The sequence below is a fragment of the Convolutriloba macropyga genome, chromosome 4, assembly GCF_964194025.1.
Source record: "Convolutriloba macropyga chromosome 4, txConMacr16.3, whole genome shotgun sequence".
Lineage (NCBI taxonomy): Eukaryota > Metazoa > Xenacoelomorpha > Acoela > Convolutidae > Convolutriloba > Convolutriloba macropyga.
In genome coordinates this window covers 21,294,171-21,366,259 of record NC_134471.1, presented here as the reverse complement: position 1 = coordinate 21,366,259, position 72,089 = coordinate 21,294,171, and the positions used below count along the sequence as shown (strand labels likewise).

Genomic DNA, 72,089 nt, shown 5'->3' with positions numbered 1-72,089 from the left:
TGGCCAAGTTAAAAATTGCTCATTTTAACGAATGCTTCTTCCTAGTGTGTCTGTGGTTGATTTAAAAATTTACACTAACAAAACAATGCGGGCAGAAACAAATAAAGCAAACAAATCGGTCCATTGAAGCCTCTGAATTCGTTTTACATAACGTTTATTAACACATGTAAAAACTATTGAAGTTGTGGTAAAAAATACGATACATTCTTCAGCATTCCGTTTCCATGAAGTATTCAGCAAAAAAAATTATGCAGTTTTTTTTGTTTTCAGCCAGCCATTTTGTGCAACACAGATGGTTGCCCTCGTGTGATGAATGTTGAGGATAAAAAGTATTAAATTTACAGGTACACGTGATTAAGAGGAGAAATTTCCTCTCGATATAGTGGTTTTTATGAAATCCAATTTACCAAAGTTTTGACAGATAGTCGACAAAAATTTAACACTTGAAGTTTTTTCTTGGTCATCTCGGCATTGGAGGCCACACTCAACTCGTTTTTTTGTTCAGTCAATTTTGGTCAATCGATATACTTATCTTGGATACTTGTGAGTGGTATCAATAGAAAGCTCATCCAGCGTAAAGTCTGAAAATGAAAAGTTTGCTCAAAGCTTTCGTTTTTTTCGACGAGTTCTGGGGGTGTAACTGTTTTACGAACATTTCACTTTTCACATTGAGTTTGTTCACATTTTGGTCTTTTTTAAATAATTTTTTATTAATATTTGACCCATTAAGTTTTATTTTCAGCATTTCGGGTCTTAAGTAATCCTGTAGCGATAGCAGGGAATAATTTTTGTCTCAACATGTCATTTAAGAATGCAAGAATTATTGATTTTGATATAATTTTATCGATTTCTAGAGCCACTTTTTCTGTTTTTTTTATTTTGCAGCCATTTGACCTCCGTTTTGTCTTAATGTCGTGACTTTCGGACAAAGTATACTAAATGACATATAATTTTTTTAGTGCTGAATAAACGTTGTTGTCTGAAGGCGTCCATGGGCAACAGATATGAAGTCATTTCGCTGACTTTGGCTTTCATTAGTTTTTCAGTGAATCACTTTTTTGGTTCTTGTGATGTTCTTTTATTGAGATCCAATACTGAAATATCCCACCGAAATTCTCAAAATATCTTGGTGAATGAAAACAATGTTCGCATCATACAACTCATGGCATTTATTACTATGATAATACTTGTTTTAATATAAAAACTAAGAGATTTCACAAAACTTTTAAGAATTTTGACAATTTTTCATTTTTTATCGTATTGCGACTGAGTCACAATAATGAAAAGTTTGCTGAGACTTTGCTGAGACTTTGAGGTGTTTTATTTCAATATAAAGAATTATCAGCGCTTTTATTTTATAGCATTGATTAGTATGAACAATTCATTTTAGTAAAACTTTTGTATTTTGTTCAACAATTTTTCAATCGTTTCTTTCTTCTAATCCACATTTTAAAAAATCTCAATTGTTAGAGGTCTCTTTGATGCTCTAATCAGTTTCAAAAAACCGTACAGAACAGCTATCTAATATTTTTTTTTGTACAGATTAATTTGAATCTAAATTTTTAGTAAAAAAAAATTTGTAAATTTTTCAATATTGACTTTCTATGTTCTTTTGTGTGGTTTTGTCAGTGTTTGGGTAATGATGATCTCAGTATTTTGATAATTGACAAATCCAAGCATCAGCTCAAGATCCAAATCAAAGGTTTCTGTGACTGCATCTAATTGTTTCCAAAAAAAAACAGTACTCTTGAGTTCTGACAGTTGTTTTTTTTATTGCGTTGCTATTCAATCTCAATTACTTAAATTGTCATCAGTCAACCGTGCGGCAATTAACATTCTATATTTTAAGTTCAATTTGGTTCATCATTATAAAAATGACTCAAAATTGACGGAAAATGGTAATTTCTTGAGAGTTCGGTGAGTTGTGTCTTCATTTGGTTTTCAATCGTTTATTTTTTTGGTTAATGCGCTTGTCTATATTTGGCCTATCAAATATTCTGATTACTTACAAGACCAATAGTCTGTCTAAAAGCTTCTAACTAAATCTTTTGAACATGTCCATCTGAAAGCAATTCTTTTATAATTTGTTCTAACAATGTTTACTTATAGTGAAAAAAACTTTCCCATCAACATTGTTTTGTTCTGACTGCCTCATACAGAAACGAGTGCTTGTTACCAAAAATTTTATATTTGGCATTTTTGTGAGGTCTCCCGTGGTCTACAAATTTGATATCCAGTTTTTAAGAAGATGGCGTTTAGGATTTTTCATTTTTTCTTTTTTTCGCATTTGTGGGTTTACATTATTTGGTAAATTTTCCATTAGAACCAGTGTTTGTCATCTTCTAAGAGCAACACTTACTCATAATTGTTTTTGCGTGTAATTTGTTGCTCTGATGAACTCTAATGGATTCCGCATTATCAAATTAGATTAATAGGTTCCCATCAACATTGTTTTGTTCTGACTGTCTCATACAGAAACGAGTGCTTGTTCCCAATAGTTTTAATTTTGGCATTTTGTGAGGTCTCCCGTGGTCTTCAAACTTGATATCCAGTTTTTAAGAAGATGGCGTTTAGGATTTTTCATTTTTCTTTTTTTTCGCATTTGTGGGTTTACATTATTTGGTAAATTTTCCGTTAGAACCAGTGTTTGTCATCTTCTAAGAGCAACACTTACTCACAATTATCTTTGCGTCTGATTTGTTGCTCTGATGAACTCTAATGGATTCCGCATTATAAAATTAGATTAATAGGTTAGAGCAGAGATCAATTTCTATTACTTCTGCAAACTTTTAAATCTAAATTGAGCATTGAAAATCCAACAGGCAAATTTTAGAGGCTAAGCAAGCTGACATTTAATGATATTATCACTTGAGAGATTTAACCGTTTGAACTTCAATTTGAAACCCCGATAGCTGTTGATCTCTGGATCTAAAAATTTGAAATTAAATTTTAAATTGATAAAAAAGACATTTTAAAGTTAATGGGAAAAGACAATGAAATTGAGTTTTTGTTGCTGATTTATCTATGTTCATATTCATGTAAGTGAAACACAGAAATTTGATTTCAATGGGTTTATCCTTCTTTGTAGACACTGTTGCCTGTTTTAGGATATCTTATATTTCAAAATCTGAACCACTTTGTCTAGCAATTGCAATGTTGTTGTCGCAATGACAGATTGTTGTTGTCTGAATTGGTCTCAAAAAGTAATTTTAATTGGTCAATTTTATCTGTTTTTGAATTGTTGTCCAGCCAAATGATCGTTTTGTTGACTTTGACACCACGCGTTTTCATTAGATATTGGGTAAGTTTTCAATGGATAAGGTTTTTTTTTTCATTTTAGTCCAGTTTTCTTTACTTTTGTTGCTTTTTTTAATAAGTCCTCATAATGATAGGTTTCGGTGATGTTTCCGAGACGTCAGATTTACCTGATTGATGTTTCATTTTCGGAGTTTGTGGTACTGAGTTTTTTCTGACATCACCTGTTTTTCTTTTTAATATTTTTTAAATTTTTGGTTATTGAGTTAATTTGTTTTTTCTCTAAGCTTGTTACAGTCAGATATGAAAGTGAAATATTTCATTGATACTGTTAGTGGCACAATAGACGCTGATAAATGATTGAAGTGAACATCTTTTATGAGATCTTTTCCGTATGCCCCCCCCCCCCCCAGCTTAGTGGGCGCTTGTTATTTGCACCCCCAGATGCACGTGCCATTTTTTTACATAATGATTTACCCAGCAATAGCACTTGCTCTGTAACCGAGAGGAGCATAACCTACTGGGAGCACAAGCGGAAAAAATCTCTTTTTTGAACGGACCATTGTTGTTTTGAAAATCTATAATTGATTTTTGAGTTCTGGTTAAATTTTTTTTACGACTTGACTATCAATCTCTTTTCGATAAAAGTTTCTCACGTCAATATTGATACATGCTTGAATCTAAAATTCCCGCTCAGTTAGCGCCCAATGCTAGGATAAAGAAATGGCGCTAATTCTTATTGTAAAAAAATAAGTTTTAAGTTTTGTCTAAATTTTGGTTCGATCAAAATTCTAAAAAAATTTTAACGATCAAAATTGTATTGTCAATTCGTAAATTGTATTGTCAATTTGTCAAATCAGCTCCTTAACAAGATAAGCTGTCGGATTCAAATTCAAACTTCTGCCCCTGGACTTAGGTTCTTTAGTGGGATTTAACGTTAGGATGTGTTGAATTAGCTTCAAATTTTTTCAAAGTAACTGTAGTTTTCTAATATTTTGTTTTTATTACCGCATATGTTTTTTAATTGATAACCAGTTCGCTAGAACAATCTTTTAGTATGGTACAGAAGCACTATATTAATCGTGACTCACCTTGGTAACTTTTGCGTGAATTTGATCTGATTTTGCATTCTCAATTAAGATTATAAAGCTAGTGCAGAGGGTTTTCTCAATTTTTTTTTCATAATTTCTGCGCTCACTTATAAGCCTAATTTGAGAACAATATAAAAACCAATTGAAATTGTGCAGAGCTAAATCTTTTAAGACAACTATTAGTCAGATTTAAACGGCATAGATGTTAATTTTTGTATCTCAATTTTGTTTTCTGGAAAAATTAGTTGTTCACGTGATAGTTTTTTCTAGTTGAGCAAATGTATTAGTGTCGTTTCCATTTCTGTCATTTCGTTTATTTGCGTTTTAATGGTGCTGAAATAAAAAATATTGATCTCACTGTTTGGGTTTCTTTTTATGTATATACGTCTGTCCCTTTTTGAGAATCTATCAAAATTTAATTTAAAATTGAACTGCTTTCTTAGAGGCCAATGATTAAACAACTGAGACAAGATTGTGGATTAGTGGGGTCGGAGCAATATTAGCAAATTAGCGCATAAGAGCACACTAGCTAGCCTACTTGTTTTGTCAAGAGATTTGGATGTTTGTAGATGCTGGGGACTTTTCTTGTTGCTTTTCATTTTGATAATTAACTGTAGATTATGCACTTAAAAAAAGCGTAACAAAATTTGTCTGATTTCTTTTTACTTTCTTATCGACTGTTTGTTTCGTCTTTTTATATTATAGATTTGAAAAAACTTCATATCAGGTAACTAATCGTTTCGGATGTTAGCTGCCGTTCTGATCAAGTTACAGCAACAATATAGAAGAGTCCTAAAACTTTTTATGTTATATGTTGTCACTTTTTGTCCATTGGTTTTTCATTGGCTGTCTCATATAATCACTACAGCTAGATATTAAAAAATTGAGTCAAAGAGATCTTCATCAAAAATCGTGAAACTTTTTTTAAAGTAGAAAAATGTAATTATTTCCTCAATTTTCGTTTATGATGCTCTTTTGCCCTTTTATGGTGACATTATGCAGCCTTTTTACGCTGGTTAACCTTTTCCAATAATTTCTAAACTTATATTTATTACCTAATGTGAACTATCAAAATTTACTTTAATAAGCACGGTCGCGACATGAGGAAAATAAAAGATTCAAGGAGCTTATACAAATATTCAAGAGCGATCCGGTCAAAATTTTCCAACATTTTCATTTTCTTGAATTCTAAACGAGCAACCTTACAAACCCGCTCCTCAGCTCAGATTAATATGAGCTCAAATTTGAATTTCGTAATGTTCACTCCAGAAGGGATGTGTGATTTTCAAAATTGATTTTGCTTCAAAAAGCAATTTAAAGTCATCGACGCCTTATGGTACGAAAGTTCTCATTAAAACTGTCCAGAGCACTCAATTACAATTAATATGTTCTGAGCACAATTGAAACCTGTTTTTTCTTCCAATTAGTAGAACGAATGAATTAATTATATAATCATTTCCATGTCCGGAGAAAAACAGCCCTGGACAAAACAGTCCCAAATTAAAAAATATTCCCCGACAAAATAGTCCCAGTCAAAATAGTCCCAAGAAAACAGAAAAAACAGTCCCAGATAAAAAAAGTTTCAAATAAAATATTGAAGCAATTATAAATATAATCTAGAAACAATTAATAAACAAAATCTATGAGTTAATCTTCTGAAGGCAATGTTTTTAATTGATACGAAATAGGACTAAACGCAAAAACTTGTTTCAAAATACATAATCTGGCTATAACTATGTTGTAATCATCTAAACATAAACAGACTAATTGAATTGAATTAAGTACACGAACCAAGTTTTCAAAAAAGACGATTCACTAAAAAAGTTTTTCTTTGAAAACTCTCTTTCAACGATATTTGAATATATAACAGTTTCAAAAAGCTAATAGCACGCAATCAGTCTTAACAGAGTTTTTGGGAAAGAAAATAACCTAAGGCAAAAAATAAAACATTTGAATTATCTTTTACGCATTTTCTGAGGAAATGACAATGAAGTAGAAGTTATGTGTTTTGTTTAACAGTCTTTCCATTAACGATTAAAAACTCTGGTATGATAACCCCTCATCTGTCCTGTCCAACTCTTGACCGCCCAGCTGCTTTTGTAACTTTAAAACTAATCAATAATTTACTTGCAGCCACATTATAGTTTATAGTATTGATTTCATATACAAAATCAAATGAATAAAAAAGCATGCTTCTCAACTATTTACAAAAATTATCTCTCTTTTTTGTGAAAAACTAGGCTGTTGTGATCCATCAGAGCCCTGAACCTGTTTTTATTTGTGGCATTCTACTTTGAAATATTACTACTCTGATTTGCTTTCTATCCTTCTGTTTGTCATAAAAAAGCGTGCAATCGACACCAGTTTTTGTTCTATCATTACGACGCAGAGGTATACCCCAAAATTTCCGCCTTAGTAAAAATGGCTTGAAAATTAGATACATACAATGAACGAAATTAGGAGACATCCTTTTTATCTTACTTTTCGCAAAAGGGTTCCGCCAATTTTGCGAAATAAAAGAACATTCGGTGCGAAAAGTAGGTAACAATACTTGTAGCACGTTTCCGCTCAATTTAGGTATCTATTATTCGCGCGCATTTTGAGCATGCAATAAGCACTTTAATAAAGATTTAATTGAAGCTTTCAAAGCTTTAAAGTGCTTTAAATACATGCAACCACAAAAGCTGATTTTTTTCCGAAAAATTCCTCGCACATCAAAGGCTTTGTATATCAATGTGGGACTGGTCGAATTTAATAAGAAGTAATAAATTGTACTAATAAGTACTAATAAGTAGTAATAATTAGTAAAAAAAAGTACAATAAGTAATAATATTGTAGTAATAAAGTACTACTAGTAGTAATTAGTTAGGCCTAATTAAAAAAGTAGTAATTAAGTTAGGCTTAATTGCAGATTATATGCGACATGGAGCTAAATTGCGTGCAAAAAAATCGGTACATAAATGGAGCGGATGCGTGACACAACTCGCGTGAAAAATAGGTTATTAAGTTTGTACGTGTATTTCGCGGCTAAAATTGGGACACTTTTGCGAACACGGGATACGATATTCCCTTCCATTTTGCCGGTTTCTGCTAAAGTAGCTATTTTCCGCAATATTGTTCCACTTTCAATGTATTAACATAGTAAAAACGAACACGAGATACACGCATCGGGCATATCTGCCCGTGACGATTTGGGTATACCTCAGCATCGTAATGATGAGACTTGAAAATGAAGATGACAGGCTACATACAAAATAAATGTGAAGAATTATTCTTTCTTCTAGAGAATGGCTAGTTTTTTACAATTGGAAACGATACAACTTAAAAATTTCTCTTCAAAGCTTTGGGTTGGTTCTCGGAGATTGACGCGATCAGACCAGCTAAAATCTTGAAACTAGGATTTATACTGAGTCTGAGTTTTTTCTCAAGGCTTGTACAAACGAGAAAATAACAGAGAAAAAATATGAGACAGAAGAATTCATCAAATATTTTAAAATTATTGTTTAAACTGAGAGTGTACTTATTATTTTGAATAAAAATGACATTTTTAAGGATATTTCAAAAAATAATTTCCAAAATTTTCAAGATTTTTCAATCACATTGGTTTACACCACTTGTGTTGAGCAAATTTCGACTAGAAAGCTTGGTCATGTGCGTTCGAATATAATGTTTGGATCACTTTCAACCACGTTTTTGACATAATTGTCCGCCAAATGAAGAAGAGAGAGAGAACAACTGTCAAAAAATCATTTATTGGTCAAAAACAATTAGTGTATCTAATTTGCGAGTTGTTTTGAGCTCTGACCGCTATACTGAAAAAACAATAAATCTGTAGATGGCCACCGATACCTGCCACTAAAAGAGTAGGACAGAAGACCAACAGCAAAATCAAATAAAAACAACGAGCATTACTTAAGAACAAACTCAGTGCCTATCTAGTAATTTAAACCTATCTTTTTAAAGAAAAAGTGATAATAGCATCAGATTAAAAGTAAACTAAAGCAAATGAATTGTATTTTACCAGAAATGATATGGGAAATGTCTTTTTTGAGAATGGTAAACAAGTAGAAGGAAAACAAAAAAGGGTAAAGTTAGAAAAAAAACGTTTACATTTTTTGGAAGAAAAAATAAATTAAAAAACATGAGCGCAATTAGATATTAACTGAAACAATTCAACGGCTTCCTTTCTATCTTCATGCAATACCATTAAGACCTGTCATTATTCTGAATGTCACAAGATTAAAAAAAGAACAAATACCAGCAAAAATCGAAAAACATTTTTATTTTGAGAGAAAAGGTGTCGAAGCTTATTTGATAGTCACTACAGGCATTGACAAAAATCAACGGCACCTTATTTCAACGCCAAAAATGTGATATACAACTTGTCATTGATCTGCCATCAATGTGATGATTGAACAAGACAGCAAAAAAGAAAATAAAAAATGGGAAAAGATCAAAACAATTGTTAAAACTCATAGTCTAAATGCCAAAAACCGTTATTTAAATATTGATCAGCAGAAAACACTACATAAACATTCATTTCCAAAATGTTGCGACCTATCTTATTGCTGAGACAACGCTAAAAGTTTGTAGAAAAAAAATTTATAGTGTTAAATGTCAAAAAAATATCATTTATTAAAAGCTATTTTTTTAAACCCCAAGACACAAAACCATAAGCTTACAACTAAAAAATGACATTTTCTTTAGTAGCTGCCTAGAAATAGACGTTCTTGTAATTAAACTCATTCATAAGACTAGAAGCCATAAGCTTTACCTATAAAACACAAAATGGTTTCAATGGACCTTATTGCAACATAAATGGATCATCTTCTAAATGAACCCTGTAAGGAAAAATTCTTTCTTGCAATTGGGATTTTGAAAAATCTAAAAAAACTCAATAAAGACCGACCACAAAAACAATCCCAATCTTGTTTGCTTACAAAAAACAACAATGAGAACGAAATTAGCATTGATATTCCTGCAAGCTGTTAAAAAAGCTATTGTTCCAAATTAATGCGTTACAGTCTTTTTGGCAAACTTTAGTCTTAAAATAACAAAAATAACCTTTGCATTTCTTCTAAATATTTTTTTTAATTACCGAAAGACCGTAAAACTGTTAATTCCGGAAAGCTTTTGAAGAACAGGAGGTAAATTTAGCACACATCTCTTTAAGGGAATATTGCATCAGCAGTTTTTATGTCTGAACCACTGGCAAATTGGACAAATAGATAAATTTGTCCGCAAAAAAGGGAAAATTCCTGAATCTTCAAAAATATCTTTAATTTTTCCAAAACAGTTGGTTCAAACAATTCACCAACTCTCTTTTATCTTTAACCGTAAAACCAGTGAGACTTTTGTTAACACTCGTATCATATGTCAACAAAATTGATTAAAAATTTTAGCAAAAATTTAGGAAAATTACGAAATCAACAAAAGAGTGGAAGTTATGCTAGCGTTCGCATATCTATAAACCTCCGTAACTCCACAGAAAAAGCCAAATTAATAAACTCTATTTAATTTGAATTTCTACGCTTTTCCAATGACAAGTTTTCTAACGATAGCACTCACAATCTTGCATAATTAATATATTTATTGGCGAAAATTGAATGAACAGAAAAAACAGTTGAGCATATAGTTCCACTCTAACTAAAGTGTGGGTCGGAACAAAAACCAAACTGGAGTAAACTTTTATTTAGATCTTTTGCAGCTTTCCAATTTCTACCAATATGTTCTCCTTCTATCTTAGTCGCTTATAAAATCAGTTTATAGCCTTGGTTAGAATTACTAAACGCTTTTATTTGGTATTGTATTTCAAGTGTCTAATTTAAATATCAGTGTAATTACTAGCGTATTAATATAGAAGTGAAATGTTGTTCGAAAACTTTTAACCTTAGTTTTTTTTGACGAGGATAAATAATAAAATGCCTTTTCAACAATCGATCTTGAAGGGTATTCAAATGATGTTACTTATTTATCTATATCTTCGCAAAAGACACCAATAGGCCGAAACTAGCTGCAAACAAAAAACAGTCGGGCTAGTCTAAATAAATTCATGGGTTTGATAACAATTAATGTCGCCTCTTTGCTACCATTGGGGATTTAGAAAATAACACGAATTGGTGAAAATAAGGTCACGTAAGTTTCAGTTTAAGTAGTTTATTTGATAGATGAAAATGGTAATATATGCAAAGTGTAATTGAAAACTTCATTACTTCGAACCAAGTTGATCACCTACTTTGAACTTTTGTGCTACTTTAATAATCCTCTCCTATCGGATATCTTTGTTATTCAATGGAAAATAGCTCAATCAACGGAACTAAAAATATCATCCTAGGTATGATTATCGTTTCATATTTCTTTCTTATTTTAAGCGGTGGTTCAAATTTGAAGTTCTGTATATCTGAGGTAAGAATTAGCTTTTTCTGCAACTAAATTTCTATTTCATTGATTTTGTTCTTTTTATATCGATATTTTGGTTCTCAGACAAAGTTTTGCTAATTTTAAAGTTAATGCGTAAACATTCTTTGGAAAGTTTTTTTCATAAATTTGAATAGAACTAGAAAGTATATGTATAATGATATCAAACTTTTATGATATCAAAATCTTATTAAAAAAATAATTTAAAAAAACATTTCAAAAACGAAAATTTAATTAAATTCTTTAATCTGCTATCGAACATACATCTGAAGTCGTTCGCTGCTATTCTCTAACTTTCGCTGAATTTCATCGCTTGGTTAGAAAAGAATCTAACTTCAATGTCTTTTAATGTGTCTGGTCTAGTGCCCGAATGTCTGTTGGCGAGTTTTTGTGTGACAAAAACAGTCATCATGCGTGATTACATTTACAATACCACAGTCAAATTAACCTTTTACGTTCATTCGCTATAACTACCTTGTTAGTTCAACTTTCAGATGTTGAATAACGTGTAAACAAATTGCCGCTGAGACACAATTTTTACGGCGCTTATTTTGTTAATATTTTGTGAACAAACTTCTGCAAGGTCATTGTAATATTATCACGCGTCAATTCGATCCATCATGTCTCGACTACATAATAGCATCAAAAATACAAATTGCCCGAAAAATTAGCAAAACAAAATTGGTAATCACTTGTTATAAGTTAGTTAGCTTAACTTTGTGACCTTCAACAAAAATAAAATCGCTCAGAGCCGTGAGTAGAACAAGTTCTTATCTAACTAGATTTGTAAACAATTTTCCTGAGGATATTAGGGCGCTATTGAATATTTTGGCTATTGAAATTGTTGATATGATTTTCTGAAGCTTATTAAAAATTAAATTGCTGCAAAAGCGTGTCAACATTTGTTAAAATCAGAACATCCCAGCTGCTCTTATAGAGCGTTTTCGATCTTCAAGGCATTACAATTCCCGGTTATAGCTGTTACGTAGCGTGCTCAAAAATATGTCTGTAACTGGTCACCTATCTTTTAGGAATCTTCAATTGAGTGCTAGATTTTTGTATCGAACAGATATCATTCAAGAGATTCTAAGTTTACCTCTAATTTCACTGACGATTATTGTTTGAACAATTTTTGTGTGTCATTCTTGCAGGTAATAAGTAATTCAAAATTTCATTTATTGATCTTAATCAAACATTTTTTATACCAAGAGGCATAACTCGTTGTGACACTGATTTCAGTGAGAGTTGTCAGAACGTACAAGCGTATTGTTCAGTCCAAATCCGTAATTTTTCCAAATAACCCTTCCGAATTTATTGGGATGTTTGAACTTTATGCGAGACCACATGCTCATTATTTCATCCAATTTTTGCCATTCGCTATTTGTAAAGACATAAGAATTTTATCATTAAAAAGCTCTTGAAATTGAGATGGTTGCCCGGGTCGAGAAAAAATCGGAAAAATATGTAAGATAAGCGGCGATGTAACGGATGCTCTCCTATCAAAGTCAAGGAAAACTTTACACCGCCCAGTTCGTTTCAGCGGTTTCAATTCTGTCCGGATATTGTGTTTTTGCAGTTAGCTGTTGTAAACTGTATTATCCGCTATACTGTAGAATACCGTTGCATTACTTGTTGCTCAATTACTCCTGATAACTAATTGCTCAGCTTTGCTGTATAACAAACTTGTTTCAAACAATCATATTTTGCTTGAGTTTTGGTTCATAACTCAAATTATAATTCGAAAATGCAAAACCCCTTATGTACAGCTCTAGGTAACTGTCCTAGCGACTGGTTAGGGTAAACAATTTCTATCTCGCAATGTCTTAATGTACTGGGCGACATTTTCCCGATAATCAAAGTTAACAAATGTAACCAAATTCGCACTTTGTGCTTTTCAGCGCACTCAATTGCTCAATAACGCAATTTGTGAACTATGCCAGGCTTCGTTAAAGCCAGTAAGAGCAACAGACTATGTGCTTTGCACAAAGTCTCTCTTACTTAGGAACTTCGTTCCTCAGAATGAAGGATTTGAGAACATCAAAGTTAATTCTCTTTTCAACAAGTCAAAGTAAAGTTAAAACTGTACAATCACTAATATGATCTACAGATACAAGACACGATAACAAGTAATTTACCGCTCAAAAAAGTGTGCTTCAATACGCACTTTATGTCAGTTAATGAGACAAAACTAACAAGTTTCAACTTATTTTTGGTAGTTTTTCCAGCTCCTTTTATGGTGCTAGTGACGTGGATTTTTATGTCAAATTCAACTGTTGATTGCTTGCAGATAATAATGTCGACAGAATGTGAACACTTTTCCATAACGTCACTTTTTCAGTGTAAATTTGATGTCATGGGAAATTTGTTAACCATGTAGAAGTTCTGTCGAATATTCTGTATCAATAACAGGTTGATTCGCAATCCAATCGCAAAGAATCTGATGCAAGACTGTTAAGTCGTAGTATTGTTTTGCTGGTTGTTGAGGTAGTTCGAGTTTGAGTTATAGTTTGACTTCATGAATGACGATTTTGTACCAATAATAGTTGCTAAATATAAATGTTGAAGAATTTGAACAAATCCGTATGACTTCAATAGAATGAAGCATTAAATTTCACTTGTCACGCTATTCTAGCTTTAAGGCTTGAAATTACCTTGAAGCGCTATTCAATTTGATTTCTGAGTTGTTAAGCTCAGCCGCAAAATCGCAGGCCCTGTTTTCCATCGCGAAAACATCTTTTCCAGGTAGTACTGGGGCGAGCTTCACTACTGGTCTCTTGTACACTCCGTCGTTCGTTCGAACTATAGCTGATTGAATCACACCGTCAGACCCATCGATGGTCTCCGCAACTCGACCTAGATTGTAATATCCACGCTTATCGCTGTCTTCGATCAACCAAACGAGATCGCCTTTTTTAAGGGTTTCGTTCGCCGTAGATCGCCATTTTTGCCGATTATTCAGAGTTGGCAGATATTCTTTACGAAATCTGTCCCATATGAGATTTGCATAGGCTTGAGTTTGTCGAAAGAGCTTTCGATGATCAACAAATACTTCCGCGCATTGTAGGTAGGGTAAGCAAACGTTCTTGTTGCCAAGCAAGAAGTGATTGGGGGTCAATGCTTCTAAGTCACTAGCATCTGATTTGACTGGAGTCAAAGGTCTTGCGTTTAAAGTCTGCTCAACAATACACATCGTTGTTGAAAGAACGTCCTCGGTGACTGTTCTGTTCCCCAATACTGCATGCACGGCTTTCTTACAATTTCTCACCAACCGCTCCCATTTTCCTCCAAAGTGAGGTGCTGCGGGTGGGTTGAACTTCCATCTGATTCCTCGTTGAATTAGATGTTCTTCGATCCCTTCTTTGTTCCATGCCGCAACGTACTCTGCAAACTCTCTTTCAGCTCCAACAAAATTTGTCCCGTTGTCGCTGATGATCGTATTCGGTTTGCCTCTTCGAGCAATAAATCTCATTATTGCATTGAGACAACTATCAGTGTCCAACTTAGGTACCACTTCTATATGCAGCGCTCTCATAGTTAGACAAGTAAAGAGACAACACCATCGCTTTTCATTTCTTCGCCCAATCTTCACAATGAAAGGGCCAAAGTAGTCAATTCCAATATTTGTAAAGGCTGTTGAAGCATCTAACCGCTCTTCGGGTAGATCTGCCATGACTGGTGCTATCTTTTGTGCTCTGCCTTTTCTGCAGGTAACGCACATGTTCTTGATTGATCTTAAGGCGTTCCGTATGCCTAGGATCCACATCTTCTGCTGAATAATGTTTCTTACATGCTCAGTGCCTTCGTGTTGATTGTCCTTGTGCTCATTTCGCAAGAATAATTCAACAGCGTCATGTTTCCAATGTAGCAAAACTGGATGCTTTGCATTGAAGTCCAATTGACTTTTGCCTATTCTGCCTTTGGCTCGAATAAGTCCTTCTTCGACTAAGAAAGGGGAGAATTGTAGGATTTTGCTGCCTTTTGGAATTTCCTTTTTCAGCTTCGAGAGATTTCATCTCTTCAGCAAACTGTTCTCGCTGTAGTAACTTGGAGATGATTGCTTTTGCTTTTTCTCTTTCTTCAATGCTGACAACAAGTGTTGCTGGTTTGTATTTGCTCGATGCTCGCTGTACGTATGCCACTCTATTCACTAGTCTGTTAACGTTACTGAATCGTTCCCACTGAATAACAGCTTTCTTTTCTTCAGCCTGTATCATGAAGACTGATGAGGGTATATTCTCTTCATCGGATGCAAAGATTAGGTTAACTTGCTCTGGCCACTCACTTTTTGGTCGTTTCAACCAGGCCGGCCCAGTGAGCCACTCACTTCTCTTGAGTTCCTCAATGTTGATTGCTCTGGTGCCAATGTCCGCTGGGTTGTTGATACCGCTCACATGTTTCCACTGTGAAACATCAGTTGTATCTAGTATCACAGCTACTCGATTGGCTACAAACATTTGTTGTTTGCGATGGGAACTGTGTATCCACTGCAGTACTGTAGTTGAGTCTGACCAAAAACTGCAACTATTTATCTTCATTTCATGTTCCTTGACTATCTGTTCTTTCAACCTCACTGCCATGACTGCCGCTTGCAATTCCAATCGCGGTATTGAAAGATGCCTCATCGGTGCCACTCTGCATTTTCCAATGACGAATCCTCAGTCAGCTGAGTATTCTCTTGGTTGTGAATGTAGATAGGCTACTGCACATTTCGTGTCTTCAGATGCGTCAGCAAACACATGAAGTTCGTCTTTATCCCTCTCTTTGTTGAAGTACCTTCTATCGATGCTTGTTTCAGCCACTATTGGAAGTTGTTCGTTCCATCTCAGGAATTCTTCTTCTTCACTAGGCTCCACTTCGTTGTCCCAATGTTGTCCATTCTTAGTCCAGATGCCTTTCAGAAGTCGTCTCATGTGAACACTGAACGGAGCAAACAATCCGATTGGGTCGAATAATAAAGATACCAGTGACAGAACCTGCCTCTGGGTTATAGGTGCTTCAACTTCCTTGTTTGTACCTCTGCATACTTGAAGACTGTCACCAGTAACGGTCCATTGTGGTCCTAGCACTGAGGATCCCTCCATATTGGGTTCCACTTCGACTTGCTTTGTGTTGCTGATTGACTTCAAGTCTTCTGGGATTGCTTTGGTAACTGCATCGTTGTTGCTTATCCACTTCTTCAGTTCAAATCCATGTCGTGAGAGAAGAGGTTGTAGTTGATTGAAGACTTGAATTGCTTCTTCAGGGGTTTCTACCGATTTGATGAAATCGTCCATGTAGAAGTTGTTTTGTATTGCCTTTGTTGCTATTGGATACTCTTCTTCGTTCTCCAGTCCCACTCGCTTGAGAGCATAGTTTGCACAAGTTGGAGAACTCTTAGCTCCAAATACGTGACGCTGGTATTCGTATATCTGAACAGGTTCGTTTGTTCTAGGACGCCATAAGAACCTCAAGCAACTTCTGTCCTGTTCGGGAACTTGCACTTGTAGAAACATCGATTCGATGTCAGCTGTCAGGGCTATTGGTCCTTCACAGAATCTGAATATTGTTCCAATCAACCCATGTAGCAGATCAGGTCCTGCTAGTAGCTTATCATTAAGGCATACTTCTTTGTACTTCGAGGCAGCATTGCAAACACGTCTTACTTTACCAGGCTTGTTCGGGTTTAGCACTGGATCGTGTGGCAAATACCATTCTTTTCCGAAGGTGCCTTTCACTTCGGACTCGTCCAATATCTTTACGAATCCTTTTTCTACGTCAGTATCTATTGACTGTTGATACAAACTCTTCAAGTTTGGGTCCCTTTGGAATCTTCGCTCCAGTGAGTAAAGCTGACCCAGGGCTGAGCTGTAGTTATTCGGTAGGTTTGGCTCTGGTTCACTCCACAGCATTCCCACTTCCTACCGCTCGCCTTTGAACTTCGTCGTACTCCCTAGCATCTTCTGTGCCTGCAATTCCTTCTTTGACTGACTGACGACGTTGATTTTGGAAGCATAGGTTTCTATGTCCCACCAGATTTGAATATTCTCTGCCACTTTCTCATCTTCAGTGAAGGCGAAATGACAAACATTTTGTCTTCTTTTGCCCGTCATGGGTCCACTGACTAACCATCCTAGCTCTGTTAGAACGGTGAAAGGTTCACTTCGTGTTCCTATCTTATAGTCCAATGGGCTTTGTAGCTCATCAGCGTCTTGACCAAGGATGATGCCAACTTCCATCAAGTTGAAGCTTTTGTTTGGTAAAACACTCAAGTGGTTGAAGCTTTGCTTCAGCTTGTTTTAGTTGTAGTTTGTGTTTCCCATGGAGATTGACGGGTGTGCAAACGCTTCGATTGAATGCACCTTTGAATGTAGTCCCTTTATTTTGAGAGGAAGCTTTTCTGTCTTCAGATCCTTCGTTCCGTGTATGCCACCTATGTTGAGCGTCACATCGGTGCCTTGGGCCCGTAACTTCTCTTGCACACTTTGATCGATGAATGAAACCGTTGATTCACTATCGAGGATAGCATATGTGTTCAGCCGGTTGCCACCGCTCTGTTTTGAGACAGGAACTATCTGAAGAAAGCTAGTAACTTCGTGACTCTGGTTGATTGTTGCTGCGCTTACGTTGACTGCATGATTGCCCTCGTCCATTTGGTTTTCTGAGTGTAGCAATCGGTTGTGCTTCTTGATGCATTCTTGGATGCCGCACGCATTGACTTTACAATCTTTGATTGCATGTCCTTTGCCTAGACATCCGTAACATAAGCGTTGCTTCCTCACTGCTGCGTACCGATCATTCACACTCATGTTCCTGAATAGTGGACAGTTCCAAATTTTAAGAGTGCCATCAGTTAGCGGGCAGTGGTCGCTTTGCATTTGCTTCGTTTCCTTCACGTTCGAACTCGCACTGAAGTTCGATGTTTTCGAGAACCGTTTGTCTCTATTTGTGCTTCTTCGGTCTTCTTCTCTTCGCTCTCCCTTGAAAGCTGAAAACCCTTCGTGCACGAAAGCCCTCCTAGATAGCCATTTTTCAAACATAATCAGATCAGGCCAATCTTCATCTTTATCATCAACATAGAACCACCACTTCTCTTTGAGAACTTGAGGCAGTTTATCTACTGCCATACACAGTGTCGAGCTTGATTGCAGATCAATAATCTGCTTGTACTCCTTGAGCACATTTACAAAGTTCGAAACAGTAACTGAGAAACTGATCAGACCTGTTGAGTCGTGTGGTTTCACCTGACTTGCTTTGCGAAGACTCTCCAGTTGAGCATCAATGATCACATGAGGCCTTCCAAATTTCCTCTTCAGAATGCTCCATGCAGCACCATAGAACTGTCCAGAATAGCCCATTCCAGAGATTGCTGACCTTGCCTTGACTGTCAGTAGAGTCTTCAGATGGCTCATCTTCTCTGAGTCTGGTATTGGTCGTTGATCCACTGTAGCAATGAACATACTAGCCCACTCCGGCCATTCGAGAGGGTTCCCATCGAAGTTGTTCAACTTGAGTTTTGGTAGGCTACTGCTACCCGCGTACCCATTGTTGTATCGTAGCAGACCAGCTCTGGGGGAAATGTCCCGGTCTTCGGCACTTGAGGATCGGTCTCGTGAACTGCGATATCGTGAGAAGTGACTTTGCCTATTCACTTCAGGGGTTACTTCGAAGCGAGCTGTTGATCGATCTGGTGTTAGAAGGTTGTCGATCCTGCTGGCCTAGTCAGAGACATCTCTCTTCTTGGGGGTCCAGTTGAAGGGTGATTTGTCTCGAGCACTGGTTGATTGGGAACGAGCATCATCATTCTCTAATGCTGATCTTCCTCCAGTAGTTGATGCTGGGTTTCCAGTTCCTTCATTTGCATTTCCAGCTCTAGCCTCCTCCGCTCAAACCGTGCTTGTTCCAGTCGCATCTTGGTTTCAAATTCGATATCGAAATTCTTCATCCTTTCCTCGCGCCTTTGCTTTGCTGAAGATGTTCCCGAAGCATTCTCCGTCTCTTGGCCGCTTGCTGTTGCTCCATTTTGCACTGTTTGAGCAACTGGGTTGTCCGTTGTGTAGTTGCTGCTCTCGCTGTCGTTCATTGCTTGGGTTGCGTTGTTTTGCTCTGCATTCATTTCTGGTTGTGTGCCTTTGCTTATATATGCAAGCCAATGATAGTTCAAATTTGCTTTGCACTTCCTTGCTTCTTTCAGATGCTCTTCAACGAAATTAGCTTGATAGGGCACAAGATTCTTTCGACGCTGCAGTTGCTTGGGTATTTCTTCCTCTAGAAGTTGAACAGTCTGTTGGTAGAGGACCTTTAGTTTGTTGGGTCGATCTGAGTCTTCAATTATTTTGTAGCCAAGTCTTCTTTTAGTGTTAACTTCTTCCACTAACTCTTGAAGCTTCTTATCGTAGCTGTGAGCTCCTGATTGAAGCTCCTCTTTGCTGGTTGTGGTTGATTTGCCTGGTTGCTGTTCGCTTTTGCTTTGTTGGTTTCCTTTGAGCAGGGTTCGCACTTCAATTTCTTTATTGAATTGCACTTTTCAGTTCGCCTCGCTGGCCTGTTAGTGTTGATTTGTTTGATTCTCTTTGCGGGGGTGCCTTCGGCACTCTCCTCATCAGATTGGACAGCAGTTTGCCTTCCACTGTCCGGGTCGGCGGACCAAATGTAACGGCTGCTCTCCTATCAAAGTCAAGGATAACTTTACTCCGCCCAGTTCGTTTCAGCGGTTTCAATTCTGTCCGGATATTGTGTTTTTGCAGTTAACTGTTGTAAACTGTTTTATCCACTATACTGTAGAATACCGTTGCATTACTTGTTGCTCAATTGCTCCTGATAACTAATTGCTCAGCTTTGCTGTATAACAAACTTGTTTCAAACAATCATATTTTGCTTGAGTTTTGGTTCATAACTCAAATTATAATTCGAAAATTCAAAACCCCTTATGTACAGCTCTAGGTAACTGTCCTAGCGACTGGTTAGGGTAAACAATTTCTATCTCGCAATGTCTTAATGTACTGGGCGACATTTTCCCGATAATCAAAGTTAACAAATGTAACCAAATTCGCACTTTGTGCTTTTCAGCGCACTCAATTGCTCAATAACGCAATTTGTGAACTATGCCAGGCTTCGTTAAAGCCAGTAAGAGCAACAGACTATGTGCTTTGCACAAAGTCTCTCTTACTTAGGAACTTCGTTCCTCAGAATGAAGGATTTGAGAACATCAAAGTTAATTCTCTTTTCAACAAGTCAAAGTAAAGTTAAAACTGTACAATCACTAATATGATCTACAGATACAAGACACGATAACAAGTAATTTACCGCTCAAAAAAGTGTGCTTCAATACGCACTTTATGTCAGTTAATGAGACAAAATTAACAAGTTTCAACTTATTTTTGGTAGTTTTTCCAGCTCCTTTTATGGTGCTAGTGACGTGGATTTTTATGTCAAATTCAACTGTTGATTGCTTGCAGATAATAATGTCGACAGAATGTGAACACTTTTCCATAACGTCACTTTTTCAGTGTAAATTTGATGTCATGGGAAATTTGTTAACCATGTAGAAGTTTTGTCGAATATTCTGTATCAATAACAGGTTGATTCGCAATCCAATCGCAAAGAATCTGATGCAAGACTGTTAAGTCGTAGTATTGTTTTGCTGGTTGTTGAGGTAGTTCGAGTTTGAGTTATAGTTTGACTTCATGAATGACGATTTTGTACCAATAATAGTTGCTAAATATAAATGTTGAAGAATTTGAACAAATCCGTATGACTTCAATAGAATGTAGCATTAAATTTCACTTGTCACGCTATTCTAGCTTTAAGGCTTGAAATGACCTTGAAGCGCTATTCTATTTGATTTCTGAGTTGTTAAGCTCAGCCGCAATAGGCGAAAAGTTGGCTTTTTCACAGCAAATTTTTACCGCATAATTTTCCCCTAAAATGCGGTGAAATTATGTAAGTTCACCGCCACATTTGAACTCTCACTACGATTTAGCTTCCTTGCACGGTGTCGAACCTCGCACCTCCTGCATATCAGCCACTTCCACTGCGCCAATTCTCACTAATTGCAAGCATATTTGATTTGAATTTAAATCAAATTCACTGTACTTTTTGTAAAACATGCGCGTTGAGCTTTTGTAAGATTAGCGGTGAAATTACAAATTTTAGCGGTGAAATACGGTGAAATGTGGTGATTTTTTGTAAGTTCATCGCTTACTCTAGTGGTGAAATTACAAAAACTCACCACTTGAAAAAGTTTGAAAACGATGTATGATTATTTGTAGGTAAATTTTCCGTGCGTCTTTTAATTAAAGTATTTTAACATCGTTGAACAAAAGACACGTTTTCTCAGCGGTAAATTTGTGTTATTTCGCCACGAAATTAAACGGAAAATTTACGTAATTTCACCAACTTCAGTGCTGTTCTCATACAAATTTAACACTTTTTTCTAAGCGGTGAAATTATGAAACTTCACCACTAAGTTAAGCGGTGAATTTATGTAATTTCACCGCATTCACTGCTGTTCTCACACAAAATTAACACTTTTTTCTAAGCAGTGATTTTATGTAAGTTAACCAATAATTTAAGCTTTCACCGCTTATCTTACATAACCATTCACCGCTTATCATTTACCGCTTATCTTACATAATTTGGACATTTTTTCACAGCAGTGATATTAAGTAATTTCACCGCTAAATATAGTGGTGAAATTAAGTAATTTAACCGCTAATTTCAGCTGTAAAGTTATGTAATTTTACCGCTACCAGGCGATAAAAGTTTTTTTTTACCGCATTCACCGCCTGATTTATGTAATTTCACCGGATTCACTGCTTATCTTACAAAATTTTCCGCATTAACCGCTTATCTTGCATAATTTTGCGTTGAATGGCGTTGTTGACACGGTTGTTGAAATAGAAGATCCATGGTTTTCATTTTGAAGTTCTCTTATGCTGTCATGTCAATTTAATAGGTGCGACAATTCATTAACTCAAACCAATGGCAGCCCTGTTAAATATCGACAGCTAAAACAGATTAATAAGATTTTTGTTAAATCAAATAAACAAAAAATGTCATGCTTCGCCGGAGTTGAAAACAAAGACTAAGGCATGAAAAAAGCACTATTTTTCGTTTTTGTTTGAGTGTTGTAGATTTTTACGTTTCTACAGTCCAATTCATTAGAAGAGGATTTTCCGTTATTTTTTGGCAAAATGAACTCAAACAATCGATATACAAAAAGAGTTTCTGTCTGAATCGCATACTCACAGTAATAAAGGTTTGAACTAAATTTTATTAATAAAATTTTTAGCCGCAAAAATTTGCTAATAGTTGATTTTTTTTGTTGAATACAAATCATTCAGTAGCTCTGATAACCAACAGAGAATATAGTTCAAATTTTTAAGCTAAAGATGCAAAAAAAACTTTTCCTATCCTTTTGATTTCATAAAAGACGATTACAAATATAAACAAACATTTGTTTCTGAAAGAACTCATTGTTCCGACCCCACTTGTGGGGGGGTGACTATAAGCTCAAATGGGTTTTTTTTGTTCAGACAATTTTGGCCGATTTATATATATTGATCATAGAGAAATGTGAGTGGTATCATAAAAAGCTCGTCCAGCGTTGATTCTAAATTAGAAGATTTTTTTTTAATTTAGTTTTTTCGTGGAGTTACCGAGGCTAAAGTTTCATGTGAACACGAAGTTTAAAGTTCACTTTTGTTTCACTTTTGGTTCAGTTTTGTACTTTCAGTGTAATTTTTGTTCAAATTAACATTTCTTCCATAATTACCTTTCACGCTGAAAAATACATCAATTTGAGGTTCCTAGTAGACGAAAGGAGACTAATAAGACAAATTCTGATCTCACAGGGAAATTGACTATGAAACAATCGAATTCTAATTGAGAGCAGTTTTTTTGAAAAATTTTTGTATTTTTTTTTATTTTGGAGTAACTACGAGAAAAATCACCTTTCATATTGAAGATACATTAAAGAAAAACCTCATTTACATTCGAATGATGCCCAATGAACAGAAAAACAGCTTTCAAAGAATCGCTATTTTTTTTTTGGCTTCGACACTGAGTAATTGTAATTTTTTTTTAAAAATTTTGATCTTCTTTTTGAGATTTTACTGAATTTTTGAAGTCCGATTCCATAGACACGTTGACTTAAAGTGCAATAGTCTTCCTATGAGCATTAAGTGAACCTATCTAGTGCTTTGAGTGGACAGCTAATTGTTGCAATATTTTTTTGAACTTCTTTTGAGCGTTAGCCGAACTTAAACTTATTTTTGCGAACTCTAAGTCAGTCTCAGTAATGACAGAACCAAGTAATTTGCACTGCAACCAAAATTATTCTGGCTAATTGTTTTATCTTCAATTATTGGCTTCAAGGCGACGAGTTTCCATACATTTTTTTTTAAATTTTTGGTTAATTTTTTTTTGCATTTTTGTTTCCTTTTGGAATCTTTTCGCTTTATCTTAAAATGAATAGATCCCATTGTCTCACAGAAGACGTTTAAAAAATCATGAATAAAACTTTCAGAGAAAAGTTTCTGGACTAAAAGGCTTCGACACTTTCTTCTCGCACTTTTCCAATGAATTTTTGGTTTTTGCCTGTATTTGTCATTATTTTGATATTCATAAGACTTATTCCGATGTTTTATTGCTGACTGTTCAGCAACAAACAACCTTTTCTTCCCATTGAGGTGTAACGTAGCGTAGTCTTCGAAAGCAATAGTATTTAATATTGTTGATATTACGGGTTTTCCGAAAGATTTCGTGGTTTTAAAATATTTAGTCATTTCTTTTTTAATTTTCGAAGTCGTATAGTTAAGGAAAGAGGAAACCTATTGTTGTTAAAACATTCTTTCTAAATTCGAATTGTTTGTACGGAAAAAAAAACTTTTTTTAATGGCTTCGACAATTTTGTCTCATATTATTAGAATTCGCTAATTTTGCTGTTTATTTTTCTTTGGGTAGTCTTAAAGAGCTCTCTCATAAGCTTCTAATTGAGGATTGAAATAACGATGTTACTCTATGCAGTTAGTTCATAGCGAAAAAATCTAAAGGTTATGGTTTTATTCGTTTTCAATTTTTTTTTGTTTTTCGTTTTTTGTTATTTGTACTTTTTTTGCACAGTTTTTGTCGTTCTTTTCGTCAACTTGTTACTAATTATCATCATTGAGAGGTCCCATCAAACTCTTTGTACTTCCGAAATTAATTTTTTTTATTTCATGCGGTAACTGATGCTTTGTCTTTGGGAAATTATGCGTTTTCATAAATGTTTTGTGATTGATCATTATTTGTGTTTTTTTCTTTTCTTTTACCACGTTCGCGTAACAACAGACTCCAAATTTTTTCAAATGAAGCCCAAGTGAACTCATTCAATCGTTTAATATAAATTTAGCACAAATTTTATAGATAACAATTGAAATAAGAAACAATATTTAGATAACAGCTTTTTTTTTTAATGGCCTCAATGATTTGTGGTTTCGCAGATTGTTTTTAATTGCTTGAGCTTTTGTCTATCTTTAATCGGTTTCTATGGCTTAGTCCAACCAAAAACAAGTTTGATCAGTTTTGTAACGACTTTATAAGAAATTTATCGAGAATCAATTGGTTAAAAGCTAATGATTTTTAGGACGTTTGAGATTATTTGTTTTTTATTATTTATTATTTGTACTTATAAAAAAAGTTGATAGATTTTCGAATTTCGCCTCATTACTTTTTCCTTTTACTTGTTCTCTAGTCTTATTGAGGAAAATTCCCATCTGCGGTATTTTTAAGGTAATAAAAATTGTGCAGATAAACTTTTATCTGATTGCTTTTCGACGTTGTTTACTATGTGCTTTTAGATTTAGATATTGAGCCTTTGCCGTTAATTTTTTTTGTTTTGCTTGTTTTGTTTGCATTTTTCTCGTGGTCTTTTTATTGGCAGATCGTTTGAGCGCTGTAATGAGGCATGGTATTATGTAGTTCAATTGGTAGTTTGGGAGTGAAACCGTTTTTAAGACTACTATTTTTTAACACCTATTTTGTTTATCTCTTCATTTGGTTGACAATTAAATAAAAAATGTAGATCAGATCGGGTCGAAACTTATATGTGAACGCACAATAACGAACCTGCTTGTCAGTGAAACAATTTGAATTGAAATTAAATTTTGTCACTCAGGGGTGGGGTTTAAATTTATTGGATAAAACTTCTGAACTGATTATCAAATCTTCAAAACTTCAAATCTTCACTGACATTTTCTTAAATTAAATGTATTGAAAAAACTAAGAGGAACTGGATAACAACTGAAAGGATTGATTAAGATCACTCATAGCTCTTAAAAAACCCCGTTTTGTCTCTCATTATTAAGCCGATGTCATGTGGCTGCAAAAAGAATGACAAATTACAAAACAAACGAAATCAATTAAATTATACGAAAACACAAGTCATAAAAACTATGAGCCCTAATTTTGCGGCGTGTCCAACAGAAGCAATTAAATTTTCCATAACTTTGAGAAAGAGATTACTTAGCAATTGAAATATTTCAATAAACCAAAATAAATTATGCAATTTGTGTATATATTCATTTACAGTGTCCTGCAAATTTTTAATACCAGTAGACTCCTACAGGAAACGAAAGTACAATTAGCCTGTCTCCAAGGTTTCCAAGATCTTTGCGGTGGATTTTAGATCTCTATTTTGGGCATATTTAAACAGAGTGGAATCAAAAAGCGTATTTGTAGCCACTTTTGACTAAAACAATCTTATATTCGAATAATTTAACAACAATGTTAACAATAAGACTCGAATAAAACCAATTGACAAGACTATTTTATCCTCAAAAGTAAAACCAATAACTTTGTTGATAACAACTGTGGCATTTTTTTAAGCAAAATTGACAAAAATTTGTTTTAAAAATAAGGAAAATGTGAATTAAAACAACGGAATGCCGTCTAGTGTTCACAAAAGTTTAATCCTCGATAACTCCCCTTAAAAAGTGAAAAAAGAAAACTGCTTTAAAAACCATATTCTAATGATATCACTCACAACTCTCTACGATGATTTTATCGATCGGCCAAAATTGACGGAACAAAAAAGCCCATTTGAGCATATAGTTCTTCCCCCCACAAGTGGGTCGGAACAATAATTGTTGGATATATTATTCTTTAACATCTAGATACGATTTTCCCTTCTGAAGTCAACTATGTTTTTACGAAGCTTCTCTGATCCGTCGATGACCTTTGTTTTTTTTTCTGTGATTAGAGAGTTTCCAGGAAATTTTGGATCTATATTTTCAAAATGCATTTGTGTACTTATGGATTTGCATATACATATAAATGAAAAAGAAACACAACTGAAAAACGCCTTATGATTTTCAGCTCACTCTTTAACTATATTTTGGAGAGGTACTGCGGAATAAATTCAGAAGTATGCTAATTATTGCAAAGGCTACACTTCAAACAACATTTCATGTCTAACCGAATTTTCTTCACGCCAGGTGGGACCAATTTAAGTCTCCTGATTGCCTCATTCGCTGCGCGTTCAAGCTGAAAATATTTTGAGCCCCACCTTTTGTAAATATCGAATTCCTCAAATATGTGAAATACCTCAATCCGCTCATTTTTGGTGCTTACATTTTGTCAAATTTCGGTCAAATGTCAGATTAATCCGCCCAAATTCCAACTTTCCTTCTCACTTTACCCGCACCAAATTAGTTTTGCAATAAACGGTAAATTTTATTGCCTATTGGCTTGTAAACTTTCAGTTTGTATTTAGATAGAACTTCGCTCAGGTATTTTATTACTCAGCATTTTAGTGAGATATATTTTAGAAATTAGAACAAAAATTGTTGTATATATTTTTTCAATAATATCTAGTTACCCGGGTCGAGGTTTTTGGGTAAATTTTCGTAAGAAATGCGGTGAATTTTCGTAAGAAATGCGGTGATTGCGGTGAATGCGGTGAAAAAAAAATAATTCACCGCTTTTCACCGCATTTCTTACAGAAATTCACCACCAAATTCACCGCATTTCTTACGAAAATTCACCGCATAGACTATTATGGCAAATTAATGTAAGAAATGCGGTGAATGCGGTGAATGCGGTGAAAAAAAATAATTCACCGCTATTCGACCCCAGGTCTAGGTGTCAACGCTAAAAAGCGTTAAATTATGTGAGATTTTGTTGTGGGCTGAAGTATCCATATTGTTTTCAATAAAATCAGTTGGATGCAGATGAAACTGGAAAGTGTTGAAAGCAGACAAAAGTAGTGAGAATATCAAAAATTTTTATTTTTAAACCATTTTTTCTATATGATGGAGCAAACTATCGACCCCCCCCCCCCAACCTAAGTTTTTTTGAACTCTTGCTGTAATCTACTTTCAATTTATTATTGCAAATTTTCAAAAAAAAAGTTGGATGCAATTGAAATAATTTTTACCGCGTATTTCTTACATCTTTTTGCGGTGAATGCGGTGAATCGCGGTGAATTATTTTTTTTTTCACCGCGTTCTCGGTGGCGGTGAATTATTCTTTTTCACCGCTTAATGCGATGAGTTATTTTTTTTCACCGCATCTAGCGGTGAAAAAAAAAACAATTTAACGCTTGGGAGAAAGTGGTGAATTATTTTTTTTCACCGCATCTAGCGGTGAAAAAAAAATAATTCACCGCTTTCTCTCAAGCGTTGAATTATTTTTTTTCACCGCTAGATGCGGTGAAAAAAAATAATTCATCGCATTAAGCGGTGAAAAAGAATAATTCACCGACACCGAGAACGCGGTGAAAAAAATAATTCACCACGATTCACCGCATTCACCGCAAAAAGATGTAAGAAATACGCGGTGAAAATTTTTTTTTCACCGCATTTCACCGCATTTCTTACGAAAATTCACCACCAAACCTCGACCCGGGTACGTGTCGAACAGACCTCAAGGATTTACGCGATCAAAAAAAGGAGGTACAGTAATTTACTTTTTACTATATTTTCACCCTCTCATCGGCATGCTTTTGAAACAAACCGAGATTTGTAGAAACTGTTAGTAACTCGGGAAGCAGCCCTTTAATTTTGAATTTCAACAACCAGAAAGTTTTTGTCCCGACTGAATGAAAATTTAATGTTATGTAATACGGAAGCTTCGCAATGTGCGCTCGCTGCTCATTCACATTTGTGGCATTTTCTAACAAACCAAAAAAGGTTGCATAGTTAAGTTGAATAGGAAGCCAATAGGACCTGTCATAAGTGAGGCTAACTCATAACTAATCATAACACGCTAAATCAAAAATTAAACAACCAGCAAATCTGAAAGTTCAAAAAAGCACAGCGTTTAAGCCATTCAAACCCTAAGCTAATAGCTTAATGGATTTTATGTGTTCACTTCCGCCTCATGTTAAACTCAATTGGCGGTGTTTCAAAGTGACTACGGACTGTGTGAAAAACTACCACAAAATTACAAAAATTTACCAGCTTCAAAACCAAACAAAAACTCTTCATGAAAACACAGTGAGACAAAGTCACGTAACCATCAGTTATAAACAAAGTAAAAGTGATAGTTTCTCTAAAAAGAGGATGCAACCTTTCTTTGTTGAGAAAGCTACAAGTTAACAAAAATAAGATAAAATAGGCCAAAACTCAAAATATTTTTTTATTTTATTCTGTAAAGACTATTTGAAGTCTCTAAATTTATTAATTATGAATCGAAGTATTTTATGGACACCACTCAAAGATCTTTGATTCGTCAGACTGGGTTACACGACACCAAAAAGTACTACGAACAATTGCAGGCAAAAAGCAAGAGTTGAATCAAATTAAAAACTTTTCTGAAGCCATAAACCTGAGTTTTCCCTAAAAACATATTACATCTTCGGTATCGATTAGTCGCGCGTGTTGGTAGTGCTATAGCTGAAAAGACTAGATGACAAAACAAACTCAACATCAATAACAAGTGTTCAAAATTTAGAGCAAGAATATGATAAAATATCAAATGGTTTATGTCAAAAATGGTGAGGATTTTTCAATGATTTTACATTTTGCTTCTCTACAACCAAAACTTTTATTATGCCACACAAACTTTGACATTAATTTTGAATTTGAAAAAATTTGGTACTGATTATTCTTGTTTGCAACAGTGGATCTGAGATGTGACTTCGAAGTTCTACTTTTTAATTAAATTTTTGTTAAGTAAGTTGATCGATGACCGTCATATGCCATGGGGGCAGTCAGCAAGATTGGAACCCAAGAAGAGAGAATAAAATAGTTTTTAGCGCAAATTTTTTTAAATAAGGCAATTGCTTCAGCACAATTTCAAATTTTTTCTAAGAACCAAAAATTTTCCGGTTAATTTTTTTTTCAAATAAAAATACATAGACTTTTTTAATGAACAGCAAAAAAAGAGTTTGGTAGATGGTTTTTTGGTAGATAAAATAGGCTAAAATTCAAAATATTCTTTGATTTTTATTCCGTAAAGAATATATAAAGAAACTAAATTTTTTAATTATGAATCAAAAGTATTGTATGGATACCATTCAAAGATCTTTGATTCGTGAGACAGGGTTAAAAAGACTCAAAAAAGAACAACAAACAATTGCAGGCAAAACGCAAGATTTGAATCAAATTAAAAACTTTTTTGAAGCCATAAACCTGAGTTTTCCCTAAAAACATATTACATCGATTAGCTGCGCGTGTTGGTTGTGCTGTTGCTCAAAAGATTAGCTGACAATCAACATCGATGGCAGAAGTGTTCAAAAGTTAGAGCAAGAATATATTAAAATATCAAATGGTTTATGGCAAAAATGGAGACGAGAATGATTGAACAGTTTGCGCCTCTACAGCCAAAACTTTTACTATGCCACCCAAACTTTGACATTAATTTCAATTTTGAGAAAATTTGGTACTGATTATTCTTGTTTGCAACAGTGGATCTGAGATGTGACTTCGAAGTTTTTCTTTTTAATTAAATTTTTGTTAAGTAAGTTGATCGATGACCGTCATATGCCCTGGGGCAGTCAGCATAAGTGGAACCCAAGAAGAGATAATAAAATTACTTTTAGAGCAAACTTTTTTAGCTAAGGCAATTGTTTCAGCACAATTTCAAATTTTTTCTAAGAAACAAAAATTTTCAGTTCAATTTTTTTAATTCAAATAAATATACATAGACCTTTTTATTGAACAGCAAAAAAGACGTTTGGTAGATTTTTTGAGTCATTTCACTGAAAGATATGGGCGCCTTTAAAAGTCACTAGTAAGGGAAATGGTTAATTTGAAACTAGGAGCAAAAATGTCACCTGGTCCGTAGTTAGTTTTGCGTTCGCATTTAGTTTTTCATTGAACTGTGAAAAGTTTTTTTTTAAAAAAAAACAGAAATTAAATGATATAAGTAGATCTTTGTAGAATAAATTGTAAAAATGTATTTGAAAAAGCAGAAAAAGGTAATGTTTTTTCTCAAATGATCACTAAGGTGCTTTAATACTGAATACGATTTTTAAATTGCCCAAGGTGCCTATGTCGGCAAAGTTTTGAAGGTTGAGTAGAAGAAAAAGTGATAGTTATTTGGAGTTTTGAAAATTGTATTTCAACCGAGTGATTTTTTGCTGATTACCAATATGCAACCGAAAACAATTTTGAATTTTAAAAGCCAACAAGGCAGCTCGTTAATGTGCGTTCGCACATGATGTTCCGACCCGAGCTCATCTACATTTTTGACTTAATTGTCAACCAAATGAAGAGATAACAAAAAAAGATGTTAGAATTTAAAAAAATGCTACATTTTAAGTTAATTAAACACAATAAATTCTGCCTCGAAGAAATAGCAATTGTAGGTTTCATTCATGTGACATCAATGACTCATCACAATAAGTCGTATGGCAAAGAAAAATACATCAAAACCACGAAATTTTTGAGAAAACCCATAGTTCAAAGTCAAAAAATTCTACAGCTTTCAACGGAAGGCATTTAATACGCTAAATTATGCCTAGATCATGTGACGAGTAGGATATCATTAAAAATTTATCAATAAGACATTACAACAAGTCATTGACTATGAAAACAACAACAAAAACAGGCAAAATCCAAAAGTTCGGTAGAAAATGGAGAGAAGAAAGTGTCGAAGCTATTTAAACCATAAGCTTTATTCTCTGAAAACTTTTTCAACGATCCATTGAACGTCTTCACTAAGCCAATGGGAGCTATCAATATTAGGATAATGTAATACGATTTCAAAAGGAACCAAAACTACTAAAAAAAAAATCGAAAAATTAAAAAAATTATGAAAACTCGTGCACAGAAGTAAGAAAAAACCAATAGTTAGAAGACAAAACCGCTAACTAGATAAATTGTTGCTGATGTAGAAAAAAAGCGGTCCTATCATTACCGAGATTGACTTACAATCCACGAAAATAAGCTTAAGATTGATTTATATTCAAAAAAAAATAAAAAAAAATTTTTAAAGTCTTAACAGCCATTAAACTCAAAAGCTTTCCTAGGAATTCAATGAATACGCTCAGCTATGCCACGATGTGAATACAAGGATGTTTATGATGCCTAGGTAATCAATAACACATCACAATATGTCTTATGACTATGAAAAAAACAACAAATACAGGCAAAAACCAAAATTTCTTTAGAAAAATGGGAGAAGAAAGTGTTGAAGTCATTTAAACCATATTTTTTTCTCAAAAGAAAGTTTTATCTATGACCCTTTGGACGTCTTCACTAAAAGAAGATGTAGCCATCAATATTAGAATGACGTGATAAGATTTCAAAATGAACCAATAAAACGAAATGTCCAAAAAATTTTTTAAAAAAATTTGAATTCTTGTGGCATTGAAGACGTATAACCAATAGTTATTTGCTAAAGCCGCCAATGAGATTAACTTATGTTGCAGTGGTATGAAAGAGTTCAATTCTGTTTTTACTGAGACGAAATTACAGTTCACAAAAATATGTTTATGATTTACTAATTTTAAAAAACTTTCGAAAATTTATTTTCAAAGTCTTAACAGCTATTAGCTGTCCACTCACAGCACTAGATAGGTTCACTCAATGTTCATTAGCAACTCTATTGCACCTTTAGTCAACAAGTTTATGCCATAGGATTATAAAACTTTAATAAAACCTCAAAAAATAAATCAAAGTTTCATTTGAAATTACGAAATTTGAGATACGAGTCCAAAAAAAACATGAGCGATCCCTTCGAAACAAATTTTTTGTTCATTGGGCTTCATTTGATCGTAAAAGAGGTTTGTCATTAACGGAACTTTGATATTAAAAGTGTCTAGTATTCTCTAGGTGACTTGAAAAAACAAAAAAATTGCAAAATTTTCTAAAAGAAGAGCTCCCAAACCTAATTCGAATTTTTCTTATATATTAAACTTCCCTCTAAGACTAGAACTAGTCTTTTTTATCTCCTTTCATCTATTAAAAACCTAAAATTGATTTACTTTTTGGCGTGAAATCTAGTTTTGAATTAAATTTTTCGTAGAAAAAAAACGTTAATTCGAACGAAAATTACGGTAAAAGTGAACAAAAGTGAACCAAATATCCAGTGTTCACATGAAACTTTAAACCTCGATAACTCCTCGAAAAAAACGAAACTCAAAAAAATCTTTTTAAATTCGAATTCTACGCTGGACGAGCTTTTTAATGATACCACGCACATTTCTCTACGATGAATATATCTGTCGGCCAAAATTCACGGAACAAAAAAAAAACCCATTTGAGTATATAGATCCTCCCCCCACAAGTGGGGTCGGAACAATTAGGTCGGAGAAAGAATTCTTGATTCAAGCAGCTGGTTCTATTTTGAAAAATTGGTATTTTGGTTTATTCTTGTCAATTTTGAGAATTAAAATTTGAATTAATGTTTGGAAATATAGTGGAAAAATAGCAAAACACAGCTAAGAGAAAAAGGAAAACTCGAATTTAATCTGATCAACACTGATCTCCGGAACCCGAATTTGTTCACAAAAACTATACTTTGCTCATTTATTCCACTAGGGGTGGCAATGAGGAGTCTATGTTTGACATGATGAAAGTTTTCATACCGAAAAAAATACCCTCAAAATTGACAAAGAGCCAAAAATCAAACTTATTTTTGTGAAAACCTCTAACAATGAAGTCAGAAAATTATCAGTAACATTTTAAAATTGCTAAAAAGAGTTTTATTGACAAAGGGTTGCGAATTTGTTTACCTGACTATGCTGCAAAGAAACGAAAATAAGACAAAATATATCAAAGTACAAACATTTCTATGATTCTTTTCCCTTATACAAATGCATTCAAAGTCAGAAAAGCCATTATTTATTTTATATATTAACAAAAAAACTAAAAATAATTTCATTGAGCGTCAAGTAAGCCAGTTCAAGCTCTGATTAAAGCGACTAAATTATTTGATATAAATTTACAAAAAGATAAAACTGATAAACAAACACAAAATTTACAACTCTTGGTTTTTGTGTCGAAGCATAACGTATGTGTTTTGGTCTTTTTTGCACGCAGATGGTAACAGTCCTTAATTAGAACCTAAAAGAAGTTATTTCTAATTTGTAAGTAAAACGAAAAAACAAAAAATTTTAAAATTTTTAGGAAACATTCAAAAAGTTAAATTTTCATCGATGAATTCTATGTTGAAAGCAATACTAGTTAGCCCTGCTAATGATTTATACCCTGTATAATAAGTAAGAAATTTTAAAAAAGTCAAAATAAAGGACTTTTTTTTAAAAAAAAAAGAGAACTTCGTTATATCAAAATAAATGATGCATTTTAGATAATCATAAAAAAAAATTAGCCAAAACCGCTAAAATTTTAATTACAAGACACTCTCCAACAAAAAAATATAGCCTTTTATGGAGTCTCTGAAGATTGTATAACGAGTTTTCAGTTCCACACATCTACTTAAAATAATGTTTGCTAAAAAAATATATTTGGTGCTGTTTTGAAGAAAAAAAGTCTGATTTTAAAAAAAAATTAAACCAAATTTTAGGGGTAAAAGGTTGGATCAAACGGTTTAGTAATTACTCTCTTTCTTCAAAGATAATTTTAATATCTCTGTCGCTAACAATTTTAACATACATTTGCAGACCTGAGAGAAATTAGTTCACAAGGGAAGTCAGTCTAATTTTCACAAAATCTTGAATTTCGATTGCCGTATGAAAAAACGCATATCGAAGAAATCGTTTTGTATACTCTACGCTGGACGGACTTTTTAGTTGCCCAACTCTCTTCAATCTTCAATGAACAAATCGATCGAACAAAATTGACTGAACAAAAAAAACTGTTGCACAATTATTTCCTCTCCCCTCCACTAAAATGGGGTCGGAACAACCAGCTTTGAATGCGTGTGAAGCAACAGCTTAACTTTGCAGGTTTTTTCTTTGAATGAGCGTTTTTTAGCGTTGATCATTCAAAAATTCAGCACACATTACTTAGCGTAGAGCAAACATTGAAGATAAAGATCAGGGGTGAAAAAGGTAGAAGAGGTGAAACTCATGCAAGTGTTTTAGCTTTGAATCTAACGGAGACCTCTGTATGGCTCCTACTTTTTTCCTTAATCTATGTCTTGAAAGGATTAAGATTGGGCTGAAGTTATAATAGCGCTACAATGTAGAATTTCTTTTGTTTAAATTGAATCAATTCTTTTAATGTAAAAACATTTTAAGGATATGTGCTTCGAATCTTGTGTCTTGTACTATATTGAGCGTTTCTTCATCAAGACATCGGGTCTCAGAAATTTCATTAGCAGTTGCGTTTATTTTGTCCTTCTGAAAACCAACAAATTTGATTCGAAAAACATATTAGAATAAAAACCAAGAAACAAATTACGTTGAAGTAAAATACAACCATACCAAATCGAAAAGCATTGAAGGCGATATTATAAAAAGGTCAGGAGAGGTTTTCAAAAACTGTTGGTTTGTTTCAGTGAACCAACTCGGACAAAAACTTCTTAATCATTGTGGTTCTAAAATTGCTGTTTATTGAAACTGGCAATTTGGCTCGATCAAATGAATAAGCCCAGTTAATTTTTCATGTGCCATTTTGTTATGGAGCCATGCTGGGTCTTGTTACCCTAAGAAGTTCATCTTTTATTTTAAGCAAACTTTCATTTGTCATTTTATAATTGACTATGCTGCAAATAGACAAAAATATGACAAATCATGGCAAAATTCAAACGTTTATATGATTTTTTCCTTTTACAAAAACCTTCAAAATCTGAAAAACTGTTAAGTATTAAATAACAATTTAATAATGTTTCGTTGAACATCAAGCAAGCCAATTGGATCTCTGATTAATATGACTAAATAATTCGATTAAAAAATTACAAAAAGATAAAACTGATAAACACATACAAAAAAAAGAACTCTTGGTTTTTCTTTCAAAATAAAAGTTATGCTCATTGATCTTTTTAGCAAGCAGATGGAAGGTATCAGCCTTTATTTAGGTCCTAATAAAAAGTAATTCTAAATTGTAACTAACACAAAAAGAACAAATAGATTCAGTTTCTTAGGAGACATAATCAAAAATGAAATTTTAATTGAAGAATTCAACGTTGAAAGCAAATTTAGTTAACTTTGCTAATGCTTTTTTGCCGTGTAAAACAAGCTATGCCTTTAATATGCGAAATAAATGACTTTGCAAAATAGATAGCTTCGTTATATCAAAAACCAATGATGCATTTTGGATAATCATCAAATTAAATTATCCAAACGAATAATTCGAAGACACTCTCTCTGAAAACAGTAGTAATAATATCCCTCAGTGGAATCTGTGAAAATTGGGTAACGAATTTTTAGTTCTGCGCTTCCAGCAAAACTAATGTTCGATAAAATAGCATATTTGGTGCCACTTTGAAGACAAAATGCTGAACACTGTCGTTTACAATTTTAACAGACCTGAGATAATTTTGAGCAAACGTGAAGTCAGTCAAATGTTCACAAATTTTTGATTGTCTCTATGAAGAAACGCAGAACCAACAATTTTTTTGTATATTCTACGCTGAACGGATTTTTAATGGCCTGACTCAGAGCTCCTTGCAATGAACATATCGATCGAACAAAATTGACTGAACAAAAAAAAACAGTTAGGCAATTAGTTCCTCTACCCCCACAGTTGGGGGCAGAACAATCAGCTTTGAATGAGTTTAAAACAATTGCTTATCTTTGTAATTTTTTTCCAGTATGAATTAACGTTTTTTATTGCTGATCACCGAAAAACTTAGCACATATTACTTAGCGAAGTGCATATGTTGAAAAAAATGATCAGAATGAGGAGATCAACATGCAATTCGTTTAGCTTTGAATCTAATGAAGACCTCTGTAATGCTCCTAAATTTCTTCAATAATTGATGTCTTGAAAGGACTAAAAGTGTATGGAAATTATGACAAGGCTAAATTGTAGACTTCCTACTGTGTAAATCGAACAAACTCAATCCTTTTAATATAAAACTATTTTAAGGATATGTACTTCGAACCTTGTGTTTAAGCTTAAGTTATTCGTCCGTGCACTAATTTGAGCGTTTTTTCATCTAGACATCGTGTCTCAGAAAACAGGTGAAAATGGTCTCTCTAAATCAACAAATCTGATTCAAAATACATTTTAGAAAAAAAATTGGGAAACCAAAGAGTTTGAAGTAACATACGGTCATGCTAAAACGAAAACCATTGAAGGCGATATTATAAAAACGTTAGGAGAGGTTCCAAAAACTGTCGGCATATTTCAATGAACATAATCGGACAAAAGCTCTTAGCTAATTGTAGTTCTAAAATTGCTGTTTTGATGAAACTGGTATTTTGATTCGATTAAATGTATAAGCCCAGTTAAATATCAAACAACAAAACGTAGAATGTTATTTTTGTTTCATAAAATCACGCCTGGTTAAAAATTAAACCGTTATAGCATTAAACCGAAAGAGAAAAACTGTCACTTTTTAAATTCTTTTTGTTCCGAATTGTTGACCACTCATCGCTTTTATTACTAATCCTCACATGGATCCAAAATATGTCATCAGCGTGCATTATAACTAAAATAATTGGATTATTAAAAAAAACCAATAAGAGTGGAAAACTAGGAGAGAGCACAGCCAGATCAGAAAAAAAAAGAAAATTATACTAAAAACAATGAGCAATTTCAATTTATTAAAATATTTTTTGGGTCTTGGTAACCTACGAGTTTCATATTTTTGTAAAAAAAAATTTGCCAATTTATAATGGAGCGAAAACTGACCAAGTAACTATGAGGTAAGAGTTTAGCAAAATGAATTAAATTCGCTCACCAGTAAGCAAATACAACCAAATAAGCATGAATTTATACAAAAAAGAATTATTGTGGATTGGTCAAAGTTTCAACAAATTAGGCCTAGCAAAATCTCAATTGACTTCTCATGGTCACGGCAGTTCGTTTTATACCTAGAGAACCGATGCAGTAAAAAGCCAATATTCGACGCTTTATGAGAACGCAAAATCAATTTTGAAAAAATCAGTTTTTTAAATGAATGTGAACATGCATTTCATTTCTTCTGCATTGAGAATAGATATTCGAAAGACAATAGTGTTTCCAATTACTCCTTTTGAGTTTCTCTCCATTAAGTGAAAAGTTTTGCCCTCGAAGTTATTTTTATGAAGCATAAATACTGAGTGGTTTTGCGGTAGAAAAAAAATTTTTTCAAGAATTAGCGAAACAACTAACTGGACTTGTTAATTTAGTTTTTAGATATGATTTTTTCTTTGGTATTTCTTGTTAAGAGATTTCTAATAATTTGGTTTTGAGACGATTGATTCTTCTACAGATTTTTTTGACTTCTCATTATTTTTTGGCTGAAAAAAAATTATGAGCAAATTTTCGGTTGCCGAGACGTCAACAGCACACTAATTTTTTGCTGATTTCATTTGTCTATATATAAAGTCCTGCAGAACCTACTGAAGCTGAAGAAAATAAAATGGGTTGAAATTTGAGAACGCAAATAAAGATTTTTTTTTTGTGAAACCAAAAATGAATTTGAATGCAAATGTTTTTTCGTCAAGGTAAATCTCCAAAACTGTAGAGGCAAAATTTCCCTTATGGATTGATATTATTCTTTTTAATAATATGTCTTCCAGCATTAATCAAAATTAGATATTTTATTACAAGGGTCAGAAAAGTGTCATTATAGTTCGCAAAATTTATAATAGCGTGGTTTGTTTTCTTTTTGTATTTCAATTTTCAAACAGACGATTTCCAAAACGCTATATAAAAAGATGTTGTAAGGGGTATATTTGAAGAAATTTTGTTACATTGACGTCTTCTGGTCCAGACCGAAATGGTTTGTATGTAGCCTTTTTCTTTAGAGTTGTTACTACATGTATTTTATTAAGTAGTCTATTACTAACAATTTGCTAAAACACAAATTATTGAAGCCATCAAAATCTTTCGCTGCTATAAAAATTTTATTGTTGAAATTATACTGAACGATTAAACTGGTTAACTTGGGCCTCGTTTGACAATCGCAGGAATCTGTCATTACCCAATTGTGCTTAAAGAAGAGAAAAAGAACACAAAGATTGACCACTTGCAAAACTTGTATTAAAACGCATATAATCCAACAAACCAATCATCAGTTACGACGTAATAGCAACAGACAAGCTATTATTTGAATTACAAGGAAGTACTTGGGGCCTCTCGATGATGACAATTAGATACAAGATGACATATATGACAACAAAAACTAAAAAGTTTGAAAAAATGTTTGAAAAAAATATAACATAAAGTTTAAGGCTACTCGCAATAAACCTACTGCATTGAAAAACTTCATTTATTCGACCCTCAGTTAGAATCTTATCAGATCTCTTAACATTTTACGACTACATAAAGAATTAAAAAAAACAGCATTGAAAACTATGTGCCGAAGCCGTAAAAAACATGATGACTTCAAAAAACCAACAAATATGAACAAACACATTAAAAACACGCAATCATTGAGAAAATCCGTAATATCAAAGCCATACAGTTCCACTGCTTTCAACGCAATTGAATTTATAATACTTTTTGCATCGAGGGGGAGGCAATAATTTGTGTCATTCTTAAACCATCAACTAGTCATCACAATAAGTCGCATGACTATGAGAACGACAACTAACGTAGGCAAAACGCGAAAAATCAGTAGGAAAGTGCGTGAAAAGAGTGTCGAAGCCATTAAACCCATACATTTTTCTTCCAAAAATTTATCTACGACCAATTGAATTTCTTCTCTAAGCCAATGGAAACTGTCAATAATAGGATAATGTGATAGGCTTTCAAAGGGAACCAAAATTGTGAAAATTAACCAAAGAAAAACATAATGGAAAATTGTAACATCGAAGTAAAAAAGACAATAGTTAGAAGATAAAACAACTAACCAGGTTAATTTGGTTGCAGTATAAAGAAAGTGGGTCTTGTCAATTGTGAGAGCAACTTATAGTTTACCCAAACAAGCTTAACGTCTGTTAATATTCAGTAAATTTTTTTTGAAAAAATTAATTTTAAACACTTAACAGCCATTAGCTGTCCACTCAAATGAATACATATTTTCACTTACGGCTCCTTAGGACTTGCGATGTCAGTCAAAAAGTCTTTGCCGTTGAACTACAAATTTTCACTTAAGTCTCAAAAAATCAAAAATTTCAAAAAACAAATTACGAAAACACATAGTCGAAGCCATAAAAAACATTGGCAACTCCTTGAAATCGAATTGCTTGTTCATTGAGAATCAATTGAGTTTAAATGAGGTTTGTCAAAATATTAAATGGTTTTTAAAATAACAGGTCTCAAATAGAAATCAAATTTATTGATACTCAAGTTCCCTATGAGAAGAAAACTAGTTTTTTTGTAGCATTACGTCGGTTAGAAACACAAAATGGTTTCATTTGTGGCACAAATTGTGACTTTGAAAAGTTCACAGGAAACGTTAAACCTCGATAATTCCTCGAAAAAAAACGAAATTCAAAAAAATCTCCTTAGCTCCGAAATCTACGCTGGACTAGCTATTAAGTGATACCACTTACATTTCTCTACAATGAATATATCGATCGGCCAAAATTGACTCAACAAAAAACTCATTTGAGTATTTAGCTCCTCCCTCCAAAAAAAGTGGGGTCGGGACAATTATTGAAATTATGTTGAAAATTAGGCTACTATTCGCAAAAGATGAAGAATTAGGCTCCTCAAGTAATATTTCAGCACGTTGTGATCATCTGATCTATTACTATTTTATACTAGTACTCCTCATATTTTTCTGATACAAGAATTATTGAGTTTATGTATGCGCACTCCACTACGATATGGTCACAATTACTGTTAAGAATGATGTTAACATCATTTGATGTATGTGACCGTTATTGGAGCCTTCTAGCTAGATCAACTGAACTTATTTGAATAAAAATGGCTTCTTTTGCTATTTTTAAAATTGGAAACCGTTTGCACCGGTTTTGCTTAAAGTGGTAATTTGACTCTAATATGTCTGCCACGGATATGAACCCACTAGCTCTCTGTATCATATTTGAAAGGAACCGAAAAGATGCAGAGAGCTAATTCGGGTGTATGCGTCGTGAAGGCACATTAAGCCAACTAACGAACATAGAGCTGCAGAACTGAACAGTATGAAACAAATCTTACACAAATACAGTCATGAAAGAAATCGAATCGTCAGTTGTAAATTATGAAGAATTTCAAAATTTTGGCTCAACTGATGATTTTTGGTTTAGAAACATGTTTTAAAGGAGTTCTGTAAAAAAAACAAAATGTCGTTCAGCCCCAAATCTCATGACATAGAGGATAGGAATATTATGACAGCAGTTGTTTTTTGTTGCGACCCACTAGTGGGGGGGGGGAGGAACTATATACTCAAATGGGTTTTTTTGTTCAGTCAATTTTGGCCGATCGATATAATCATCGTAGAGAAATGTGAGTGGTATCATTAAAAAGCTGTTCCAGCTATTGGCTGTTAAGACTTTAAGAATAATTATTCGAAATTTTTTTTTGAACATTAACCAATCATAAACTTATTTTCGTGAACTGTAAGTCAGTCTCAGTGATGACAGGAACCTTTTCCTTCCTACTACAACCAATTTTATCTGGTTAGCGGTTTTATCTACTTCCTTTCATCTACTTCCTACTGCAACCATTTTTATCTGGTTAGCGGTTTTATCTACTAACTATTGGATATATGACTTCAATGACACAAGATCTCAATTTTTTCAATATTTGTGGTTATTTTCGTATTATTGGTTAGTTTTGATCTCATATCACGTTATCCAAATATTAATAGCTCCCATTGGCTTAAAAAAGGCGTTCAGTGGATCACAGATGAAGTTTTCAGAGAAAAGCTTATGTTTTAAATGGCTCCGACACTTTCTTCTCGCATTTTGCTACTGAGTTTTTGGTTTTTGTCTGCTTTGTTGTTGTTTTCATAGTCATAAGACTTATTGTGATGTCTTATTGACGACTTATGAATGACAATTATCATTTTCCTTACATCGGGTAATAATTGGGCGTATTTATTGACTTCCGTGGAAAGGTATTGAATTTAATGGCTATTAAGTCCTAAAAAATAATTTTTCGAAAACTTTTTCAAACATTAACAAATCTTAAATTTTTTCGTGAACTGTTTGTCAGTATCAGAAGTGAAAGGACCCCCTTCTTTTCTACTGCAACCATGATTAACCTGATTAGCGGTTTTATCTTTTAACTATTGGTTCTATGACTTCAATGCAAAGATTTCAAAAATTTTTTTTAGATTTTGGATATTTTTGTATTATTGATTACTCTTGAACTCTTATGACAATATCCAAATATTTACAGCTTCCAGTGGCTTCAAAAAAACTTGCAGTGGATCACAGATGAAGTTTTCAGTGAAAAGCGTATGTTTTAAATGGCTCCGGCACTTTCTTCTCGCATTTTCCTACTGAGTTTTTGGCTTTTGCCTGTTTTTGTTGTTGTTTTCATAGTCAATGAAGTGTTGACATGGTTTATTGATGAAATATTAATGGCAAGCAACCTTTTTGTTTGATCAATATAGCGTATTTACTGGCTTCCGTTGAAAGGTATTGAATTTTATGGCGTTGATACTGCGAGTTTTCTCACAAATTTCGTGGTTCTAATGTATTTGGTCATATTTGGTGATTTTTTGTAGTTATACTGTTGAAAAAAATCAAATTGCTGTTAAAAAAAAATTGAAACTATAAAAGTTTTTATTGAAAACATTACTTTTTAATGCCTTAGACACTTTTCTCGCTCAATTTTTTCAGTGAATTTGCTGTTTTTTCCCGTTTTTTTGTTCATTAGTTAGCCGTAAACTGGTTACCGGTCGCATAAGCTTGTAACTGAAGATTGAATGAATGATGTTACCCGAAGAACTCAGTTTATAGCGAATAGTCTTAAATTTTATGATAAACAATCCCATTTATTTCAAACTTTTCAGTTTTTGTTTCGTCTTTTCGTCAAATTGTAAATTATTTTACAATATGCGTACAATATCTTGGACAATATGCGTTTTTACAAACGTTTTTTGAGTGGTCAGTTTTGTTTTTCTTTTCTTTTTCTCTTCTTTCAACACAAGGGTAATAACAGATCCCAATGATTTTCAAATGTGGCCCAAGTAAACTTAGTTATTTCTCAGTATAAATCCTTCAGCTGAAATAGTAGAAACAACAATTGAATCAAAAGTACATAATAATATTCAGATAGTAGCTAATGGCTTAAATTGAATCACTAATTTGTGTTTTCGCAAATCGTTTGTAATTTTTTGAGTTTTTCTGCACCTTTAGTCCGTTTATGTGGCTTAGTCTAACCAAAGACAGGTCCTTTTGGTTTCGTAATAAATTTTAGTAATTTATCAAGGTTTATTTTGTTAAAAGCTAATGCTTTTTAAGGCTTTTTGAAATTTCTTTGTTTAAAAATTTTGAATAATTTTTGAATTTCGCCTCATCACTCGTTCTCTTTGTCGACTTGTTACCTAGTCTCATTAAGAAAAATTTCCATCTGCTGTATAGTTAGGAAAAAATAAATTTGTGTATTTATGGTTTTATCTGACTATATTTTGACGTTGTTACTAGGTGCTTTTAAATTTTGATATTGCTTTTGCCGTGAAATTTTTGTTTTTGCTAATTTTGTTGTTTTTTTTTCTCGTAGTCGCTTTAACGGCAGATCTCGTTGGCGCTATAATGAGGGATGGCATTATGTAATTCAATTAGCGGTTATATTGTGTAACGATTGTTATAACCTCAAATATGTACTTTTGTTATATCGACGTTTGGTTAACAATTAACTAAAGAATGTTGATAAGCTCGGGTCGGAACATCATGTGCAAACGCACATTAACGAGCCTCCTTGTTACCCTTTAATAAACATTGTGATTTAAGTTTTAACGAGCCTCCTTGTTATGCTTTGAGTATCAAGTAATTGACATCCTATAGCAGTGCAACACAACATTGAGTGAAAGGCGATTTATAAATACAACTTTTGAAAAAACAATGAACAGAACAAAAGATTTTCCACGGTTAATATTTTTTATCAACTATTGGTTCATGGACTGAGCTGAGTTGTAGAAACTAGGCTAAAAACCGTCCAAGATTGTTTCAATGAACGATAATATGTTTTGGCCACGAACCGACTGGCATAAGATTTCTTTCTTTTTTGTAATAATGAAATTTTACCTGAAAAAAAAGATAGGCCGTTCATTTCTTTGCAAAAAAAGTTAACCTCTCAAAAGTAGCCAAAACTGAGAAAATCAAAACCTGTGTGATTCTTAAGAGTCAATGTCAAGAATATAATGTAGAAATGAAGGAACGTTCAAACAAAAAATATTAAACTTTTTAAATTGGAACCAAAAATAAATAAAAATATTTCGAGAATTATGCTAGTATTGATAATAAACATAAAAAATTCACATATATTGATATTGAATGCAAAAATTGATTTTAATTGATATTCTATTCAAACGTTTAAAACATAGAGCTTCACCAAAAGTATTCAATTATTCAATAATTGATTTAACTTTTGTCCCAAGTACACTTCCAAACATTATACCAATTATATTAACCAACCTCCGTTTCTTTTAAGCGACGAAACTGTATGTACAACACTGTTAGAGACAATTTACTGGAACAGAGCCAAATACTTCCACAAATTTATTTGGAAAGCAATTCATAAAGAATCAGACGTCACGGTCAGTTTAAAGAAATAGTTTTCCTTTGTTTTCTCAATATATGTTGGGTTCACAGAAATTAAAGAAATATGTATTAAATAAAGTGAATAGAAAACAAAATCCAATAAGGAAACATAACGGTGTATCAATCACCAGTCATTTGATCGTTCCTTATTAAAATCTATATGCAATCATTGAAATAACATTAAAAACATGGATTAATATTAACAATTCCAAAAACCAGCAAACAACTTCAATTTTGAAATGAGTTATCGGATCACTTTATCTACGCTCAGAAGAAGTTTAGCACTGGATTTTTCCGCGTGAGAGCTCTATTTCAATTCTAAACAGAAAAAGAACTTAGTGACAAAAATGTTTCATTAAAAATAAATACTCTCTACTACAAAGAGAAGCCCAATTTTTAAAAAATGAAGCTTTTTTCCCCTAAAAATATAAGTATTAGGACTGATACAACTTAACACAAGCAAACGAAACAAAAAGCAATTTAATTGAAACAAAAACCTACAATTTGTTCAATCCAAATTATTGCATATTCGAAGTAAAATGCAGAAAAGATTAAAAATCTGAATGTATAAAAAAACAGTACCAAAAAGGTCGTACTTAAAATTATAAAACAATTTGTTGTTGAAAAATCTAACACTCGGACGAAAAAAAATATAAATGACATTAAAATTCTCATTTTCCTTGACATTTGTAAGTATTTCAATTAGGAAGCGAAAAAAGTATTTGGGCATGACTTAGTAAAAAACATTGTCCGCGATTCCAGCGGATAAAAAATCATTGTGCTGGACTTCAAAAAAAAATGTCAAAATCCATTGTGTTGTATATAATATAGTTACTGATTTGCTTTTTACAATTCAAAGAATTTGAATTGTATTGGGGCGTTGTCTTTTTTTTAAGATCTGTTCACACATTTTCATGATTTTCGAAGTCATATTGGAGTAGTGATTTTGGTCACGCCGAAACAGGAAATGGAGCGAAAAAGCGAGTGGTTTTGTGGCGTGATTTTTTTCTCTCTCTAATTTTAAAGTAGAGTGAGAAAACGGTGTTTGAACAAAAATTCGGTTTCTCGGTAGTGGTTTTTTGTTCACATGCGGCAATTTCACTCTATTTTCACTGTTTTTTTCAATTTTTGGATCGGAGTTTTTTTCTAAATGGTTTTCCCAATCCATTCAAAGCTCATTCTAGGCTTAGTTTTTTGTTTGAATTAAATTTTTATTTCTCGTTAGTGGTTTTTTTGTTCACATGCGGAATTTTGACATTGATCTTCTGTTTTTTTTTCTTATTTTTTTTCTGATTTTTTGTAAAATGGTTTTCTCAATTCACTCATAGTCCATTCTAGGTCTAGTTTTTCTGTTTAGTCAATGAAAATTCTTTGAGTTGTACGTCAGGACTAGTCCTGCTATGTTTTCTTATTTTTGTTTGTGCAGGAGCGATAGGCCAATTAAAAATTCTAAAAACTATTGCACCTTTGAAATCATTACATGTAAAGCGGAAAGTTACCAAAAATTTTACAATAGATTGTAGAACAATCGTAATACTGCTTGAGCTGATTTAACATGGCCAACGAAATTTGCTGAATTAGGCTCCTGTTAAAAAATTTATTTCCATTGTTTTTGTAAACTTTTGAAAAAAATGTGTTTTGTCCATTTCCCGTCTGCTTCAGTCTATAATTAGAAATAGTCTCGACTATGGCCTGATATCCGAGAAGTAGTAAGATCTCAAGAATTTATCTATCATCGCTGACAGTTTGTTTCTTTGAAAAAAAATGAATTGACAATTTAAAAACGAAATGCTGACAAATTGTATATAATTGCTCTTTTTTCAACAAAGTTAGAAAAAAAAATTGAATTACAATGATTATCAGTTATTAGCATACTCATATCATTTGCTTAGTACACTCCCGTAGACATTCAAGCCTTTCAATAAAATCCTCAATTAGCGCTTTGAAAGCTTTTAAATTAAAACCTTTCTTCTGCAAAATTTTTGGCGTGCTGTTTGGTGTTTTGATGACGAAGAATGAAAAGTCGTTACTGGTTGCGAACAAGTGAGTGTTCATTGTGATCGGTGACGATATTGTTTTTAATGCAAAAGAATTTTCAGTGTCATGCTGGATTATTTTTTTCTTAAAGAATTGTTTGTGGATAATTAAATTCCAAGTGTGCGCGTTTTTTTCTGAAATTGTTTCAGTAGCCGTTTATATAAAGCGTTTATTGAAAAAAAATAGATTCACATTTTCGATGTTTTTTGTGTTATTTTGTAGAATTTCGAATTTATCAAGAAAACAAAATACTTTTTCTTAGTTGACCAAAACCATCAAGTTTTGAAGACTGGATTTTCCTCATAACAAAAAAACGGATGCGGAAAATCTTTTATAGAAGCAACTTCTAACTGTGTTTTGAGATATCAAAGCATTTGAAAAACTTACGGTTAAACTGGAAAACTGTAGAAAAAAAGCTAAGGAATATCATAATGAAAGTAGATGAAGCGCAGATTGTCAAAGAACCCATCTCTATTTTGAATTGAATAGGAGAGTTGCAGTTGATCTGAGTTGACTCTTAAATGAACGAGACAGTTGGCTACTGTTTTCGCGTTTCGAATTCTGACTTAATCATAGCTAAGCATCTGCTCTGCAAATACGCAATTGAATTTTTTTTCCTGGATCACAATCGAAACACTTAAATTAGTATGAAAAAAAAAGAAAACTAAAACGCAAATCTAAATTTTGGACTTTTCGTGCAGACGTAAAATAAAGAGAACGAATATTGAGGGTAAAAAAAGGTAAACAAGATGAAGAAATAACTTTTATATAAACGAACAAATGGTAATTTGAAAAGCAAGTTGGCTATAAATACAATCTAAAATGATTTACTGCAAACAAATACTGAAGTCTAAATAGACTCTAAACAGATAAAAAAATTGATTCACAAATTTTTTTAAACAATATTAAATACTCTTTATTATAAACAGAAACCCAATTTTGCATTATGAAGCTTTTTTTCTCTAAAAATTGGACCGATACAACTTAACAGGAGCAAAACGAAACAAATAGCAATTTAATCGAAACAAAAAGAGATACCTTTGATCAATCCAAATTATTGCATACTCAAAGTAAAACGTACCAATGATAACAAATCTGAATATATAAAAAATACAATACCAGAAAAGTTTTAATTAAGTTTAAAAAGCACAGCTTGTTGTTACAAAATCTATCTGCCGGCCAAAAACAATTATAAATGGCATTAAAATCGCAGTTTTTGTTGACATTGGGAAAGCATTTCAATTAGGTACCGCAAAAATTATTTGAGCTTGGCTTAGTGTAAAATATTGTCCACAATTCAACCCTATAAAAATCAATGTCCTGGACTTCATAGGAAAAATATTTCAAAATCCATTGTGTTGTATATAAAATGATTACTGATTTGCTAATTTCTTACCTTTGTTTTTGCAGGTAAGATTTGCCAAAAAAACTTAAGAAAATATATCACATGTAAAACGGAAAAAGACCCAAAACTTTAAAGTAGAGTGTAGGACAATCAAAACATTGCATGTGCTGGTTTTATTTGGCCAACAAAAGTTGTTAAATAGTCCACCGAATTAGGTGTCTGATAAAAAATACCTTTTCCTCTGTTTTCATAAACTTTTTTAAAAAAATTTTGGTATGTCCATTTCCTGTGTCTTTCAGTCTATGATTAGAAATAGTCTCGACTATAGCGTGATATCTAAAAAATAAGATGCCAAGAAGTTGACTATCGTCGTCGACAAATTAAGGCTTTGGAAAAAAGCATTGGATTGTTAACTTTAAATTGAAACTCTGATTAAAAGTTTCCAAAAATAAGCGTTTATTCTGCAAAATTTTTGGTGTGCTGTTTGGTGTTTTAATGCCAAGCAATGAAGTTTACTAGTTGTCAACATTAGATTCTTTATTGTGATCGGTGCTGATATTGTTCTCAATGCAAAACACTTTTCAGAGTCCTGTTGGATTAAATTTCCTTTAAAAAATGTCTGTTGATAATTATATTCCTAGTTTGAGCGATTTTTTTCTGAAAATATTGTTTTAGGAGCCGTTGAAATAAGGCATTTGTTGAAAAACAACAGATTCGCAACAGTGATTTTTTTGTGCTTTTGATTGGTTTTAAGTTTTTCAAGAAAACAAAACACTTTCCAAATTGAACACAACCGGCAATTTTGAAGACTGGACATTCTTCTTAACAAAAAGTGATGCGGAAAATTTTTTATAAAAAGCAAATTTTTTGTATCATCTCAACTGTGTTTTGAGATATCATAACATTTGCAAAACTTAGGGATAGGCAAGGAAACTGTTGGAAAAAAGCTAAGGAGTATCATGATAATACTAGATGAAGTGCATATTGACAAAGATCCCATCTGTACTTGTGAATTGAATGGAAGAGTTTGAATTGATCTGAGTTGACAATGAAGGGAGGGAGAAAGTCCGATATTGTATTTGGGTTGTGAATACTGACTTAATCATAACAAAAAGAGTTTGCTTTGCAGATCCCCATTCCAAATATTATACCTGAATTGCATTCAAACACTTAATTTACTATCAAAAAAAAATGAATTACAAGACTAAATTTGACGGCTTATCGTGAAGAAGTAAAATGAAGAGAATGAATAGTGATGATGATTCATATTTGAACAAGATGAATAAATAACTTTTAAATAATTGAGCAAATGTTAACTTGAACAAAAGTTTACTTTCGGAACAAATACAATCTGAACTGATTAACTGCAAGAGCGGAGGCATGCAAATATTGAAAAGTAAGAGTTATCCGCGTTCCAAAGACTCCCTCAGTCTCTATTTTCACTTGTCTCATATGAAAATCAATCAGACATGTTTTGAAAATATAATCTATTAAAAGACGAAAAAATATCCTGCCCACCCAACGGCTACATTACATTATTGGGACGTCTCGTTGATGAGAATAATTTGTAGTTTGACAAAAGAAGAAAAAAGTCAATAAAACCATAAGCTGACGACCTTGAAAAAGTTTATTTACATTTCAACAGGAAGCTAATGAGCATTATTCTGAATATTTTTACGACTACAAAAACCAACAAAAACAGGCAATAACCAGAAGTTCAAGTAAATTATGCGAAAGAAAGCGCCAAGCCATTTGTAAAAAACTAGTCATTGAAAATTTATGTATATGCTCAAAATAACATCTTTGAACACTATTGGTATCTGTAAATATGTGGACAATATGACAGCAGAAAAGATTAATAAGATTGATCAAATGTACAATAATCACAGTAAATCTAAAAAAAACTTTTTGTTTCGAAGCTTTAGTACTATTGACTTTCAATGGAATGCACTTAAAACTTTCAGTTATACCTCTATGGGAGGAGGCTAAGACCTCAGTGCAACTTTTCATTAATCAAAGTAAAAATTACGGCTACAAAAAGGACAGCAATACAGGCAAAATCCAAAAGTTCAAACGAAAAGTGCGAGAAGAAAGTGTTGAAGCCATTAAAACCATCAACATTTCGCTAAAAATTTCATAATGTTTCAATTTAGCGTCTTTTCAACGCTAATAGGCTAATAGGAACTGTCAGTACTTTAATGATGTAACATCACTTCAAAAAAAAACAAAATTACAAATAGAAATTCAAAATCACAAAATTTTTATGAAAACCCCTATTATCCAAGTTAACAAAAACCAATAGCTAAACAATAAAACCTCCAAACAGATTTCTTTTTGGTTCATTTGAAAAAAATTGCGATTTTCCATTAGTGGAACTGGCCTACAAGTCCTCAGAAACAAGTTTAGAAAAACGACAAGGCTCAACAAAGTTCGAAAATATTAGCTTAGAAACTGATAACAACTACTAAGAATCAACTCAAATCATTATGTACGCCCTTTTAATCATCGATAGAAGCCCAAATTCACGACTAATTATTGAGACTCAGTCACAGGACAACAAAAAAATGCAACGGATACAGTTTAAACTCAAAAGTTTATTCAAAGTTTACAATAAATTGTTCATTGTGCCTCATTTGAACATCATTAGCATTTGGTGGACGCTAAAAATATCAATCGGCGGAAACTGGCTGAACAAAAAATTCAGTTGAGCATATAGTTCTTCCCCTCTCTCACTAAGAGGGGCCGAGACAACATGGGAAAACAATCGCTAAATTATGCTTATTATCAAAATCAACAGCCAGAAGTAACTTAACAGCAGACCCATTTACTTAATTCATTATTTAGCGTTAAAATTTTAGACTCAAAATGTAACCCAAAATGAGGTCCCGGGCCCAAGACAGGCATGTCAAAGAAGGATTTAGGTTACCGGACTCTGGACCAGACAGAGCAGACCCTAAGACAGGCCCGTGGCTACACCAAAGTTGTCATTGGACAGCCCTTGAAAAATTAAATAAAAATTGTTGATGAGACTTCTTTAAATTTTCATGGAAATATTGAGGTTTTAAATTACAAAACTATATCACTTTTTTGCCTTTCCACGCTCAAATTTGCTCAAGTAATTTAAAAATGTATCATAAAATCTTGAAAACAGTTACTCAAATCCCTAATTGTTGCAAAAATTTAAGGTTGGGTTCAGATTAAATGACACAGATTTCAAGAATTAATAACAGATCGGTATAAGCATCCAAACAACGAAGTTTAATTTATCTTCTGATCACTCCCAATTGTCTTGTTTTTTTTTCTTGTGTTGTTTCTTGTAGTTCATGCCGTACAGTTAATGGATTTTCTATTTAAAAAAAATTTTTCTATTAAATATTTCTATTACATATATATATATATATATATATATATATATATATATATATATATATATATGTATTAGGTTGTAATAACAACAATGTGGCCGATCTAAAGTTAATTTCTTCAATTCGAAGACTCCGTGAAAGGGTGGATAGGAAATTTAAGCGATCATGGATGCTTTGTTTCTGTAAATTCGCGGACAAAAAGGAATGCGGCACCATCTTCGAACACCTAAAGGAGTCGTATTGTTTAAAAAAATTCAAACCCTTGATTGAAAGTTCAGACCAAAACGTTACGCAGTTTTTCACTCATCTTGATAATTTAAGCTTACCGTTTGATTATTTTGATTTTCCTCCCAAAAGTTTTAAGCTTCAACTTTCGATGATGGACTGCAAAAAAGGATAGAACAAACCATTTTACCAAAAAAATTAAAACTGAAAATTGATATATCTAAAGACGTTACTGCTGATGGATCTTAGCTCTTACTTTGTTCTATAAAAAATCAATCCTTCAGAGATCAGTACTTATTATTGGCTATCCTGACATTTTTATGAAAAATATGAAAACGAAACAATTAGAAACAGCTTCTATAGTCATAAAAGTTCATCATATTAAACTATTTTAATCTCACGGTGTTTTATAACTCTTCTCAGCTGAATTTCAAATAAGAAAGTGTCCTAAAAAATGGTTCACATTGAACACAGATATTTAAAGGCAACTATTTAAACTTAAAGGCAACTATATATATATATATATATATATATATATATATATATATATATGTATGTGTATATATATATATATATATATATATTTATATATATATATATATATATATATATATATATATATATATATATATAATATATTTGCGTTCTTTCTGCAAGCTACTCCTTTTGCTTGCAAAAAAACGCAAAAATTGTTCTGACCCATGACTGTTACGTTTTCCACTTCGCAAATGCTTAATTCTGTTCAATACACAAATAATGTGGCGCTGATTTGATATTCAAAAAGTTTTTTATTCAATTCTTTTCTTGCTGGTTTAGAGAATTATGCGTAAACAAACATTGCCTATCCTACTTATTTGTTTTGTGGTTGAGAACCTGTTGCAAAATTGAATTAGTTCTTTAAGTTTACAATTGTCCAATACTTTGAGGAACATTCAACGATAAAACTATCCGACATTTTTAAGTTATCACTTTATTCAAACTGTCTCGATTTGAACAGAAACTTTTTCTGTCAATTGGTTTCAAAAATTTAAAGTAACATTTTTTAAGTTTGGATTTAGCTGCGACAAATTTTTAATTTTGTCATTTTTTAAGGCCTACTTTTATTATCTGGATTTCAAGAGACTATTGCATAAATTGCGCTCGTAAGTTTGGTTTTACAAGAATTGTATTATTTGGTTTTATCCATTTTGCTATGATAAAAAAGAATTCTCTGTCAAGCAATTTGAAAACATTTGCAATATGAGCCCATAGAAATTCTTTTCACCTTATCTTAGCTTCGCAGGTTTTCAAAAAAATTATTTACTTGTACTTCCTTTAAATTGGACTGCCATTAATGTATCAGCCTGATGAAAAAGAGTTGTAAAAATATGTATCGACAATTTTTCATTTTTATAGTTTTGTGTTAGGAGGAGAAGTTTTTGCCCGAGTGTCAGTTCTTGCTTTCTCTTAGAGCAACAAAATTAGTAACGATTTTGTTTTAACATTTCGTAAAGTTCTGCGACTAAGAATCAATGTTCAAATTTTATGGCTGGAAAACGGTGACGAGGGGAAAATTTTGCCATATTTTTTAAAAATAGTTCTTAAATTTCTAATTTTCTAGTTTTTGCGTGAAAAAAAGAACGAAATAATTCTACTGACATACGATGGTCAACATTTTCTAAATGCTAGTGTATAATTATGTCAATGCATAAACGACGATGCCTTTCTTTGTTTGATACGCATATTTTGTTTTTCCTTATGAGGGATTTCATGTAAAAAAGCTTTCATGATGGTCCCTGTTTGTCTTCTTTAATCTTGTGATTTTGTATGTTAGCAAACGCTACGAAAGAGCTGTTGCCTTTATACAGTAGATAATCTCCTTTGAAATTCTCTGTTTAAGAATCACCTCTAAGAATAAATAACTACTCAAATATCTTGTACAAACTATTTGTCATTTTTTTTCTGTTTTCTTGTCTTAGAAAAATATTTCTTAGCTCTTTGTCCATGGACTTCTTTTTCAATTTTGCAGCTCATTCACCGCAAAAACTCATTGCGTTTCTTTGGTTTGTAGCTCATTTTTTAATTTTCAATTTATGATATTTTTGGAATTTTTAAGCTTTTAATTGCCCATTAACTTCTTTGAATTTTCATAGATAATTCAGCTTAAGTCATGCAGCGTTCACTCCAAATTCGTCTAATTCTCTTTTGTTTTTAATGTGCTCTAAGTTCTTTGTGATCAACGTACTAACAAGTCAAATTGTCACCAGATTAAGTTTCTGTGACAGACAGTATCAATTTCAACGCCTTATATTCGCTCCATACTAATTTGTCGCAGTCATTTAATTCTTTTTCCATATGTGTCAAAATACACAAAATTCGTATTCTTTTAACCATAGTCTATTTTTGCTTATAAAGGAAGCGTTTTGTAACTTACAACTGTATTTTCTGTTGGTGAAAATTGCTTGGTGGAAACAGGTATTTCCCTGGACATAACTACATATTTTTTCTTATTTAAACACTCTTTTTTCCATTCTAAAACCCGATTGGCTGTTATGTTAAAAGATCCCTTTTTGCTACAAATCACATTTTTTCAGGTATGAGGTAAAAAGAAATTCAACTCGGTTCACCAATCAATTGTTTCTACTGGGATAATATTCTCTTTTTTCTGTTTCAGAAGAGCCTCTCTATAATTTTAAATTATTCTTTTGCTCAGAATTCTTCAACCTGTTGCAAAAATATCTGTTGAAACCTGACAGCCTGATAAATACAAAACTATTCACTTTTCCCGCATTCTTGATTCTTCCCTAATTTGTCATCAATTATTGCGTGGGTTTATGCCTTTGGTTATAACCGATTATTATCATGGTACTAGAAAAACGAATTCAATCTTAATTGTCTTATATTGTTTTGAAAACTTACTTGTTTTTATATTAGAATCTTCAAAAAGATTTCCGAAAACGATTTTAAATAAACAGATTTTTATTGTTTGAGATTTTCTTATTTCTCAAAAGGAAATAATAATTACTTTTGTCAAATATTCGGCAATTCTTTTAGAAAAGAAAACCTAATTTTTTGAACTCAAAATTCAGTTATTCGTAAACTTTCTTCGCAAACCCTATCAATTCTTCATAATTTGCAACTTTATTTAGATTCCGTAATTTAAACCTGCTTTACATAAATGCGGTTTTCAAGCTTTCACCTGTAATCAAATTTTGTTTATCTTCATTTAAATTTGTGATTATTGAAGCAAGAATGGCCCAGGTTGAAGTTATTCTTGACTTAGCGGAAAGTGAGGCCAACGATTCAAACTTATCGTCATCGCCCGAAAAATTTTCAGAAATTCCATATTTTGGACCCCTATTCCAGATTTCCTCTTACGGTTTTGTCATCATTGGTTTCATAGCAGCAGTTATGAATTTTACAATCTTTTCAATTCTGGTTCAAAAAAGGAAGAAAATGGCCAGCGAGCTACTAGTTGTAGTTAACCTGGTTATTGATGGATGCTATGGATTATTACTAGTGTTAGTTGGGTTATTAAATATTACTAAATGCAATCTCGCGAAACTTTTGAGAATCCGATGTTTGAATTGCATAATTGCAAAAGTTCCTCCAACATTTTTGACATTCGCGTCTTTGCTGTTGGTTTTGATAATTGCTTTGAACAGATTTATGGCTGTCAAATATCCCTCAACTTATAAAGACGTTTTTAAACCAAAACTTGTTCGGTCGTATCTAGCTGTTCTTTTTATTATCAGCGGAACGTTAGCAAGCATTGATCTCGGAATGTGCATCGCAGACCCTTTAAGTTCAAGTTCATATTCCAAACATTACTCAATTTTTTGGGTATACGTCAAATTTGTTCTCGTTATGATTGCCGCGGTTGCCATGTTTCTGGTTTACAAACTTATTGCGAAACAGTTTTCGAGAACATTTTGGAGTCCGATTGCTCTGCCATTTACTGCATGTTGCTCCAGATCTAAAAATGTAACCGCAGCACCGGAAGCTATCGCCCGGTACCAGCCTAAAACCAGCTATGTCTCTGTCGAAATTCGTCAGAAAAAGGCGATTTCGTTCTCGGATCGCGAGGAAGATCACAAATCGTCACGTGCACCGAGCAACAACTATGAGCCAATGGCAACGCAAAATGTCCCGAAACGAAAAATGACTGATATGACGATCCTTGCAGACGTTCATGGGATTCCTCCAATGACGGACCATCAAGTCATGCACAATGGCAACATTGCGAGACCTATGATTCGAATGACGACTGACGCAAAACGTGTGCAAAGACGAGCAAGAAAGTCGCTGACGCTGCAACAGCAAAAACACTACGTCACGACAATTTTCTTCTTCGTGTGCTTTCTGTTTCTAGCCGTCTCGTTACCAAGTTCTATCTCTCACTTGATAAATCTCGTGTTCAGTGATACAATTCCGATCACGTTTTTGTTCAACATGTATCTGCTAACCGAAACGCTCTACGGTATAAATTTTGTGCTGAATCCCTACTTGTTTTCGTTCAACAATTCATATCTGAAAGAACGCATGGCAGAAATGGCCATATTTCGAAAACTGCAATTTTTTATCAACAAAAGTGAAGCTAGAAATTAGAAGACAATAATTTGTTAGCAACAGACAACACAACAGTAAAGCAAAACAACATTAAAACTCATACTAAACTGATAGAATTGAATCAATTTTCATGTTGATGGGTCAACAGTCACTGCGTTTTCAGCGCTTAAGAGATGAATGAAATTATGCGCATGCGCTGGAAAGATCAATAAGAGCAGAATTATTTGAAACTCTGCGTCCGCTAGGACAATTTCATTCCATGTTTCCAGTAGCGTTCTCTCGGCCCGCGTAGTGACTATAAAAGGATTTTAATTTGTGTGAACTAGTTTTCTTATCAATTTTTTTATAACGAAAGGAACTTGCCGTCATGTGAAAGTAGTCACGAGCTGCGTTCTGAGCAGATTTCTTCATAATTCTGAGTTCGGAGCAAGATATTCAGATATCATTCAGTGAATTAAACTGTTGAAATTCATCTTTACAGTGCAGTGAAACATATATTTGGATCTTCGTTTATATCTGAGTTGATCATAAAACAAACCATTTGCCCCCTTCTGCTGTAATTCCTAAGTTCATTATAATTTATGTTCACTATACAAAAGTACTTCGAAATGTTTTTTTAAAATTTCTATTATTATTAAAGTTTCATTATTTAAAAAAACTTAGTTTCGAAACCAGCTTCGAAATCTCTCCTCTTGCGCTGTAAAATATAATTCCTAGCAACCGTATTTGGAATATTTTCCTTGCATTTTACCCAAAATAGACTTTTCAAAGCACGCCTCCCAAATTGCTGCAGGATATGGTGCAAAATTGTACACCCCGCCTAGTCAATTTTACCCTGTTTTCAATAAACAAAAGTTAACAAAAATTAATTAAGGTTCAACAGTGAAATGTTGCTAAGGCTGCTAAGCAAAAAAAAATTGTCCTCAAAACCCTCTTCTGTTAATACAGTATTGAAAAATAAAATACCTTCGAGCTTAAAAACGGGGTGGGACTTTTTTTATCATATCTACAATAGAGGAATAATACTTGTTAGTTGTTATTGTGGATTACATTTTATATACCATTTGGTGCTACTGAAAATATCTTTTCAATTTCAACGATGCTTCTAAAGAAAGCTGAATAAATTTGGTTGGTGAAAATTGAATTAATCGTAAACAAACACCAACCCACTTATAAATTCATTTTAACCAAAGATGTTTCCCGAGTTTAATTATCAATTCCCAGACGATGCAATATAAACTGAACTGTACGTGAAGAGTAAATGAGAAGAAAAATTGTATTCTTGGTGTAAAATTTGATTTTATGTTAGTGTTCTGCGTAAATTTAATAAATTTTTTAATTTAGTTTTCTGGTCATTGAAAGAAAGGTTTTCGACTAGCTGTGTGAGGTTATTTATATCTTGTTTCCTCACAGGTTGATCTTCAAATGCAACTTTCAGAATCATTTAAATGCAACTTTCAGAATCATTCATTGATGAATCGAAATGTTTTTCCTAAATAAGTACTGATTCAGAGTCACCTGTTGATTTTCTTTTTTGTCTCTGTTATGTCCTGATTCAGACTCTGAACAGACTCCATTTTTTCTGATCAGACTCGGATTTATACTCTGTTCATAGTGTCAATCAGGCTCTGATATACATCAACCATCTGCAAAATCATCTGGTTAACTGTCTACAAGAACCAAATTGATCCTATAACAGCCATGCCAAATTTCCTACATGATCTTGCATAATGGCCATACGTTCAAAGATTCTATAGTGATTGCCAAAAAATACACGAATATTACAATATTTATAACCTCATAGTAGAAAGAATGCGATAGAACTTATAGTTTGACATCTCGGGCGGCTTTTTGGCGCTGTCGTCGTCGATCATATACTTTTTTTGTTGTAACAAATTCCAAAAATATCTGGATCACAAACGGGAATTTTCTTTAATGCAACTTGGCAACAAGACGACTAGAAATGAGTAAAAGGGGCAAAGTTTAATAAAACATTGATTTTTTAAAAAAAAAGAACTAAATTCGAACTGATTAGAAACATTACGCATCAAATGAAATCATTGAGAGAGTCTTTTACACCTCAATAGAGGACGACTGGGGCCTTTCATTATCCAGGATATGTCATACGACTACTAAAAGAACAACAAATACAGGCAAAAACTAAAATTTTGCACGAAAAATATGCACGAAAACGATGTCCCCCCCCCCCCCCCCCCCCCCCCCCCCAATCAATTAAATATTAATCTGGTCACTAATAACAAAAAATCTTCGTTTGCATTTTTTGAAGATAACAAAATTTGTGAATCAAATGACGCCCATTATTGCGATACTGCGAAAAGAGAACAAAAATCTACAAAAAAGGGGCAGAGATGCAAAAATCACGAAAATTGGTTTTATGAAAACTGGTTGTTCCAAGAAGAAAGACCATTTGAGGAAAATAAAACCGTTATAAAGAGCAAATTGTATTTCATTAGATAATAGATGTGAATTGTATATAGAGATGCTTATCTACAATTTAACACAAATAAAATTGGCAGATCTCAAAAATCTATCTCCCTTTTTTTTATTAAAAAAAAATATTTTCAAAATTCATAGCAAACAAAAGCTTTCAATTAAAAGAGTAGACAGTTTGTCTTGCAACTACTCGGAAAAAAAATTGTGACTGTTATTAATGAGACTAAATCATAAGACTATAAAATAGCATTTAAAAAAAGCTGAACTAATTAGTTTCACAAACAACTTTACAAAACCACAGTTTTGAAGCCATTAAATTTATATGATATCAACCGCGAGAATATAACATCTTCATTTGCGTCTCTTTTGACCATCAAACGTCTTTTTGTAAAACGGCTATCACAAAATGACAACAAAAAGAACAACAAAAACTGAAAAGTATCTAAACTTCACAAAATTCCTCTGAAACGAATTGTCTAACGCAAAAACGCAAACCAGAACAAAAAGGGATAAGTTGAAGAATACTAATACAATTTTTTTTAGAAATTTAATTCGAAAGTCAAAACAACCATTAGCTATTTACCGATATCAATTATTATATTCATTTGCTTATATACAGTTGGCGACTGAGACCTTTAATTACACAATATTTGACATATGACGACAAAAATTAACAACAAATAATTGGCAAAAATAAAAAACGCTACCAATTGCTGCAAGAGAACGGTGTCTCAGCTCTTCAAACCATATGTCATGAAAAAAAATTGTTGAGTTTCAAATGTTGTTAAGTTTTTTTCAGTTAGATTGTTAAATAACGTTACAATTTACAGAAAAAAAAACAAGAACAACAGAAAAATTGAAAATTTTGCACAAATATCAGATAATTTTGTATGAAAACTCGTGGTACCAAAAGCAAGAAAACCTTCTGTTATTAAATTCGGCCACAAGATTAGTTTTTATTCTATCAGGAGGAAAGATTGACCTGTAGTTACTGAGAATAATCAAAATGTTGACTAAAATAATATAAAAAATTGACAAGTTCAAAAAATAATAGAAATTTCCCTAAAAGAAATACATTCAATAACATAAGAGACATTAGGTAACAACCGAATGAAAAAAAAGGTCACTTGCACCTCTTGGAGAAAAAATTTAGATCTTTGAGTGGTTAAACTTAAAAATAAGACTGCCAAAAAAATAGGACAAAAGACAAGAACTCAGTTACATTTTACTAAAACATTTCCTCAAAGCCATAAAAACCCTTTGATCTCTAAAAACAAACGTTGGGCCTCAAAGTAAAAAAAAATGGAGGGAGTTGTCATCAACGGAGCCGTGAATAAAAATATTTTCTGTAATCAACATTAAAAAAACAAAAGCAAAATATTTTGAAAAAAGGCAGCATCAAAATAAAAACCAAAAAGTTTCTGATTCTAAGAATTCATGATATTTTCGAAACTCTCCCTGATTTTTGTCGCGCGCCCAGTAAATTGACTAAGTGTTCCGAGTGTTTGCAAATTAGACCAATTGTTGCGTGGAATTCTTCAAATATTAAAAAAAAGAACGATGGATTTTGTATAATTATCGAGTTAAATCTGCAAAAAACGGCAAAAATTTAATTCCAGAAGACTTTCATACGGCTCCTAATTGCAACTGGTGCTCTTTTTGAGATTTGAGAGTCTGTTTTAATGTTTCTATGTCGCTAAGTCTGGCAAACGTTAACAAAGTGGACCAAAAAATCATAATTTGTGCCATTTTTGATGAAAAAAGTTTGAATTTTTAAAATTTTATCAAAGCTCTTAGCCAAAAAAAACTTCAATTCAGCAACGTTCTTCTATCTCTAAAGGTAACAAAAACACTCTGCCCCTAAAAATTTTCACTTATTTTTGTACTATATTAGCAAAATTGTGCCAAATTTTAGCAAAAATTGCTGAAAATGTGAACAAAAACAGTCGAATGTTCACAAAACTTTTAACCTCGATATTTCCCTGTAAAAAACGAAAATCGAAAAAAATTACTTTAATTTCGTATTCTACGCTGGACGGGCTTTTCAATGATACCACTCACAATTCTCTACGATGAATATATCGATCGGCCAAACTTGACAGAGCAAAAAAAAACCCAGTTGAGTATATAGTTCCTCCTCCACACTAAAGTGGGAGTCGGAACATAAACGATCTGAAATTGTACCCCTGTGCACCTTTAAATCACCTTTGATTGATTCCCATGGAAAAAAAATAGGCCGATTTATTATTCAGAAAGTTTACCACTTTTCAAAAAAGGCGACTCCAAATATCTACGCATGGTTGTTTACATAATGAGAAGTATCAAACAAAATAGAGATTACTGTCCCATTACTTAAGAACAGCAGAAATAAAAACTAAAGAAATTCAACATGTGTCAGTATGTGGCCAATGTACGAAAGCCGAAAAGGCAAACTTCAAAAAGTCTTGGCGTTTTCTGGAATCGAGCGTCCAAGGACTGTACTTTATTGTCTTTATGCTAATTGTTTCGAGAAGGAAATTTCTCAAATTATTCACCAATCAGGTTTTAATTCGTTTAGATATTTAGATAGTGTAACCGTAAGAAAGGCTGATGTGAAAATGATCTAATTATAAAGTGGAAACTAGTGATTTATGGCGTGCAAACGATTGATGAATTGTTGTCCCGGGTTTAAAGAAAAAAACGCTTTGTGAAAAATGGGGGCTCATATAACCATGACCAATTTTGAAAGAAGCTAAGATAAAATTAGCTTAACATCAGGGTTTTCCACAAATGCTTATAAGCCTAATGTTGATTCCAGGGTTGTAAGGAATTCGTGAGGCATTTTGTATATTTATCGAGTTATATCTGCAAAAAACGGCCAACTTTTAATTCCAGGAGCTTTTCATACAATGCCTAAATGCAACTAGCGCTCTTTTTGAGATTAGGGAGTCTATTTTAAGGTTTCTAGGTCACTAAGTCTGGCAAACGTTAACAAAGTGGACCAAAAAAGCATATTTTGTGCCATTTTTGTTGAAAAAAGTTTGAATTTTGAAAATTTTATCAAAACTTTTAGCCAAAAATTACTTCAATCAAACAATTCAGCAACGCTCTTCTATGTCTAAAGGTAACAAAAACACTCTGCAGTTAAAAATTTTAACCTATTTTAAACTATATTTGCGAAATTGTACCACATTTCGGCAAAAATTACTGAAAATGTGAACAAAAACAGTCGATTGTTCACAAAACTTTAAACCTCGATAACTCCCTTGTAAAAAACGAATATCGAAAAAAAATTTTTTAATTCCGTATTCTACGCTGGACGGGCTTTTCAATGATACCACGCACAATTCTCTACGATGAACAAATCGATCGGCCAAAATTGACTGAACAAAAAAATTAAACCCAGTTGAGTTTATAGTTCCTCCTCCCCACTAAATGGGGGTCGGAACAAGAAATGCTCTGAAATTTTACATCTGTGCACCTTTAAATCATCTTTGATTGATTCCCGTGGAAAAAAATAAGCTGATTTATTATTCAGAAAGTTTACCACTTTTCAAAAAAGGCGACTCCATATATCTACGCATGGTTGGTTACATAATGAGAAGTATCAAACAATATAGAGATTAGTGTCAAAAATACTTGAGAGAAGCAGAATTTAAAACTAATGAAATTCAACATGTATCAGTATGTGGCCAATGCCGAAAAGGAAAACTTCAAAAAGTCTTGGCGTTTTCTGGAATCGAGCGTCCAAGACCTGTCCATTATTGTCTTTATGATAATTTTTTTGCTTCGAGAAAAAAATTTCTGAAATTATTCACCAATCAGGTTTTAATTCGTTTGGGTAATTAGATAGTGTAACCGTAAGAATGGTTGACGTGAAAACGATCTAACTATAAAGTGAAAACTAGTAATTTATGGCGTGAAAACGAATTGTTGTCCCAGGTTTTAACAAAAACGCTTTGTGAAAAATGGGGGCTCATATAACCAAAACCATTTTTGAAAGAAGCTTAAGTAAAATTAGATTAACGTCAGGGTTTTCCACAAACGCTTATAAGCCTAATGTTGATCCATGGGTCGTTACGGACTCCGACAAGACCGATCGTTTTTTCATGGCCACTTTATAATCAATATTTAAGACTTCATAAATTTTTGGTCCTAGTTTTTGCTCTTATTAGAGCCACATGGACTTACATTAAACTACTAAACCTGCTAGTTCTACCAATATTGTTCGAAATTACTACGTAAAACACTGTAAGTGAAGAGAACCTTAAATTTTACTTTGTAAAATAAGGTTGTATGTTTTTATAAAGCTTAGTATCAGTGAAACCCCCCGCAACCTAATATTCAAAAATAAATTACTGAAAAGTTGAATTAGGCTATCGACTTTGGAGCATATAACTTTTCAATTTAATGGCAACTTTGTGGCGAATGGTACTTGGACTGGCTGGATTTTATTTAGATCAAAAAGACAATACATTATTTACATAAGTTACGACTGAGTACTTAAAAGTAAAAATATAGGTACTTGGGATTTCGAATTGATAAAAAAATACAAGCGGTACTTTTGTTGTGCTTTCTATTTTTGAGATTTGCTTTCACTATATAGCTGATAACAGCAAAAAAAAACTGCTGCATAAATAAATCCTTATTTCTTCTAATGGTTAGCTCTTACATGGAACCGAGTTAAACACTAAATGCATTCAATAAAAAAATTTTTTCTACTAAAGAATTACTGTCCATCTCTAAAGTAGACCAATTTTAATTCATTTCAATCAGTGCGCTCTACGCAGTAGTAACAATGATAAGCAGAAACTTTATTGAACTAAATTAATTTTTATAAATCCCAAGTATTACTGTTTTCAAAAACTTTTATGAATTATCAGACGCAGTAAAAAATTGAGTGAATCTGTCGTTCCTAAAAAATCACTAATCTATAGATGACATTTTTTGATGTATTTAGTGCTCCATTTTCTTTTTCTTTTCTTTGTTAATTATTCGATCAATTTTATCTAAGGTTCCAGATATGTGTCATAAAAAGATTAACACTAATTTTCCTTAGGATAAATTGTTGTTCATAAATAGTTTTTTTGCAAAAAAAAATCGTTTTTAAACGTAAGAAGGTCGTCTGTTTGTTCGGTTTTCGTTATACGAGAGCTGAGAAAACTAATGTTACGTTTTCTTTTTAATTTCGTCGGTTTGTTCCGTAAGTTGTAAGTTTGGTTTCAAGCGTAGCAAATTGTTGTTTTTGTTCTGTTGAAGACCACAAAAAATGAGAAAGTGTATTTGGAACCTGTGTTCTTATGGTCGTATCTAAAACTAATATCCATCAACTTTTAACGAGTCCGTTTCTTTTCTAAAATAAGCAAAAAATTTGCTCAATTGATTTTATCAACCAAGAGTTTTCGAATTGAAGTAGCGCATTCTTTCAAAAACTTTGCCCAAAAGTGCGTTAAGAAGCGAACACTCAAGAAAAATACTGGCGGTTTTTCTGCACGTCAAGCCAAACATACTGAGAATTATCACCGTATGGAACCGAACGTACTTAAGTTTTTCTTTAATTAAAACCAAATATTCCGACGATTTTTTACATTGACCAAACATATGGATCACATCTTACGTTTTTTAGCCGAACAAACCCAAATACTTTTTTCTTTTAATAACCGAGCATGCTAAGTCTTGTTGAACCAAAAAATATCAATGCTTTCTTATGTTCCAGACCAAATATATCTTTGATTTCCAACGTATAAACCCTAATATACAGAACAAACCGACGATTTCTTAAATGCCTTAAATATTATATTATATGTATTTTTATTAACAAAGCATAGTGTCGATTTCTCAAGCATTTTTCTTAAGTAGGATTGGTTTCCTGAATTATGATTTTATATCAGAATTGTATTTGAGTTCTTTCCAAAATGTAGCTTTAAGATTTTTGCACAAAACAAATGTTTTATGTGAAAATATTTGATAATCTTGCTTTTCCAGACGGTAGAAAAAAACCTCATTCACATTTTAGGCTGATTTTTAGCAGCCGGCCTGAAGCAAAAAATTTTTCAAAGTTAAACCTTGATCTGTTTATGCTTCAATTTAATTTTGCATGAGCCAACTTTCCATATTCCGTTTAAAATACGCATCTCATTCACTTAAACCGATGTTCGTATTAGAGGCCCGATAAAGTCTACGCGCCGAAAAAACTCAGAATATCATGGTTTAATGCTAGTTGAGTTGTCCAGGATTAGAACACGAATGACAAGTTTATAACGTATGAAAACTTTTATCGCAGACGAAAAGAACAACTGTTCACAACATATGTTGTTTTGTGTTTCTATCGAAGACTCGAAATGAATTATTTTAACGGGTTTTTTAGAACGGAATTAACGCGTATATCTCTAAAAACTCCATCACACTTTTGCTTTCGTTCACGCTTCGCAATTTTATATTAGTTTTTGGACAGTAGATACATTTCAATTTCCTAATTAAATTATTACCTTATTATCTTAAGTAACTGTATAACTTACAGATTTGCATAAAACTCAACGAGGAAAAGGAATAATCCGAAAAACTGACGGTGTCTTGGTAGTTCTAGTAGTCAAATTAAATCTAAATTTGTCAGCTTAAATTATTCTAGTAACATTTGTATGAACCATTGCAACACTTGCAAGATTTAATTCATTGTTTCTTTTTATTGAGAAAATGAAGCCTTTTGTTAGACTGCTCAACATCTGAGGAAATTGAATATATAACTAAGAAAGTTATAACCTTAAACTTGCACATAATGTGACAACGCAGCTAGTGTTTACGATGGCAGTTGAAAGGTCAAATGAACAAAAATTGGACTTGTCTCAGCAAGTGTCTTGAACAGACTACACTGGCTGGATTATTTATAAACTTGGATGACTAAATATGAAAATCCCCCCCCCCCACCACCTGTGTATCCAAGCAGATTTTTGGGCTTATTTGAAATTATGGAATACAGTGGCAAATTTCACAGCTACTGGTAGTGAAGATTTTTTCCAGGAAAATGTATTAAAAACTTGATTACTAATGATAGTTCAAATTAAATTTCTGTGTTTTAATGTATACAAAAATACCAATTAATTTGAAAACGTGACTACAGACTTCACATGTATGAAGTGAGATAACTCCTCACTAATCAAGAGAATAAATTACTATCGCCAGGGAATGATGCGGTACATTTAAATGTTACACAGACTACAAGAAATTCGTCTTCAAGAAAAGGTATTTTCTCATGTTTAACTTGCAATAAGCTCCAGGGAAAGGTAAAACAAGGTAAGCTAACAAATTGCAAGGCCAAATATCAAAAATTTCCCCCGAGCATATAGTTCCTCCCGCTAAAGTGGTGGGACAATTCAGTTCAAAAATGAGTGTAAGTAAATATTTATTCTGTGTTCCATACGACATGCTGTGCCAAAAATGAAAGAAAAAGTGTGAAATAGCACTTAAAAACAACTCTAAGCAGATCTTTCAAAAAATGGGTGCTGATTGTGATGAATTTGAAAATTATTACTCAGCATTGTTACAGAATTTGCTGTCGAAATTTTTCTAGAAGCTAGCCAATTTATAGTGAAATGTCATATGGGTGTAGCTATGCCTCCGCTAACAGAATAAATGTATGGAATAACTTAGTATGACTCTGTTTTATGCATACGCTGGTGGACTTTGAACTTCCAGAAAAAGCTAATTGCTTAAGTTGAGAAAACAAAACCAGAGAGATCTGAATTTGTTGTGATCTGAAGTTGGACTTTCTTGAGAGAGGAAAGATTGGACATGATTATCGACACGCACGAACGTGAGATTTGTGGGGCGGAATTGCATATTGCTTATAGACAACTTTACTTGGTTGATTCTCTTTGATCCTTTTGATAATATCCAAATTGGTTGTTTTTTTAAATTAAATTGTAGGGCTTAAAATCTTGTTGATTCAATCTTGGTATTACATTTTTCTTCAAGTGAGTGACGTCAAAAAAATTGAGTCGCGGATTTGATTCATATCCGGAAGCAAGACAGAACTGGGGACACCGTGAGTAATTTTGAAGGTAATTGTTCCCTTAATTAACAAACAATTCGTATAGAAGTTCGATTGGCAGTGTTTCCCCAACTACTCATATTAGGTAAATGTTAAATTATACAGAAAAATATTAGTCAAGAGCACTTCAAAGAGCATAAAATTTTTTAAAAAATGGTAGAGAATAGAGCTCAGAAGATCTTTCCTATAGGCCAATGTTTGATCAGGCATGCATTTCTAACACAAAGAAAGTCATGTTAAAAAGTTGAAAACGTTGTAAACGTCGTTGCTGCACAATTTTTTTATAAATATTTTTCTTCACAAAGCGCTTTTCAAATTTTAACCTCTCAAGAATGTTTTTCTTCATTTCAGGTAAATTCGGCAGTAATTTGTGATTTTTAGGGGTCCTCTGAAAAAAATGGTAAATGATCGTTAGAAGGTTAATCAGGTTGCAATTCTTTATATTAGAGAACAGCGACGGCATTCGTAAAAAACAAAATTTTATCTAAGGAATTTGAACTAGGGTGATAAAAATCTTGGCAGTGCTGCCGTCACTTGTACTGGCCACTCATCACGGATAATTCCAAACCTAATTTTTCAGAATTGACTAGTGAAATATTTTTAAAGCCAGCAAGTAATCGATCTTTCGAGTACAATACTTTAAATCAAAATTAGATGTTCCGCTTTCTGTTGGGAATTAATTCTGGCGTAGCTAATGACTCTATTGAATTATGCAAGATTAAATAACTCGAGCAGATTCTGTTCTCACATTTATACGATCTTCCAGATTTTGATTTCAGGTGAAAAATTAATTAATATCATTCTGCATTTTTGTTTGAGGGAAGGCTTGCTGGTTTTTCTAAATGATAAGCTCTTTTCTTCTGCAATTCTTTCAAATCCCCGGAAGAAAACTATCAGTTGGAGATTTTTTAGGAAAAACATCACTTCTCAGCTTTGGAACACTCATCAGAGTCATTAGAAGTTGTGTTGATAAAAATCGATATCAACAAGAGATCTATTGATGTTCCAATTTCTTTGACTTCTAGCATAATCTGATTTAAGATTTTATGAAATTAGAAGAAAAATGGATTGAATGTCACTGTACTAAAAAACTAAATATAGTTACTAGTGCCTCAAGAAGTATTTGATGACATATAATGTATTTTACTTTATGAACCTGTCAACTTTTCACAAAACACTATTAAGTTGAATTTGACAGCAGCTTTTATTTGAGTCAAACTCCAAGATAATTGCAACTTCGACCATTTTTGCATGCCACAAATTTCAAGAAATTTTGAGTCGTAGGAAATGAGAACTAGCACCTTTAAAGAACATTGTAACTATATTTATCAATGTTTCAGGCACTTGAAGTCTTTTGTGTGTTCCTTGATTTTACTTGGTGTCCTAATTAGGTTTTCCGGGTTTTCCATATGGAATAAAGATGAGAGTTTCGCAATACAATACATCTTCTAAAGCCATTATTACGAACTTTTTAAACATAAATTAAAAATTCCCCAGATTCTTTTACGTTTTTTATGTTTTGTACTGCTTGTGTTCATATCTTGAAGACGTATTGAATCTAGTGACGTTGCCGAGAACAGGAATCAAAAAGGATTATTTTTCTGTTTTTGAAGTTTTTGCAGCTAGTTTTTGCTGCATATAAACAGTTGCAAGTGATAAAATCTTTGCGCCTTTAAATCTTTTTCTCCACCAGAGATTCTTCTGCAGAGAAATTTTTTTAATACTGTTTGGCATTTTTTCAACATAGTTGTTGGATAAAATTTCAGAGGAGTCAATGGAAATTTCGAAAATTAAGGATGATCAAGCTGGAGATCTGATCTATAAAGAAATGTTTTCAAATAGAATTTTTAAAGACGCCACAGAAAAGCAAATTTTCGCAGAAAAGTCTTTGAAAAATTACTTTAAAACAAATCTAAAATGACCGTACCAATAAAAGCTTCAGAAAAAAATGAAAAAATGGCACTGGGAAGGAAAATTTCAGTTTTCATTAATTATTTTGACCATTAAAATGCAGATCCAACAACTGAAATTTTTTTCTCCTGACAGCCAGATAACAGGCGTAATAAAATTTGTAAAATTAACAACAAATGTAATGCTTTGAATATGATGACTTCTGTTGTAGGAAACAGATCAATAAAACTTTCCAATGTTACTGTGGTGTATCAATTTTATAAAGTTCACCAAAAATTGTAATGAGATGGTTCAATAACCTAACCACACAGTAAACATAAGATGACTAGTCAAAAAGTAAATAATTTATGGCCAAGGTTTTAACCAATTTGATCAAAACCTTTTTAAAACAATTTGAATTTTGAAAGGTATACTTATATCCCTATTTGACAGTAAGAGGACCAATGTAAAGCGAATAGAACCTTTCAAGTTCCATTAGTTTTAGATGGAAAAACAAAACGGATCTGAATCACTATATGAATGAAAGTTGCACTAAATTCCGCAAACGGTAAAGAAAGAGTTCAAAAGTTCCCACAATTATTTTTGCACTAGTCTCATAAACAAAATTCATTATTTCACTTGTTTTCATAAGCAAAACTTTTGCAATTACGGTTTAGATTATTTCCCGTTTTCTTTTCCTTGACTAGGGTTGAAGATACTAAGTCACGATCACTCGCATGAGCCGTCTTGTTATTTTCATGTGATCGAATATAGTCCCCTTTTATAAATAGAATGTAGTCACACTCTTATTTTTTTAGAAATCTAACAAAACGTTTGCAAATGGTCGCTCAATAATTAAAACTTTAGGTTATCAATAAAATGAAATATTGAGCATGTCAGAAAAGACAGTCTCATTATGGTAACTGTTTTTGAGGTCTTTCGGGCCCGATACTTTTTATGAAGAGAAGTATCTTGTTTTAGTAAATTTTCTGTCAAAAATATGAAGTTCTGTTTCACTAAGTGAACAGCTTCTGGTTTTTCCGATTTATACCAGCAATACATGTCTAAATTGGAAAAACCTCTCATCCATGCAAATATCAGATAAAAAGCCAAACAGAGTGCACTGCTTTATCTCGAATACTTTCAATACTTTTTCTCTCCAGAAGGAAAGGTTTGCAGTTTGAGATCTGAGTTGAATTACAAGAACCAATTATTGATCAGACAATTGTGAGATCCAAAAATGTTATGCGACCATTTGCTGCGAATCAATTTTCTTTTGCTCGAATTATTTTCTAGATTCCTCTGTTAAACTATGTTACAGTCTTTGCTTTTGTGTCACCATTTGCTTTGGAACGCTACCACTTGTGAGCAACCCAAGACATTATGACCAGAAATCTCTTTGATTTTGAACCTCAGCCAGAACCACTGGGTTCTGGCATATAATCTGGAAATTAATTTTGGACCACCAACTTGACACTTCTTCGTATAATACTTGAGACAATGACCATATATGACGTCATAGCCGTCATACTTTATATCTATTTGTCCGATCATTGAATGGTTGCTTGGGAATCATCACTGATTCTGATGGAAGTCATAAATGGCACTGGTACCATAACCAGGATACAAAAAACGGGGAAGATAATACCCGTAGTTTTTACACTATTTTATGACTAGGGAACATTAACTGACCAGGTACTTATAGTCAATATTGACCCCTTCACAGCTTATAAATCTTTTCATGTATGTGTAAGATTAAGTTATTAAAACTACGTTGCTAAAATTTCCATTTTGCGGCTGCCCATTTTTCCAATTGTTAAGTCAAACTTGACTGAAACTGAATCCTACTATAACGCATTATGGATCTGAATCCTTTTATTCCTGGTCAGTGAAACACCTGCTGAAGAGCTCTATAGAACTGCTTCTATTATAGACTGCAATACAGTATTGAAAAGAGGGAATTGTATGACTCATCGCGCTGGATTGTAGGAACACATTTCAGTCCCATTTTGAAACCAAAGGAAAAAAAGAAGACAAATAAGTATCATCCATAATTAATTAGTTCACTATCGCTGTATAGTTTTTATTATTGAGCGCATTATGATAAATTTTGCGTAAGATCGGATAAATTGCAAATCTGAAACTAAAAAGAAAACTATTATTATTATTAATTAGCTTTAGATGTGAGTCGACATTTATTAAAAGAGGAATTGATTTAAATCCTTGGCTTACCATTTTCGATTAAAAAGAAAACGGCAAATTTTCCCAGACCGTTTTGAGTGTTGGAAAATTTTTGGATCTCAACGCTTTGAAGTTTTCGAATTCACGTCGCGCAGCATGTTTTGCATGTTATCAAATTGGCATAACTAACGCGTTTAACTTTATTTTTATTTATTTTGTTTCTGGACTCAATTCAAAAATTTAAAACTTGTCAAATAATTCAATCTGCTAATGTTTTACCTTTTAGTTAGCACACTTTGTTTTTGTCTTTTAAAACCACTTTATGCTATTTCTGTTTGATTTTAAAAAGTAACGCACGTTTTTAAATATAAGCTATGTTTTAGTGCGTTTAACGTATTTTATGTGATGGTATATTTGGTAGTACAGAAAATACTTTAATATAACAATACTAATACGTATGGCTGTGTACCATTATCAATAGTGTACCTTTTTTCATCTGTTTTAAACGACGTTTTACGTCTTTCATAGTCTCACACTTATCAAACTGAGCTCAATTTTTTTTCATACTTCGAAACTAAAGCCAAAAACTCTTTTGCTTTCGCCGGTGAAAAAAACGATTGAAAATGAATCTTATCGTGGTTGTATTTGCTAAACTTCTGGAGCATTAATTGTTCTTAACTATTTTCTACGTGAATCATTAGATGTAAAGCTTTACTTTTGTCATTTTTATTATACCGTTTTTTACAACGAAGCTTGCGAGACAAACTTTTACTATATTAACTGATTTGCTAACGTTTTTCACGCAAAAAATTGTACATAATTAAATAAATAATTACCTTTCTTCGGTGATTTGGGTTTACGCGTAATTGACCTTTTACGACATTGATTAATTACAGTGCATTAGATAAATTCCGCTACTTTTACTCTTGCTATTAAGAATTTCTACCCATTGTGTCTTTTCCCGTCATTCCATTAAGTAACCCCCTCTCTTATTTTAAACCCTTTCCGGTTTGCGTCAAAGCTTAGCTGCAGGGGACCATTCAAATCTAAACCCCCGTCAATCGAAGGAACGTGAAACACAATGGCGGCTGAACTTAAATACAGATCCAAAAAGGCAAGCTCTAATTTGACTGAATCTATTTGGTGCAACTGATTCTATTTAGTGACTATAACCCCCCCCCCCCCACTCCCCCCCCCCCCCCCCCCCCGGTTCCGCTCGAACTATTTCAAATCTGGGTTTCTTTAAATTTGTTTGACAACGCCAATTAGTTAGGCACGGATAGTTTGAACACGTTTGTTCATAAGGGTATCATTTTCCCTTTTCTGTCACGCCACGGCGTGAAAATTTACTTAGCGATTTCTAAACAGGAAATGATCTACATAGAAGATGGATTTATGGGTTTGAAGAGAAATACGACTGGATGTGAATGAATTATTCATGTGCGCTAAAACTTGATTTCTTTTATTTTCACAGGCGTGAAAAATTGAATTTGACAAAAAACAAAAGATTCGAGATGTTTTCAGCTTTTAAAATCGAATATTTTCTTTTGTTCCTTAAAAGCCTTTTATGCATAAAAAATAAAGAATGTTAGCGAAGAAGAATTGTTTTGACGCTTCAAAGATAGTTTATACAATTTTTGAGAAGCCGTTGAATTGATTGTCTGTTTTAAGAGGAGTCTTTTGTTTTGCATTTCATCATAACTTGTCACAAATGTAAGAAACCTTCCCGCCTAAATCAAAAGAAAATATATTGGAAAAAATGGTGTAAATATTTTGACTAAATAAGTTCGTTCGTAATGATTCATGAAACTCCTCGAAGGTTTCCAGTCTTTCCCAAAGTTATTTTTTTACTGGTTTCGAACCAACTTTTTCCTCAACTTATTTAGTTCACATGTCAACGCTCGCAATTTAGTCAAAATGTCATATTTTAGTTCATTCTAAAGCAACTGCTAGTTTTGTTCGCAAGAATGAAAGAGGAAAAATCATTATCTTCAGTTTTCTTTAGAGATTTTTAAAGGCCAATTTCTGAATTCCAAGCACTGAGTGGTCTTATAATTTTAGTCAAAACCTCGAGTAGGAAAAATCGTTTTCCTATCTTAAGTTTTACTAAAATTTGTGAACAGTGTGTACACTT

At 33.0% G+C, this 72,089-nt stretch overlaps 1 protein-coding gene and 1 pseudogene across 2 annotated transcripts; both read left to right on the top strand.

Annotated features, from left to right (window-relative positions):
- Positions 1-26,304: 26,304 nt before the first annotated feature.
- Positions 26,305-56,747, top strand: LOC142338317 (uncharacterized). 2 transcript variants are annotated; one of them, XM_075388009.1, is made up of 2 exons: positions 26,305-26,446; positions 53,510-56,747. In XM_075388009.1, the coding sequence occupies exon 2, from the start codon at positions 54,088-54,090 to the stop codon at positions 55,441-55,443; it is 1,356 nt and encodes a 451-aa protein (XP_075244124.1). In that variant the 5' UTR covers positions 26,305-26,446; positions 53,510-54,087; the 3' UTR covers positions 55,444-56,747. The 2 variants fall into 2 exon arrangements, with proteins under 2 accessions (XP_075244124.1, XP_075244125.1); XM_075388010.1 differs by lacking the exon at positions 26,305-26,446 and adding an exon at positions 26,456-26,509.
- Positions 56,748-70,368: 13,621 nt separating this feature from the next.
- Positions 70,369-72,089, top strand: part of LOC142337511 (centrosomal protein of 135 kDa-like) — a 72,098-nt pseudogene continuing 70,377 nt past the window's right edge.

Coding starts and splice junctions, on each gene's coding strand:
- LOC142338317 (XM_075388009.1), top strand. CDS start 54,088: ATGGCCCAGGTTGAAGTTATTCTTGACTTAGCGGAAAGTGAGGCCAAC.